General features: G+C 40.4%; 2 protein-coding genes and 1 long non-coding RNA gene across 5 annotated transcripts; 1 reads left to right on the top strand and 2 right to left on the bottom strand.

The window, feature by feature from the left end:
- Nucleotides 1-7,745: 7,745 nt before the first annotated feature.
- Nucleotides 7,746-54,537, bottom strand: LOC129728068 (uncharacterized). 2 transcript variants are annotated; one of them, XM_055686454.1, is made up of 11 exons: nt 54,067-54,537; nt 53,157-53,247; nt 12,572-12,993; nt 11,985-12,257; nt 11,554-11,870; nt 10,548-11,491; nt 10,185-10,486; nt 9,097-10,123; nt 8,908-9,031; nt 8,687-8,838; nt 7,746-8,619 (listed from the first exon to the last, which is right to left on the bottom strand). In XM_055686454.1, exons 1-11 carry the CDS (start codon nt 54,081-54,083, stop codon nt 8,395-8,397), a joined length of 3,894 nt encoding a protein of 1,297 aa, XP_055542429.1. In that variant the 5' UTR covers nt 54,084-54,537; the 3' UTR covers nt 7,746-8,394. The 2 variants fall into 2 exon arrangements, with proteins under 2 accessions (XP_055542429.1, XP_055542423.1); XM_055686448.1 differs by lacking the exon at nt 54,067-54,537 and having other exon boundaries at nt 53,157-54,032.
- Nucleotides 54,538-58,275: 3,738 nt separating this feature from the next.
- Nucleotides 58,276-60,807, bottom strand: LOC129734089 (uncharacterized). Its single transcript, XR_008729777.1, has 3 exons — nt 59,639-60,807; nt 58,690-59,580; nt 58,276-58,629 (listed from the first exon to the last, which is right to left on the bottom strand). It is a non-coding gene; the product is annotated as an uncharacterized LOC129734089 (long non-coding RNA).
- A 1,729-nt stretch (nt 60,808-62,536) lies between these two features.
- LOC129717867 (uncharacterized) lies at nt 62,537-66,219 on the top strand. 2 transcript variants are annotated; one of them, XM_055668098.1, is made up of 6 exons: nt 62,537-62,670; nt 62,740-62,994; nt 63,053-64,500; nt 64,564-64,768; nt 64,840-65,012; nt 65,070-66,219. In XM_055668098.1, coding segments are annotated over exons 1-6 (3,048 nt in total). In that variant the 5' UTR covers nt 62,537-62,669; the 3' UTR covers nt 66,036-66,219. The 2 variants fall into 2 exon arrangements, with proteins under 2 accessions (XP_055524073.1, XP_055524076.1); XM_055668101.1 differs by having other exon boundaries at nt 62,551-62,994.
- Nucleotides 66,220-66,686: the final 467 nt, after the last annotated feature.

Raw genomic sequence — 66,686 nt, 5'->3', positions numbered from 1 at the left:
ATAGCGCTTGTCGAAAACGAAGGTTAACCTGCCGAAGATTTTGGACTGAGCACTGCTTTACGCTGACAACTATATTTTCCATTCGAATCACATCATACTCAGTTGTCCAGCTGGTGCTAGCATTTTTGCCTTTATTTCAGTACTGGATATAGTCCTCTAATTGTTTGGCTTCGCCAACGATATGGACATTGGGGCTCAGACCTTTGTGAAAATGGCGGAGACGTACCTCGGACTAAAGGCCGAAGTCAAACGGATTAGATTAGTCATCAAAGCATCGAAGACGAAGTACATGCACAAAAAAAAAGAGATTCCCCTAGGAAATGTCCATGCCTCTTTTACGGAAACCAAATGTGCTCTTTCTTCTCAAAAATTTGCTAGCTTGTTCGAAAACCGGCTGCGGAAGAAATAGATATCGCTGTCAGTCGAGTACCACGAGACGTGTTAATAATTAACGCTACGATGGATGAAGCTGCATTACAGAAACAGAAGCAGTCCTATGAGCCAAGTTTCGATGGTATTTCTTCCCTTTCACATCTTCGAAAAGTGCAGCGCTTACTTGACTACTCTCCTCCAGGCGATTTTCAATAGATCACTTCAACATCAAATATTTCCCTAGGAATGGAAGATTTGTCATATGCTGTCGGTGCATGAGAAAGGCGATAAATCCGACATCTCTAACTATCGTGATATAATCTCCTTATCAGCTGGATCAAAATGCTTCAAAATCATCATGAAGGATATGCTGTTCAGCTCTCATAGGAGTTAGGGGCCATCCACATACCACGTGGACAGCCTTGGGGGGGGGGGGGGGGGGTTTGGCTAATGTCCACAGTCCATACAATTTTTTTAGAATTTATATGGACAGTTTTCCACGGAGGGGGAGGGGGGGGGGTCAAAATCGTTAAAAATCTGTCCACGTGGTATGTGGATGGCCTCTTATATTAGCAACGTCCAACATGGATTCTATCCTAAACGCCCCATGGACACTAGCCTGTGCGAATGCACATTGTTTTGTATCGGCGCCATGGACGGTGGAGCTCAAGTTGATGCAGTTAACACCGACACTAAGGCCGCATTTGATACCGTTAATCATGATATCCCTCTTGCCAAGCTGCATCATCTTGAAATCTCCTACAGCATTTGCAGTTGGCTTATCTCTTACTTGAGTAACAGACAGCTTTTCGTGAGAATCGGAAACTGAAAACTTGACGCCATCGTCTGGCGTGCTTCAAGGAAGCAATCTAGGTCCATTGCTGTTTGGGATATTTTTAATAAGGTGGCGATACTTTTTGCGAATGGTGGAATACTTATCTACGCTGACGATATAAAAATTTACCTGATAATACGAATTGAAGCTGATTGCAAGGAACTCCAAAAATTACTGGATGAATTCGTTCATTGGTGCAAGTCAAATTTCCTGGTAATGAGCAAGGGCAAAGGGTTACGTGATCTCATATCGACGACTCAAAAGATCTATTCTGTAAAACTCTGTTATCGGTGATCAGATGCTTGAACGGGTTGACGAAGTTAAGGATCTTGGGGTATTGCTAGACTACCAACTTACATTCAAGCTGCATTATTTCGTTATAATCAACAAAGCCAATCGTCAACTAGGTTTTGTTCTGAAAATGGCTTCATTGTTCCCTAGTTCGCTCGATACTCGAAATCGCATCGGTCGGTTGAGACCAATGCGTCAGGGACGAGACGAAGAGGAGCACAGCGGGTAAGGTGGATTGTTGAGATAGAAGATGCCCTACAGACCCTACGCAGACTGCAGGGCTGGCGAATTGTGACCATGGATCGAGTGGAGTGGAGACGACTTACCGTACTGCAAAGGCTACAGCACGGCTTGGGTCTGTTTGGTGAGATAAGTATGTAGTCCTCCAATCGTCTTGGTGGTCTTGAGCATCTGACTAGGCAAGGTGTGGTCTCATCATTTCTCCGCATCGTTTCATATTCATATTGGTTGAACAAGAACTGGTAATCCGAAATCAGTAATCAGTTTTGCCAATGATAGATAAACTTCGCGAAATGACTGGTGGACATCATCGTAGTTGATTTGCATGGGTACGAATGAGTTCCTGGCGTTCCGTGGTACCCTTTACGGGAGTCACTTCACGGCGAAATCAGAGTGAAGTGAAGAAAGGCCTATTACGGGACTTACGTAAGTGAGAAAAACGTCGCAAAGTGACATCTGCCGTAAAATCTGGGTTATTATGAGTGTCATATCGCTGAAGTGAAAACGGAATGAGCGACTTTTCGCGTGGAATTATTTCACGACCATTTTGAACAGTGAAATGATTCCACGAGGATGGGAAAAGTCTTGAAAATTGATTGATTTGTAAATTAATGATAAATATTGGATTTATTTTTTAGGAACGAAACGAATCAGAATTCGATCCGTGTCTCAAAGCGGTAAACGTTTCATCTTTTTGACCACTGAAAAAAATGCACACTAGTTCATGAAATTTTCGATACCGAAAAAAAAACTTTCTTGATGCCAAATGCCTTAGAAATGCAGAAAACGTCAAGATCTGGTGTTATCTAAAAAACGGAAAAATCGACTTTCTGGGACTTAAAAAATTTTTGAGCTGGGAAACATTCTTATTTCACTTGTCCTATTCTCCATTTCACTTCACTGGTAATCTCAAAAAGTGAAGTGAGCGTGAGAGTGAAATATATATCACCGTGAAGTGACTCCCGTAATAAGCACCCGTATCTTGGTCCGGTAGAACAGAACGTCTTGAGACTTAAATCGGTGATTTGTTTGATTGCTGACAAACCAGTGTTGATGTGCTGGATCGTCTGAGGCAGCTTCGTTCTTTTTTAATGACTGAAGGAACCATCTTGAACGTGAGAAGATTGCTGAACGAATCATGTACGACGGTGTCCAACTCTTCTTCGATGCCGATTGTACTTACTCACTTCATCAGCCTAGCGCCGTAGTGGCTCGTGCCGTACCAAGATTTCCCTCCATTCTACTCGGCCCTGGACTACTCGTCGCCAATTTCCTAGACGTCTCGATACTCGCAAACCGGGTCAAGCCATCTAGCACGTTGGGCCCCTCTATTCCTGGTGCCGGGGGGGTCCTTGAAGAGAACCGATTTTACCGCACTGTCGTCTGGCATCCTCGCGACATGCCCGGCCCATCGCAGCCTCCCGACCTCCGGCAGGTGCACAACAGGAATCTGCAGCTCAGGATTCATATGCCTACGCCACTCTTCGCTTTCGGTTTTTACTCCACCAAATATTGTCCGCAACACTTTCCGTTCAAATACGGCCAGTGCGCGTATATCCTCCGCTACCACTTCTGGCGTAGGTTGCCTCCGCCGTCGTTGAGTTGCTCGCAATAATATTCAGGTCGTCTGCGAAGCTTATGAGTTTATTACCTTTGCTTAAAATCGTGCCTCTCGATTCGATGCCCGCTCGTCGGATTCCACCCTCAAGGCAAGGATGGAAAAAATCACTCACTCGAAGAATCACTTCCGATTTTTTATCGCATGGAATCGTTTTGTTGATTTTCATTTATCAACAATGATACGGCTGCTTAGTTACAGAAATGACAAAGAATCCTTAGTGATAATTTCAGGAGAATCAATACTGAAAATTTTCGTTTCCTGAAGACGAAAATTCTCTCACCGATTTTTTTTCAGTTCAATAGTTTTAAGCTGCAATGTTTGCAATACATTCAACATTGAATCAACGACAAATAATGATGCCATACTCCAAAGATTTGTCTCACAATGATGTAAAATTGGACTCATAATGTATAAAGTATAGAAAGTATCAAACTATTCACTCGATAATTCTCTAATGTGCAGGCTGTTCATACGCTGCCTTGAAGTCCACGAAAACATGATGTGTGGGCACGTTGTACTCCTGGCATTTCTGAAGGATCTACCGGAGAGTGAAAATTTCATCCGTAGTAGCGCGTGAAGCCCGCTTGGTACTGCACTACGAATTCTTCCGCTAAAAGAGATAGACGGCGGAGTAGAATCTGGAAGAGAAATTGGTAGGCAGCGTTAATCAGCATTATGCCGCGGTAGTCGCTCCCAAATCCTATAGATTACCCAGTGGAGAGCCGTTTGCTAGTGCCTTTTGTCCATGTTTATAGCGCTCTGCCGGTAGCCTGTCCTTGCCGGCGGCTCTGTTGTTCTTGAGTGACCCGACTTTCCATTTGATCTCCAGGGGCGGGAATCGGGAACTGGGACACTGTCGTTTGTAGTCACTCCAAGGATTCCGCCTGCTTCCGTTGCTCCGCTATTGAAGTGCTCATCGAAGAACTGCTGTCATCTGTCAACCACCTCGCGCTCGCTTGTGATCATGTTTTTCTCCACGTCCCTACACATATCTGGACTCGGTGTGTAGCCTTTAAAGGATTGGTTCACCATCCCAAAAAAAATGCGCGTATCGTTAGCCCGAAACAGTTGCTCCAGCTCTCCACGATCTCTGTCCTCCGATGCCGATTGTAACAACTACGAATTCTTCATCTAACTTCTCGTGACTGTTGATCAACCGAGAGATAAGCTCTGCATATTCGAACTAGTCAGTTGACATATTTTCCACGTCGAAATCAAACCCGAGTAGCCACATTCTGGAGACGATTGGCTGTGTAGAGGGAAATTCCTTTTTTGGATCCGAATACCTCCAGTAGCTGAGTTTTAAATGACGAAACAAGAGTGTGTGGCGTAATTCGGCAAACACAAGAGTAAGTGCTTCTTTCTCCACTTGATTGTAATTTTGTATGGAAGCCGTCAGTGTTATTGAAGCGTGAGCGATGGCTCTAATTTGCCCTTCTGGAAACTGACATGTTTCTGTCACCGAGGCGTCTCCTACCACGAAAATTTCCAAAGCAGGGTTGTGGTGAGTTGAACAACCGTAGATTGAAGGCAAATTCTTGAAGACGGCTAAAGATATTGAAATCGTTCAGAAAATGCTACTCCTTCCAGTGATCAGGCTACTGGAATGCGCCGGGTGCAGAATTTATTCCTAGAGCCAACCGATTGAGCTGGAAAAGACCTGGATGCGTGTTGTCAGTGAGGAGCTTTTTCGAATCGTCGTCAACTTCAACTTGCAAGTAGGCATTGGATCCGATCGATGACACTGAAAATCTCGCTGCCCGTAAGTTTGCTAAGATGCCATCGGGTGTCGGAAGAGGATAGTGGTGGGGTCCTAGAATAGCGGTCATTCCGGTCTCATCATCACATTGTCAATACGGTGTCCAAGGATCTTCTCGCTTGATTGTTGGGAACCAGAATGTTTCTGCTACTTTGGTTACCAAAATGCCTGAACCGATGAAGACGGCTGATTCTTCTCCTCAAGTACCGTGTCAAGTTTAAGGTTCGACAGGCGCTGGAATTCGGAGATTGACCGTTACTGTTGTGTCTGCTTCTAATTTTGATGTTAATCTGGTCCGAACGTCTGCATCTTTATATGGTTTAAGTCCATAAACGAAAATGAGCGCTTTGAACTGGTCGATGTCCAGTTTGTTGAGTTCGAAGTCTTCACACTGACGATTGCCGGCGTAGGTCTGGTAGTCGTCTGCTTCATTCCTCAAGATGCGAAGACAGTCGTACCGGTGGCTGAATTGAAGCTTTGTGACCATAGCTCGAAAGGTGAAGGGGCGTATTACGGGAGTCACTTCACGGTGAGAACGAAGTGAAAAAATCTCACGGTGAAAAAAGACGCGTGCAAATCAAATGGGAATCACTTTCACCATGCATTTTACGGTTGTCACTTCACTGTGAAGTGACTCCCGTGATAAGCCCCGAAATCTTATGGGCAAGAGACTTTTTGTGAACCTGGCTGCGACTCCGTAAGAGAAGGCGAGTTTTTTCTGCGTCATCCAATTCTCTCTCGTCGGTGTTAAATAAATTTCAGTATTGTCCAATTGAAAATATCCGACACACAGTAGATCTTTCACAGAACAACCGGCTTGGAATACTGAAGATTTGTGAAGTGTTTGCTGATGTTATTAATTCGTATAGAGGAAAGCCTCTACTGAAAAATAATTCCGGTAAAAACATTACCAAACCCATCAGAATCGACGCGTATTTGTACATCGGAACGATCTTTAATAACAACTAGATACATACATAACCGTAACATGTCTCTGAAACTTCCTTTAACTTTTTTTACCTAAACAAAAAACGCTCCGGACTTCATCGGTTAACTTTTGAACAGAGGAAGGTGCTAGTATTTAGTCTTTCACAACTACTGATGTTTCTTAACCACTTATCTTTTAGACTTACGATTTGAAAATTGCTTCGCTCCAGGCTCTCACAGAACATCCTTTTACTCGCGTCACGATCTAAAATTTTTTCCTGTTACTTTCACATTTTTATAGGTAGGTATTCACCTATTTGAAGTAAACGAAAATAGCGACCAGAAGTTGACCGTATGCTATATTGGTTGCTTTGGAGACGTTGACGTCCGTTTATAAAATCAAATACTGAAAACATCGCAATTTCTGGGTTGCTCTGATCTAAAAAATAACATCGATCCGGTTCAAATTTCAAACAGAACATTCTTTCGGGCTCTTATTCAGTGCTCCACAATCGACTATCTGCTCCATGAAATAATTGTATTTTCATATAATTTATTGTTATTATATATTATCTCAGATTGTAATAATAATTTACGTTTGCTTTTTTTTCTTCTTCTTTTTTAATTATATCTAGCTGTCACATGATATTCGTCTCAGCTGTTATAGTAATTAATAAGCATTTATTCTGCGTGTGTCTGTTTCTCTGCTGATTTTTGTTGTTGATTGCGACTTGAATACATTCGTTTTACACTTGTTCCTTGAAGGTTCTAGTGTGTGTGTGTCATTCGTATAGATTGTTTTCTCTAACCCCTAAATGTTTGTTTCTAATGTCCCTATTTCAAATATTTCCCTCATCACAAGCCAACATGGTAATTGTATTTTGAGTGTATATGTTCTCCAGCTGATTAAGCGATACGAACGGTTTATTATCCTTTGTTTTTTTTTTGTTCTATTTGGTTGAACTATCTCCAAAACACACTTAGGAAACAATAGCTATAAAATCAAACTGGATTTTGAATGTGCTACTTTTTTTATCGTTGCTCATAGAATTCTTGTTTCGCAAAAAGTAAACACCTTATGATTGACGAGCAGGAAATAGAGCGAAAACAATTACATTTTGCTTGGCCCTTTCACTTTCACCGAACAGTGGATAAATGTTGTGATTTTCAGGATACTCCAGAAATACAGTTCTGGCTTGCGGTAGGACAGAATAGATTAATAGTATGCGTTATTTGTAATCGGTATGTTAATTGGGTCTGTTTTTTTTCTCTTTTCATTTAGGATACATAAGATATCATCAATATTCTTTATGCAATCGTACTTGTTCAGATAGAATTAAAACTATATTAATGCTAAGTCAGATTTGGTTTGGTTTTCGTTTTTCACGTGGTTTTAAAAACACAATTTTACACTTTTTAAAAAATAATAACTAGTTTTCTACAGCACTAAAACATAAAAACAGTAAATAAAAGCGGGAATGGGAAAAAACCGAATCTACAACGCAATGAAATCTAGAGTTGGTGTGTCAGTTGAAATACATTACGGTTTGAAAACCATGGCTAGCTCGAACAACGACTCAATCCTTATTTATGCAAATATGTACCTTCAAAGTTGATTTATTTATTCGTTTTCCATTATTCGGTCAGCAGCAATCGATCGAATTTTGTGTCCGAAAGTAGTTGATTGAAAAAATCATGGGTTTGGAAGTGGGATCAATGTTTTGAGTTGTATTAATATGTATATTTGCATTTCAGGCGATTAATTGCTGGAATGAGTAGTATTTCCTATCCTGTTTCTATCATTGTACGGTTATTTACTAATTTGAGTGCGCGAAATGTTATTTGCGATTTGATTCGCTAGACTTGATGGCCCTTTTCTTAAATGTAAAATATGTTATTGCATTCGGGGTAGGTAACTAAAACTGCGGGATTGTGAAATCATTTCCGGCACTAACCGCCTTATTCGTGAATGTTCGAACGTACGGTTCACCTATTTAGTTTCGCTTTCATTCTAAGTAGTCTGGACTGGAAAACGGTTTCCGGGGAACTGAAGCTGAGATCTACTATACAAAAAAAGAAAACAGCTTCGTTTGCTATGAGATCTGTTTTAATCTTTTCGACTGATAGGAATAAAATCGAAAAGATAATTCATCTCAGTTAGAAAAAAAAATCATTAAAAATATGATAATTCTAATAAAAATACAGTATATACAGCTTGAACATGAGTCGACAAAACAAAACGTTTTCCTGTGTAGATTTTAACAAGCTAAAAAGTAGCGCCGCTCCAGCGTAAGAGTTTCTTTTTATGAGTCGACGATTTAACATTCAGACAGCGAAGAGCAGGGCAGATCAAACAAGATACGCCACACCCGAGGTGTCTAAGTGTTGTATCAGCGTGCGCATGAAGGCCATTTCCTTGCGAGCGTTTTCGAGAATTACCTTTGGATCCTGCGACTGACAGCGGAGCAGATTTGGCGCGAAAACCATTGCCAAGTTGGACGAGTCCATTTTTGTGTTAGCTACAACGTCTGGCAGAGCAAATTGCTGCAGGAAGTGTATGAGATACTTGAGAACCTACATTTAGAATGAAAGGGATTGTTCGATAAACTTCACAAATACGAAAAAACAGTTGCGATCTTACCAGTCGATTTATCTTAGGCAGCTTTTCCACTATTGCAGTTGCCTCAACGGGATCTTCTGTGGCTACACACTCATCGTACAGTTCATCCGGTATTAACGGATCGTACAACTCGCGATACCACAGTTTAAGCAAACTCGCAGGAGCGTGAGCATCTACACGGTTCAGAAGGAATGTTCGTCATAAATTACGTCCAACAATAGCAAAAAAGTACTTAAACTCACCCATGGTTCCTTTATTTTCCGGAAATTCCCACCTATCCAAACGACATTTGAGTAAATTAACCTCATCGACATCGGCTGGCACCCGGAAAATACCCTCGGTTTGTTTTCCATTCAGCAGTAATACCTAAAAACACAGAAAAACTTATCAAATTTTGAACAACAAAAACAAAAAATTGGTTGCAGTATAACCTGTTCCGAAAGTGTTGTTTGAATCCACGGAATCTGCCGGTCCGGAAATTTGTCCTTCTGCAGTAGCATCACCTCGCCAAGTGTGTTACCGAACATGCTATCGCGGAATATTTGTTCCCGGGCCTGGTTGATGTCTTCCTCGGTTGGCTTTTTGGCCTGTTTCCGACCAGAGCTACCAATCCGATCCAACCGTCGACAAGCGATGGTTGCGTAATGTGAAATCTGTACATGAATGGGCCATTTTCCCACCTCGGGAAAACTGGTCGCAAAAGAGGGATCCCGATGTCGATTGATATAGCCTAGCAGGGCCGGTTGGAATGTTGGCGACGGTGGAACGAAGGACAAGCAGATTGCCATTAGTTCCCAGCCTCGAATCAACGAATCGCGCGTTGGATTCTCCGTGGTTTGCCGGCACATTTGTATGTACAACTCATCTCGTAGCTGCGCTTGACCCATTGCCATCGTGATGATATCGATCGCTACCGAGTTTAAACTCATTCCAACCCGCGCCTTTCGATCACCCATGTAAATCTGAACTAGCTTGAACAATTCGGTGGCCATCTTCTTGCCCGCCTTGTCTCTCGCCAGCGAGAGCATTGGGCGACTGATGGCGTTCGGCGTCCAGCTTAACATATCCTGAATCGATGACTTCTTCCTAAAGATACCCTTCGAGTGGAGATTCAAATTATCTTGGGCGAACTTTTCTATATCGCACTCCTTCAGTAAAGCCATTTCAGCGATCTTCCCATTGCCAGCCGTCGAACCGTGCGATAGTAGATTCTCTTGAAAGCGTTGCAGCAGACTCGCCTTATTTATACTTTTTTGTTGTGCAAGAGGAGCCTGAGAACCAGCCGGGCTACTGTCCGTCAAGTTGCCCCGATCAACCGAATCCGACCCAAAGCCGGAGCTCTCCAGGCTTTGCTTCGCCGCGTGGAACGGTGAGTATTTGTGCAGAGGGGGATGGTTCTTAACAGGGCTGTAGATTTGATCCTGAATGCTTTCCAGTTTTGCCGTTACCTCTTCCGAACTGCAATTGAAAGCACATGATTAAGGTAACACTCGATTGACTGCTTGATAACAATACTCACATATCCTCCTTCTCCTCCCGATCGCCAAAATTGAAATCGAAGTTATAGTACGAAACTCCTCCACCATCATCCTTCCGGAAGGCACCATATTCCTCGTACGGATAGTGCGCTAGATAATCGCCACGCCCGTCTGAGTGGTCCGAATCTTCGTTGTCCGGCTCGTGGCCGGAGAACGAGTGCTCCGACTGACTGTCCGAGTGTAACGAGTCCGAATCGAGAAACTCGCCGAACCCGTAGCAACCGGACAGTTTTGCCTGTTCCAGAATGTAATGCTGCAGGGGAAGCAAGTGCTCGAGTTTTTCCTAAAATTGAAAACCCAATAAAATTATAATGTTTGCTAACGCGGATCAATCTCGAATAAACCTTATCCCAGTTGCAATAAAGTGGTGATGTATTGCCGTTATCGTAATCGAAATCAAAACCAGTTCCCTGATTGGCAGTATAATTTTTAGTCTTTTTTCTATCGTGCAGTTGCTGCTGCTGCTTGTTGTGCGACGATGAGTTGTTCGATGCAACCGTGTGTGTTGAACCGGTGCCGGGATTCTTTTCCAGAGTTTGTTGCTTCTGTTGCATCTCCTTGTTGTGCCGTTCCAAGTTTGGTTTGTTGAGATTCAACGAGAATTGGTCCTTACCGGAGGAAGTTTTCTGCGATACGACAGCAGCCGCCATTTCGGTTTGACTAGAGGATAACTTTGCGCTGGACGAAGATGCCTTCTGCAGGCCAACGCTTTGGGCTGCACTCCCGCCACCCATGGAAATCGAGCTCGGCGAAACCTTGCCTTTATCGATCTTCATCTTATCCAAGTACTTCTCCGGCTTGCTGGTAATGTCCAGATTGAACAGCTCGGAATCGTTGCTTCTGTGACTAGATTTGTTGTAACCGCCGGTTGCTGTCCCCGGTGAGAGTTCGACAGCCAATGCCGAAGGCCTCGCTATTTTCTGCTGTAACTGTTGCTGCGCTTGCTGCGGACTGATGGGACTCTGTGGGCTGGAATCACTCGAATGTTTTTGTTGCTGCTGAATGGACGGCGATTTCGCCGAAGATGCAGTAGTATGGCGCCTTCGAGTGACTGGAGTATTTTCTACTGATTTAAAGTATTTTTCGTGCATGGAATCGTCGCTCGCACCACCGTTATTTCCATCAAAACTGCCCTTCCGATGGGAGGAACCGTGCTGTGATGGCTGCTGACTCGATTGCTGATATGGTCGAGGGGAAACTGGCGTCCCAGACATCGGTCCTGCCGACGTGATGCCAGCGGACGAAAGAAAGCTGCCTGATCGAGTCAGCGAGATCGACGAGGAAGGATCTACGAAATGAAAAAAAAAATATTAGTCGTGTTTAAAGAAACTTCACAAATTCGAAACTCACTTCCAGAATAATCGAAACTTTCATGCTTCGATACCAACCCGCTACCGTCCTTCAATCCTGTGCTGTTCGATTTAGAACCCATACCATCATGTACGAATTTTTTCTTGAACTGTGGCGTACTCATCGAATGTGATGGCGAAGACAGATTTCCACCACCAGCTAGATCCGAAGAGTTGGACATCGAGTACGACAGCATCTGATGGGGCGGCGGTAGTGGAGAATGATGCAGCGCCGACATGCCCAGCTTTTCGACCGATGACGATGGAACCGAGTGCGGAATGTTGTGCGAACTGGAACTCTCCTGCAGCATCCGGTAGCTAGCGATGGCATGGGGGAAAACAAAAAACAAGAGCAGAAAATATTAGAAACCACCGATTGAGCATATTCTACCACCAACCACCGGGCGAGCAACAGGGACACGTATATCTTACCAATTATCCCCGACTGAAGCACCAGCGTGCTTTTTCCCTGCGGTTCCGGTGCCCATCCGCAGGCTACCACCATCCTGCATACGTCGGTGATAACCGTGCGCGCTCGAAAGACTGCTGTCGCTGGACTTACCCGAGTCAAGGTACTTTTGACTGCTGCGGGACGAAGTACCTGAGCTTGGATGGCCGTGCCTGCAAAATTTATGAGATTCGCCAGTGCCGGTGCGACCGCCCATCGGAAACCCTGCATCAGTTACGGTGGTTTTGGGTGGTAGTCTGAATGTTTTTTTTTTTTGGGTTTTACGAGCGTCAATTGACCGGGTTCAGTTCAATTGCGTACGATATTTAGACACAAACAATTCACACGACGTCGAGAAGAAGGATGGAGATAACAGAAGAGTTGGTAGTTGATTTTGTGCGTAGCATACATACGAAAGAAAAGGAGAAACAGAAGAAAAACGGGAACATAAAAATCTCACTCGCTTGCATAACGACGACCCTGCTTTGGAAGCAGAGTCTGGAAACTAAAACTAGTGACACTACAAACTAATCTACTAAGCTCAACGTGATTAAGCGTTTGTTATGCTTACCTATGCTGCAAACTATGGCGGCCCTGTGGACTTGCCAGCAGGTCACTATTGCTGCGTTTATCATGACCTGACCGATGCCCAGAGCTGGAACTTCGATGGTGATCTCGGTCACGATAATCCATCACACCGGTAGCTGTCCGATGGCCGCAGGTCTTACCGACGGTGCCTGATCCCCCACCAGCACTGGCGGAATGGTGCTTGGATACGTGATGCTGTAGCGTACCGCCATGGCTATCCTTCCGATCGCCTGGATCGGTATTCTGCTTCAGCGTCTGCAGTTTCGCGAGCGGGATGATATCACAGTTCTGCGGCCGATGCCAAACCGTCTTTTGAGAGGCCACGTTGTAGTAGTAGAACCGGCAGGTGTTGGTGTCGAACAGCTCCCACCATTGGGATGCATCCGAACGCTTGATATTGACACCCTGTAATAAAAATTATGTGTGAGACGAGAAAGTAATATTTAAAACAACAAAAAAAAAAGATGTGAAACTAGTATGACATGCGCGGTCTGCTGCCTTTAACATCTGTTGCATCCGCAATTGGCAGCGATATGGGTGAAAATAAACGTTACACCGCATGGACAATTTACGCTGCTGGTTTCGAACTGCTAATGTAAAACAATACCATCCAAACTGACATAAACAAACAGTAGTACCGTCTGCAAAATTTCGCAGATTATATCAGTGACAAAATGAGGCTTGTTTTTCTCCTTTTCGAAACAAAGAAAAACTTTCGAGTTCATTTGATTTTCCTATTACTATTTTATTTCACAATTTCGACGTTTTCCTAACATTTTATAGTCAGTAAGAATAAGCGCTATATTATAAAGCACTTATTGAACATGCAACTCTTTAAAAAAATGCTGATCAAACTTAAACTCTTATTGACATTTTTCATATCATTATCCTTTGTCCTCCATAACCTTCGGTATGGAATAACGGTAATACTTTTGGCGCGTTTTGCCAATGCAACTGGAACAGATTCTTTAGCAAAATGCTAATATACAACGTGCTTCGACTAAAAGACAAGACGAACAGGTTTTATGTAGTCCAATCAGTTGTGTTTGCATTGCTGCAAGGGTCTCAGGGTTCCTTGGGTTTAGGGTTTGTTTAGAAGGATTGTGTAAATTTTAAAAAATGTGGTCATATAAGAAACGATTTTTGAAATAACAATTTGAAAACGGAAACAAAAAGAGGTTTCAGATACACCATTGGGTGGCATGGGTGGCTTACACCGACCCTAGTTCTTCAGTTTATATGAGTTCCTAAAGGCCTTTGTATCTACCTGCGAATCCACGAATTACTGGGAGAACTCCAGAGGCCCGAAATCAATTCCAAATACGCCGTTGAAACACAAGATGACTACTCCCGGTTTTCGGGATACAGCTTTAAATGTCCAAATATCATTCATGGGAATTTTGGGATGATGCTCAAAGGTCCAAAAAACCAAGACCAATTGACTCCAGACTGAATTTTCAAACCTATGACCAGACTGAATTTTCAAACCTCTGAGGATCAACCTAAAGTATATAATTACACCCCCAATTAGGGGTATTTCTGCAACCGGAATAATACTCAGAAGTCATCAATCAACTTCAGACGTCATTCTGAAATTCAAAATGACGACCGCAGGTTTCTGTATCACACCTTGAATATCCTAACACCATCTAATAATAATTTTGACCCATTTATCCCGAGTAATGTTCGAAATCGGACCGGGTAGGGTCCGGTAAAAGTCCGGTCCGGTTTGGTCCGAAGTCCGATCCGATCCTCATTTTTCGTCGTTGAGAACATTTGCGGTTAAAAAATGTACACAAATTGCCAGTTTTTCATGGGTTCACCTTCACACGCACTGGCGGACTATCCATGCAGCATCAATCATAGTCCCATCCCATGAGTCAGCAGATAAAATTAGCGCTGTGCGCCGCCACGCCATGAGAGTGTACACATTATACGCAATATTTTAGAAGTAGTAATTAGTGTCACGCCGGTACACGCCGCCGCCGAAAATTCCAACGGCGTCACGCCGGCGCGCCGATCGCCGCCGAGGTAAAATGTTTTCTACGCCGCCGCCGCCGATGATATGGTCAGCGCACAGGTCTAGATAAAATATGACAGCTCTACCAGTCGAACTCTATCCATGATGGCGAAAAAAGTGAAGCTACTCCGTTCAGAAGTGTGCGCCTTCAAAGAACGGTACCCCGCCGCGTCAAAAACGGACATTTTGCGGCACTTTGTGGACGCCGGATACGCCCGTTCCGGCATTTACAACATATATTGGACAACAATCAGGGCATTAAAAGAAAGGTCGGTTCTGGACGGCCAACGAATCTGAGCGACAAGAAGCTTCAAAGGATGCTGAAGAGGAATACTGAGGGAAAAGTGGCTACATCGCTGCGTACGCTTGACCGGGAGGTTGGTGCATACGGCAAAACAGTGAAAACAGTAACTGGCGAACATGGACACACATGTCAGGAACTGGCAGCTCCGTCCACTGGTCTCGGAGCTGCAAGTAATGACACAGCGGCTAGATAAGATGGTCAAGTCGATTTTCCCGGCGAATCGCGACGTGACGGTGGTAATGGACGACAAGCCTTATCTCACCCCGGATGGCAACGACTGGCAGGGCACTTTGTATTTTACTTCTCCCACGAAGGAAGTGAGCACCGATATCGCGAAAGAGGGTAGGCGCAGCTTTACATCAGATAAAAAAAGGAAGAAGAGGAAATAAAGCCCAGGAAGAACAACTTTACGGCGCAGGGATAGCTGACTGGAGGTAAAAAAACTATTGGAGTCTTTATTGAGATTTACAGCATTTCAAAACTTCAAACGCGTTTTTCTCAAAACCATGTTTTTAAAATCGGTGAGCAGTAGAACTGAAAAAGTTTACATCCGATTGACTTGAAATTTTACCTGTAGCTTCTTCATTAGATTATCTAGTAAAGTACACACGATTTTAGTGATTGATTAACAACAACAAATGTTATAAACAATTAAAGTCGATTTTTTTTGTCGAAAAGCACTTTTTTTCTAAACCGTGGCCATTTTGCAAAAAAAAATTAAAAATATAATCGTGTTCTTCACTAGCGATACTAATGTAGATAATGAAAAAAATATTGTTTTGGTGATAGGTGGAGTTGGGCACGACTTCTACTGCTCGCCGCGGAAGAACTTTCAAAAATAGCGGTTCACGGCAATCGCTGCACAGCCGCCATTTTGGCTCATTTCAAGATGGCTTGACAAAGTATTTTTTTTTTAAATTCTTCTAGCACCAATATTTAGTGGTTAATTTGTGGTTTCGAAATCCAATTTGTGGTAATTTGTGGTTGAGTAATTCCTGAGAAATTTTCAAAAAACTGAGTCAATCGGACAACGATGATATATACATCAATCGAAAGCTCTTAATTTGTGGTTCACGAAAATGTAGTTTTTGTAGGCATACTTCATAATGAAATAATTGAAAAACTATTATTAAAATTTTTGAACATTGTTCACCTCTTGTTGTCAACACCGACCGTACGCTCAAGAGATCTAGAGCATACCGAAAACCGGTAAATCTTTGTTTGAATTCTATCATCTACCTGCGCCATCTGCACGTAACGTTTCCCAATTCGTTATTTTCGTGTAGTGCGTATTGTTCGAGTAAGGGAACCTACTTAAATGACGTAGCATTTTTTCCATGATTTTTAAGACCCCCCTCCCCCCTTGTAGCATTTGGTCACAAAACCTAAACCCCACCCCCGGAAAAAAACGTAGCATTCGATTACCCCCCCCCCCTCTTCGCTTCTGAAAAAAAAACGTACGAAAATACAAGTTGTTTTACGCGGACTTTTTTGCGAGGTTTTTTACGCGGATTTTCGAATTAACGCGGTTTTTTACGCGAATTTTTTTATTTACGCGGTTTTTTTACGCGAAACCACGCTAATTCAAAAACTTTTTCGCGAATTTTCGAATTAACGTGGGTTTGGAACCAGAAACGTTTTAGTGTTTATCTAGTACTTAGTCCAAAAAATACCCAACGCCCTCCGAAAGATCCGGAATGACCGTCAAAAAGGACAATTTTAAATACTGGTTCTAGAGCGTCTTGGGTTTTTTTTTCAGCTTTTTTTCAGTTTTTTTTTTCAGCCCTTCTTGCTGGTTCACTTAACGCGGATTTTTGAACTATCGTGGTTTTTTACGCGAGTTTTTTAAGCGGATTTTCGAATTAGTGCCTTGTTTTTACGCGGATTTTTCATGAGGTAATATCTCTCGCGTAATAAAAACCTGACTGTAGTAACATGCATACAAAAAATACTTGAAAAAAAAAACCGTGTCTAATTCAATTTATTTACAACTTATAGACTCGTGACTGCATCTTTTGCTTCGAAGGGCCTGTGTTTTGGTACAAGGAGTAAAGGTGTTTAAATAGCTTAGTGTGATCCATGTCTACAGAAAACACAAAAAATATTCCGGAAATGAAACGAGTATCTTGTAATTTTCACTGTTAAAAGCCACAAAAAAGCAACGATTTTTGTATTCAAAACAGATTGTGTGTTTGGAAATCCAAGTGATTGTTTATGTAGCAGAACTTTTAGAAGATCTCAGAATGCCACAGATAAAAACATTTCGACAGATCTCGCTGCAATACTTTGTGCAATGTTTTAGTGTATTTTTAGTATACATTTTTCCTGCCAAAAAAATCAGTCTTTAAAAAAAATGCTACGTCAATTTTACTAGAACCCCCCCTCCCCCCTTGTCTTAGCTTGTCACAAAATGATGATATCCCCCCTCCCCCATAAATGCTACGTCATTTAAGTATGGTCCCTAACGTAAAACAGATGATTTTTTCTCAGGAAGTTTTCGTGAAGTGATGAGTATGGTGAAACTAGAGATACTCAGAGCGAGAGATATGCGGTGAGCCAAACGAACCGTCAAAATTGGAGCCAAACGAACAAGAAAGGTAACACCACATTGAGAGGTATTACAATCAGGTAAAATAAGAACGTGTTTATTTCTATACGATTTTTTGTTCTATTGCCAATGAATGAATTAAGAATGCTGTGAGTGATTTTTACCCGGAGTTCAACAAACCTTGTGTATAGGTAACAAAATAAGTGAAGGTGTATAAAATTAAACATAAGCATAAAATATATCACCTTAACAGTTTTTGCGAAGCACTTCACTATTCTTAAGGACTTTCACCATCGCCACCGATTATACAAGTCAAATGTTAGTCAACATTGCGCTTTGAGAAGAGATCTGGCACCTCTGACATATGGAACCCAGTTGCCGAATTGGCGATTTTTTTCACCGCGAATCTCTTCCTCTGAGTATTTCTAGGTGAAACAGTATGTAAACAGCAGGGATATTATATGTGCAGATTTGCTGCGAAATGCAAATGTTGATTTTTGTAGTTGACAAGCCTCCGTGGTTTTACGTAAATTTTTTCAAAATAAGTGAAGTTTTACGTAGACATGCGAGCGTAATTTTCTCGATCTTCGGTCGAATCATTTCCGGGAATGTAGTTTCGCCGTTTACCGATTGTTTGAAAAAAAAAAACCTAAATTAATACACCTAGGGGTGTGATCTGGTCTTTCTCATAAAAAATCTATTGTTAAAATCTATTAGCACATACGTTTTAACTTTTGGAATAAATTACAGCCTGATAATAATAAAGAACAATTTTTTGTTTCGATAAATATAATAAAATTTTGGTAACCAACTACGCAACTGTATTCGACTGTTGGGTATTTTAGAAACCGGAATGATGCCTGAAGGTCGGGAATGGGCCTTAGAACTTTAGGGAACGGTTGAAACGCATGGTAAATGCCCAAAGGTGTGAGTCCTGACTAGAATTAAAATTCGATATTTTTTCGTCTCAGGAATATGCTACTACAACTACCCCCTGAATGAGCGGGGGCCTAGTGTGGTCGGTAACGTCTCCGCCAACCACGCTCGACGCCTGGGTTCGAATCCCACCGCCGACATAGGTGTCGATAGTTGTGAGGTGGCGTGATCCACTCACAACCAACCCAACTGGTCTAGATTCAATCCTAGCCGACACCGGGAGATTTTCTGAGGCGAAAAATCTCTGGGATCACGCCTTCCATCGCATGAGGATGTAAAGCCGTTGGCGCCGGTCCGTTAATAAACGGGTCGTGAGTTAGGGTCCTGGGTGTGGAGTCGCCTCCCTGGGCGTCGGTGATTGGCCACAACAGTGGCGGAACTAGACCGACGGAAAATAAGCGAGAATAAAAAAAAAAACTACCCCCTGAATAATAAAACAAAAAAGCTTTCAACGGCAGCGACAACTGTATGTCGTATACAGTAAGGTCGCTTTTTACGCGGTTTTTTACGCGGGTTGCTTTCCTCCATTACTCAAAAACGGTACAAGATATCGACCTCACTTCAATCACGCTTTCCGTTTTAGGCCACGAGTGATCATATATCAATTTTTAAAAAAATCACAATTTTTGGTGTTAATACTCAAAATTTAAAATATTGAATTTTGGTCTCTAGATTGGCCACTATCATATTCAAACGAGGTTTTAACGTTTTAGGACGGTTTTCTTTGTTGTATTTGCAACTCAAAAAAGTGGTTTTTTACGCGGGCGCATACAAATTTGGAACGCATCCCCCGCGTAAAAAACGACCTTAGTGTATATGAACGACTGTCGATATGTTCTAGATTACCCACTAGCACTAACATCGGCAGGTGCTAGTACTATGCTCATCCAACGCCGCGTACGGTCGGTGTTGACAACAAGAGGTAAACAATGTTCAAAAATTAAAATAATAGTTTTTCAATTATTTTATTATGAAGTATGCCTACAAAAACTACATTTTCGTGAACCACAAATTAAGAGCTTTCGATTGATGTATATATCATCGTTGTCCGATTCATTTGAAGCAAAATCATTTTCAGAGATGGCTTGACTCGGTTTTCTGAAAATTTCTCAGAAATTACTCAACCACAAATTACCACAAATTGGATTTCGAAACCACAAATTAACCACTAAATATTGGTGCTAAAAGAATTAAAAAAAATACTTTGTCAAGCCATCTTGAAATGAGCGCCATTTTGCAAAAAAGTGGCAATGGAATTTTTTTCTATTCCTCAAGAGTTGCTTAATACATCGATATATTAATTATATATAAACCTTACATCTCTAATTTCCTTTAAAAAAAATCATGAAAAAAACCTTTTTTTTTATTTGGTGGATATTACCCCTTAATTACACAAACTCACTTTTTATTCGAAATTTTACCAAAAAAAATCCGTAGAATCTGCGGATTTGTACGAAATAGTTCTGACATGTCTGCGTGGCAGTAATCAGGAAGAGAGGTAGCACCCGTCCAACGATGACAAGGCATAAGAAAACGCTCCGCTTCCTACACAACATGTGCAACAACAAGGATTCGGTAAGTTAGTGGGAAACAGCCAAAAAGTTCCGTTGTTCGAAGTCATACATCTACAAAACCAAATCTAAACCGCGAGATCCCCATGTCGCTGGAAGATTCGAAAGTACGATGAAATTATTTTATTCTGGATGATAAAGCAACTTTCCTCTATCGAAATCTCAAATGCATGGAAATGCGCCTGGTTCAAACCGCCATTAATTACCAGGAAGTGTGCCAGAGTGTTTGCAAACCCGACTAAAAACCCGAAACCCAACGAATTTGTCATAGCGTCGTTCTATAGATTTTATTCGGTTGAGTGAGGTCCATGGTGTGCAAGGAATTTTTGTAAGGCCGATAAAACAAAACAACTTAGGGACCATCCATTAATAATGTTATGCATTCAGGGGGAGAGGGGGTTTTGATTATTGTGACATTTTGTGACATATGGGGGAGGGTGGGTTAGCTTGAGTGTGACATCACATTTCAACTTATGCCTATACCACAGAGTTCAACTCAGAACTATTTATGATACTTGCATCATTCATTCATAGTTCAATTTTCTTTTCGTTTAAAATGCATAATGTTCGTTACTTCTGTTTTACCGTGCATGTTCGTTTATGAATGACAGCGCAATTTGATTTATTTCTTTACTTACTTTACTTTTAAGGCGACAGACCGGTTATCGATCCAGTGCCGAATCCAGAATACGTCGCCATGTCCCTCGGTCTTGGGCTGCTATCCTCCAATCTTTCAGCGTCTATGATGCATGGCCGTAGAGAGCCACCGGAAGAATCAGTGTTTTATAGAGTGCAAGTTTAGTACGGATTTGCAGACTGCGGGACCTGAGCTGGTTACGTAATCCGTAAAAGGGCCTGTTTGCGGCTGCTATCCGCCTTTTTATCTCAAGGCTAACCTCGTTGTCACATGTCACTAATGTTCCCAGGTAAATAAATTCGTCGACTACTTCAAATGTTTCCCCATCTAGCACCACCGCAGCACCAACCTCCGATGGACTACCACGCACTCTGCCAGCCACCATTCGTTTTGGCAGAGTTTATGACAAGCCCTAATCTCGCAGCTTCCCTTCTGAGAGGTCCGAAGGCCTCTTCCACTGCTCTACGATTAATACCAATAATGTCGATATCATCCGCAGAAGCATGTGGGACTTCGTAATGATGGTGCCGCTTCTCTGCACACCAGCCCTCCGTATAGCACCTTCCAATGCGATGTTGAACAATAAGTTCAACAGCCCGTAACCCTGCTTCAAACCATGTAACGCCACGAATGATTCCGATATCTCACCGGCTATCCTGACGCTTGATGTAGAACTTTCAAGGGTGGCACGTATCAGCCTAATCAGCTTTGTTGGGAAGCCATGTTCGAGCATAATCTGCCATAACTCATTTCTCCTAACTGAATCGTACGCTGCCCTGAAGTCTATGAACAGATGGCGCATCTGCAAGTTGAATTCTCGAAATTTATCGAGGATTTGTCGCAAGGTAAACATTAGGTCCGTCGTGGAGCGTCCCCCTCGAAAACCGCATTGGTACTCGCCAACAAAGGTCTCCTGCAACGGCCTCAGTTTGTGGAACAGGATGCGGGAGAGAATTTTGTACACGATATTGAGAAGAGTTATGCCCCGATAATTGCTACAGTCCAGGCGATGACCTTTTTCGGGCATATGAGACCCTCCAACCAGTCCGAGGGCAATTCTTCATCAGACCACATTCTCAGCATGATCCGATGGATGGCACGATACAGCTGTTCGCTATCGACTTTGAAGAGTTCGGCGGGAATGCCGTTCTTCCCGGCTGCCTTGCAGTTTCTCAGCTCTTTCACTGCTTTCTTCACCTCGTCCATGGATGGTGGATCCACAGCTTGACCATCATTCTCAATAGTCATCCTGCTCCTTTCGACTCCACTGTTTCCCTCACCGTTCAACAGCACACTGAAGTGTTCCTTTTAACGCTTGGCCACCTCTGTTTTATCGGTTATCAGGTTCCCCTCCCTATCGTTGCACATGACATGGGCTGACACGTTTCGATTCCTGATTCCGTTGACCTTCTTGTAGAAGCTCCTCGCATCGTGCCTGGAGAAGCAATCTTCCGCCTCCGCAAGAATACGCTCCCAATGCTGTCGTTTCTTCCGGCGATGGAGTCTCTTTTCAGCGGCTCTAGCATCTCGATATCTACCCACGCTCTGACGAGTCACAGCCGTGGCCAACATGTGACCCCTGGCGCGGTTTTTCTCCTCCGTCACTCGCTGGCACTCAGCGTCAAACCACTCATTTTACGCAGCTGCCGCAGTTGTACCCAACACTTCTCGCGCTATAGTGCTGATCGAACTGTGGATGTGTCTCCACTGTTTATTCAGGTTCCCTTCACCTCTTTCCTCAATCCGTTCATCAACCTTCTGCGAGTTCTCTGCAGCCACTCCTTCAGTTGATAGCCGCTGGATTGTAAACTGCATTTTCCTCGTTGCCTTGGATTTCAACACGTTGGACAGCCGGGCGCGGATTTTGGCTACTACGAGATAGTAATCCGAGTCAACGTTCGGTCTTCTGAACGACGTCACCTCTGTAACATCTGAAAAGTGCCATCCATCAATCAGAACGTGGTCAATTTGAGAGCAAAGCTCTCCATTCAGGTGCATCCAGGTGTGCCAACGTATGTTTCGGCGTGCAAAATAAGTGCTACAGATAGCCATCCCCCTAGCTGCAGCGAAATTAACAAGCCTCAGGCCATTGTCGTTCGTAGTAGAGTGGAAGCTTTCCCTACCAGTTACGGGGCGGAAGAAGTCTTCCTGCCCGACCTGTGCATTTGCATCTCCGATGACAATCTTTATATGGTGTCCTGGGCACTCATTGTATGTCTTTTCCAGGAGCTCATAGAACTCCTCCTTTTCGTCATCGAGGTTCTCGTTGGTCGGTGCATACACATTTATTAGGCTGTAGTTGAAGAATTTCCCCTAATTCTCAACACGCATATACGGTCACTGATCGGCCTTCATCTAATGACACGCTTCATCTGTTTTCCAATTAGCACGAAACCGACTCCTCTTTCTGCTTTCACGCCGCCGCTTTAGTAGATGTACTAAAATGAAGTGTCCGCAATAGGATCTACTGCGCGAAATTCTCGTTCTTAGTCTCTCTCAATCCTACTAACATGTGGAGAAGATTTGGGTTGCGAATTGATTGAAGAAGAGCGACAGAATATGGATGGTCTTTCAGAAATCAGCAATGATGCTGCAGTTACTGCCCCGGCTTTTTATGTCGTCGAAATGCGACTCCATCAACAGAATCCTTGGGAGAGGGGGAGTAATTTTTTGCAAATTTAGCGTGACATCATTAATGGATGGTCTCTTATCTACAGGGTCAAAAGCTACATCCGGAAACACGATGTAGCTTCTGTCCTACGGACATGTTCCAATCTCATGAACCGTATGATAATGTTCACTAACCGCATTGGGAAGACTTAAGTTAACCCTTCATATGAAATAAATCAGTTTGAAAAAAATTTCTCGGTTGCTCTTTCCTTGACCCATATTTCAGTATCTAGGAATCTTGGAGTTATTTCAAGTAAAATACAAAGCAAAACAAGACAGACAGAGAACTAGACAAGGTGACACATTCCAATGTAATTCCACATGATGCAGGTTTTTGGTATCTATTCGATCGAGAAAGAGTTTGGTCAAGGTCCAATTATGTAATCCAATGAATTTATGATGCATTCAATTTAGGATCAATCCGTTCCAAGAGTTATTCGAGCAAGCGGTAGTTTGATCAGGATCCCAATCCAAAATTCATCCGACCAGAAATCCGCTCGAGTTGTAATATATTTGACATATAAAATTTGGTAAATTTTTTCCTAAATAATTATTGAAGGTGACCGAAAACATTATCTTTTTGTTGTAAACCATCGAGTTCATAACTAGTGAAGCTCAGTATTAATAAATCTGTGCTACTTGGCTACGACCTTCCACAGCTGACACGGCCTGATGCGCGTATCGCTGTTTTACGCTGGGCGGCGGACGCGCATGACTCAGCAGCGCATCAAGGTTGCGGCGAGGTAGTAAATGAAAGGGGTGCGTCCGCCGATTTCCCGGTTCGTGAACAGACAAAAAAGTGGAACAACCAGAACAGTGACTACACGCGCACCATAAGCACATGTTATTATTGGCAATTATTCAATCGAGTCAAAGCACCGCTGTTTTGGTAGCGTTATTGCGGTAGACCAACAGGATCGAAGTTCGGGCTGGTCACATTTGATTTTGTTTTCTAATCCACTCAATAATTGAATGAAGTTGTTTGGACACGGGTCGAGATTCTTCGGCTAGAAATACCTCGACTTACACGATACTAGATTCGAACACAAGACCGAAACGGATGCTCATAATCAACAACGTTTCGGGGAATAGTTTTAATTGATTGTTGTTGTTATTTACTCGGTTATTTACTCATGATTATTTTGGCCTCGTTGGGAATGTATTGACTGTCAAGGGCTGGCACCGTTGTTTTGGAGGAGTACGGAGAGAAACTTCACCGTAAAGGGAGAATAAAGCATCATTAAGCATTAACAGTATTGGTACAGATGAAGCGAGCCCTTTTCGAGGATGTGACATTTATGGCACGATAGAGATTAAATCATAGAACAGAGGGGAACTTCTTATTATTCAAAAGTGGCATTTGTTTGGAATTGAGAGCATGCATTAAGGTACAATTTTCTAACACACAACAATACAGATTTGATTAGTATGTGACAGAGGCAGCACCGAAGGTTTGTCTGCACTGGACAATGTTCAAATTTTACGCAACCCCCTACACAAAGCGTGGGATTGTTTCCGCGTGCATGCGTTGTTCAACGGCACCACAATTCCAAGCACGAACCACGGGCGCCAACCTCGCGTCGGACACTGACTGACTGACGGACGGGAGGCATTTCTTGGGCGGAAATTTTACGCTTTAAACCGAAGTAGGTACGCAATCCAATGTGCGTGAAGTATCGCGTGAAATATCCAACCCCGCGGGTTTTGTGGATAGATTTAATGCTCTATAGGCGGACGACTGGAGCGGTATTTTTAGATACACGGCGCGCCCGTCGTTGCTGCGGTTTCGTGTACACTCGACGCCAATTTTCTCCATATTGCAACAGACAGTATCACTAAGAAAAAAGTGCACTATCGGAACTGATTCACTAACTATAGCATATTTCACGCACATTTTAAATTATGCAATGCAACTTTCAACATGCAGAGCAAACGTTGCTGGTTTAATGATGTTTGTTTTCTTTAAGTTTTTTTTAAAGCGTGTAGAGTCATGTAAAAGAAAAAAAGTGGAATGATTTAATTGCATATCAAAATAAATGGTTACGAAAACTATCCATCATCTTTGTGTTAACCTGCGAAACACATATCATTCACTTACGAAAACATCTACCAAGCAGACGTAGACTATAGCTCTAGTAATTTATAGCTTACTTACATGCCATATGTTAATAAAATTTAATTCATAAACCCCTGAATTGTGCGTTGAAGTTGATTTTTTATTTAAAACTCAACTCTTCTACTGTACTCCGACGTTTAAGCGGTGTTCCATTAGTGGGTAACTTTTTTCCATCCAAAGTCGGTAGTGCATGTCGCAGACGCAACTTTTTGTAGTTCATAAAACAATTGTTACAGAAATCAAAATGCATCGATGTTATTTTGTCTTACGGCATCGAGAGCGTCACAAAGTTGTCCACTTTCAAATGTTTAAAACTTAGTCAGTATTTGAAGGATTTTCTTCATTCTTTCAACAATTGATTGGAAAACAAGCTATGCGTCCACCAAATTCCGAAAAATTGTGATTATGTTGATTATGTGACGCTAACTATTGTACCGTATTTGAGGGTAATTCCACGCACGCATCTTAAAAAAACTTTTTTTCAACCGTAAATTTCACTAGAGCATAGCTAAATTTTGTACTATCATAGCTGGCCATGCTATACCTATAGCACACAACGTAGCTGTGTTAAGTCAAATTCACTGTTGCAAAACACTTTTTTTAAGATGAGTGCGCGGAGAAATATACTGCGCGGAGTTACCCGCAGTCACGGTATAGCTTTGTTTCAACCAATCAGAGTTGAAATCAAAGCCAAAATATCAGGTGAAACTCCCAGTGTCAATCTAAATCAAAGTAAACAACCTATCCCTACCTACCTCCTTCTCCAGCACAGCCGACACTCTAGTATACAAACAATTTGACCTAATAAGCGATTTGTTGTTGTTGTTGTTGTTTTGCTCGCTCGAGTGCAAGACACGCTCACCGGAAGTATAACTTTCAGTAGTCACGTATAAAGACTAGCATGCAGAAATATAGGCTTCACTGTATAACTGATCACTGCAGCCAGAGGATAATTTACTGAACACTGCACTGGTTCGACCCGCAGCAAGCAGAGCACCGGCTGATCTCAGCGCAGTAGGCGACGGTTGCAAAAACATGTTTTTTCTGCAGAGCATTGTTGAACATGTGCGGACATGCTAATGATTTTGTCCGGATCTGGCGCGTTCATCCGTTTGGCCACTAACAGTAGATGTGCGTGATGTTTGCTGGCTTGCAGTGTGTACGAAGAAATAACAAGAAAACTAGAATCATTTTGTATTATATCGACAAATGACACTCTTAGCACTTTGAAGCGCCTTAAAATCATATAATTGAAAAAGTTGATATTTTTACTTCCCAATCGCTAAAACGTTGCTGACAATGATAAAAACTTCGCAATACACTTTTTTTCTTGGCTATCTAAAATATTTTATTTTGCTGGCCATTTTGTAGCCTTTAACTTTATTATGTTCGATCGAAACACCCACCGGAAGCATAACTCTCCGTAGTCACGTATCAAAGCTAGCATGCAGAAATGTAGTCTTCATTGTCTATCCGATCACTATTGCAAGAGGATGACTTACTGTGGAAACCGGTAGAACGATCGTCTGTGTGAGCAGCACCGTCATTCAGGTTGATTGATTGATTGATTGATTTTTATTATAGAGCCTTTAACCTGAGGGGTCATTCAGCTCTTAAGCCGTCATTCAGGTATGTCCCTTTGTTAAAACTAAACCTTAAGGACGATAATGGAAGTAGTAACCATGAGTTTTCCACATCTCAGTACAACAGTACTCATGACTTTCCATCAAGAAACGGGGTGTTATTTACAGTTGAAAACTGTTAGCGTCATAGTAGATAAATACCGCACCCGTGATTGGTTCGTAGTCACTTTTACAAAACGAATAACGAACAAACTGTCAAAAAATTGGCATATAGTTGCATTTGACCAAAACTGGCACAACTCATATTTCATTGTTTTGAGAAAAACGGGTTGGAAAATTAGCGTTGGAAATTACCACGAAAATTTAAAACTTCCTCTTCTCATTGAGCTTATTGGGGTTAGCTTTTGAAGATACGTGACAGGTAAATTATGAATCATGCATAATTAAGGGGGGACCCTATACTTGAAGGTCGGAAAAAAAAAAATTTTCGTATTTTTTTTCGGATGCTTATACTGCCGTTCCAATCATAGTAGTCCCATGTTCTACACAAACCTTATGCACGCTGGGACAACTATGCTTGGAACGGCAGTATAGTGGAGTGATGTGTCAGGATATTTTGGCTATTGATTAGACTATATTTAGAGATATATTTTGCATATCCTGGATATGAATATAAAGAGTAACGTTACAAGTTATGGTACAAGTTAGATAATCCATTTTTACATACTTAAAAAAAATTCAGCCAAATCGGTTCAGTAGATACTGAGAAAAACTGAAAACACATGGTTTCTAGAAAAAATGCTGCCAAAAGCGTAGTATTCACTACGTTTGAACCCACGGCACACAAAATACATCTTCAAATGTACCTTAATCAATCGTTAAAATACATGAACACTTCACCTTTCTCTAAACATCCGAAAAAAATATCACGAAATTTCCCCCCTTAATAGATTAAAATCGAATTTCAATACATGCGAAGAAATTATATTCTTTTGCAGTGCTTGTTTGACAGAAAAGTTTTACCTACTTCGCAATCAAATGTTTTTACAGCGCTAAGAAGCGGCATTGGTGTGTCGCAATAGTAACACCCAGTAGTTTTGTTTAATTTCTCGCCATTGTAAATTGCCATTATCAAGTAAACATATTCTATCTATTTCAGAACTATATCCGCTATTAAGAATACCATAACAGGTAGCAGATGGACGAGCGTTCCGGCATCAATTTTCTGCGCACTGTAGACGATGAATTCGGCTTACCGGGAATTGGAGCCCGGCACGAGACGAACGGGGTTTTGCGTTTCCTTTCGTTGCCACTAGCAATCTTGTAAATAGAAATGAATTTAAAATTTCTGTCTGCTACCTTTTATACCAGGCTTTGGAGAGTTAAGCTCGCCGATAAGGAAAAGCCTCGTAGACGACAAAATGAGAATAAGAAAACGAAATATGTGTTTGTCGTTTTCAGTAGCTGTCTGGCCGCAATTTAAAAATCAGCTTCTAAGTTATCCATAACTTCCAGCAGATAGACAACAGAATATTATAATACACACTAGTGGCAGAAAGATTCTAACTACTGCAAAATCAAATGATTTTGGGGCGCTAAGAAGCTCATTTTGCCAATGAACGTATGGTTCGTAGGAATCAGCCAGCTGGCGAAGCTCTGCTATCTTGCAAAACCATGAATTACATAAGTCTCCGTACTCATGTATCTGATTTCGGTCGTACCTCCGCAAAATAACAATCCTTTCTGCTTTGGTTCAACAATCAACAATCGATCTATTTATTTCTCTGCATACCTTTTTGACGTAGAATTACGTCTCACGGCAATATTCTGAAATAGGGGTGCAAATTGAAATACCGAATACATCGAGAGTGTGAGGAAAATTGTCCAATTTCAAATGCTAATAACTCAGTCCGATTTGAGGAAATTTCCTTCATTCTTACAGCAACGATTGAAATTTATGTTGGGCGTTCACCAAAAAAATGTATAACCTTATTTTAGGCGCAAATTTGGACCAATCAGAGTGTAAATAAGGTCAAATACCATCAAATATAGGTTTTTCAGAACCAGGATGATATCCAGATGCCCAGAATGACCAAATACCACTTAATATAAGTACTCTTAGAATCAGTATGGTGGTCAGAAACCCGTAAATTAACCTCAGACACAATTTTGAAATCCATGGTTGCAATTTCCAGTTTTTGGAAAACAGTATAAAACGACCACATACCAAATAATACGGATATTTTCGGAATCAGAAAGATACCCATAGTCCGGAAAACAATAGCGTTAGGTTGAAAGAGAACTATTACTGCAATTTACCGCCTCAGACCGTCAATTTGATCAATTCCAATCAATACATTGCAGTAAAATGATGGGCATAAGACACGATGTCGTAATTCTACATTAACTCGCGGTTGTGTCTCATACACAACCTCTTCAACGTTTAAATTTAATTATAAAATTACAAACTTTTTTTTTGTCATTTACTACATTCAAACATTCAATGTACGTCTTTTGGCATCGTAAAATATTTTTTAGCAGCTCCACTGGGGAATATCGATTCCCTAAAACAAAGTTTGACTTTTGGAAGTCAGTTTTTAAGTTATATTCAACAACCATATCCGAAAGTAATAGCAAAGCAAAACTTAGCTCCGGAAACACGTTTCTAAAGAAAATCGCAACAACACTGTTGCAAGTCAAGTTGAGTATGAACTTAGATGGATTTCTAGTTGTTAGTATCTCGCTGTCAATCTTGCATTCGTGAACCAATTAGTAACGATTACATGTGAACTTTTCGCTTCATGTAGATTAGAGCTTGATGTGTTTCCCTACGTCTAACTTCTCCTACGCGATTAGATTAGCTAGAAGCGAAAAGCAAGTTTTATTTCTGCTGCAGCCACGCACCGATGCATCTGAATGCATTTTACTTTCCACCGGAGGCAGGCAGACAGGCAGGGGGATTAAGCATTCTCCACAGCTGTTACTTACAAAAACACACAGTGGCTAACACCGCCGTCATCGTCGTTGTTGTTTAAATCTTCAACGGTGCAGGCTAAGCTTAAGTTTGCTCACAGTCAAAGCCGTAGTCGTAGTCGTCGTCGTCATCGTCATCAACATTGGCAGCGGCGTGTATCAGCACAAGTCAGTAATTTGCTAATTGAGCTCGTAAATTTCACTTTTTCAAGCTTTCGATTTCATTAGTAGTACCCGTAATTCGTTGTTACGGATCTACGCGGCTACCGATGCCTAACACGACGCGACCGGTGTACCTGCACCGTGTTCGTCCTCTAGTTTCCTCCACTAAAGTGGGCATCCTGAGCTGAGCGCACAATTGGATTGGCACAAATTCTGCTTTCCGTCCGTATACGCTTTCTGCGTTAATAGGTATGTTTTATGCTTCTTTCTTGCGTCACTTGCAGGCAAGTCTATTAGCAGGGCTAAACTTCAAAAACATGCTGCTGGGCTACAGAAGTAATCTTTGTTCTACTTCGGTCATTTCCATTATTTATGCAGACCGTATTCATTATTTTACTTCTTTTTTTTATTTGCCTGAATGGAAATGATTTTATTTGTGTAAAGATAAGTCAATTATGTGGCTCATTTCAAGATGGCTTGACAAAGTATTTTTTTTTAATTCTTTTAGCACCAATATTTAGTGGTTAATTTGTGGTTTCGAAATCCAATTTGTGGTAATTTGTGGTTGAGTAATTTCTGATTCAAGCCATCTCTGAAAATGATTTCGCTTCAAATAAATCGGACAACGATGATATATACATCAATCGAAAGCTCTTAATTTGTGGTTCACGAAAATGTAGTTTTTGTAGGCATAGTTCATATTAAAATAAGTAAAAAACTATTATTTAAATTTTTGAACATTGTTTACCTCCTGTTGTCTACACCGACCGTACGCGGCGTTGGATGAGCATAGTACTGGCACCTGCCGATGTTAGTGCTAGTGGGTTATCTAGAACATATCGACAGTCGTTCATATACACTAAGGTCGTTTTTTACGCGGGGGATGCGTTCCAAATTTGTATGGGTCCGCGTAAAAAACGACTTTTTTGAGTTGCAAATATAACAAAGAAAACCGTCCTTAAACGTTGAAACCTCGTTTGAATATGATAGTGGCCAATCTAGAGACCAAAATTCAATATTTTAAATTTTGAGTATTTACACCAAAAATTGTGATTTTTTTTAAACTGATATATGATCACTCGTGGCCTAAAACGGAAAACGTGATTGAAATGAGGTCGATATCTTGTACCGTTTTTGAGTAATGGAGGAAAGCAACCCGCGTAAAAAAAACCGCGTAAAAAGCGACCTTACTGTATACGACATACAGTTGTCGCTGCCGTTGAAAGCTTTTTTGTTTTATTATTCAGGGGGTGGTTGTAGTAGCATATTCCTGAGACGAGAAAATATCGAATTTTAATTCTAGTCAGGACTCACACCTTTGGGCATTTACCATGCGTTTCAACCGTTCCCTACAGTTCTAAGGCCCATTCCCGATCTTCGGGCCCATTCCGGTTTCTAAAATACCCAACAGTCGAATACAGTTGCGTAGTTGGTTACCAAAATATTATTATATTTATCGAAACAAAAAATTGTTCTTTATTATTATCAGGCTGTAATTCATTCCAAGAGTTAAAACGTATGTGCTAATAGATTTTAACATATAATAGATTTTGTATGAGAAAGACCAGATCACACCCCTAGGTGTATTAATTTAGGTTTTTTTTTCAAACAATCGGTAAACGGCAAAACTACATTTCCGGAAATGATTCGACCGAAGATTGAGAAAATTACGCTCACATGTCTACGTAAAACTTCACTTATTTTGAGGAAATTTACGTAAAACACACGGAGGCTTGTCAACTACAAATATCTGCTAATTGATCAACATTTGCATTTCGCAGCAAATCTGCACATATAGTATCCCTGCTGTTTACATACTGTTTCACCTAGAAATACTCAGAGGAAGAGATTCGCGGTGAAAAAATCGCCAATTCGGCAACTGGGTTTCATATGTCAGAGGTGCCAGATTTCTTCTCAAAGCGCAATGTTGACTAACATTCGACTTGTATAATCGGTGGTGACGGTGAAAGTTCTTAAGAATAGTGAAGTGCTTCGCAAAAACTGTTAAGGTGATATATTTTATGCTTATGTTTAATTTTATACACCTTCACTTATTTTGTTACCTATACACAAGGTTTGTTGAACTCCGGGTAAAAATCACTCATTCATTGGCAATAGAACAAAAAATCGTATAGAAATGAACACGTTCTTTTTTGTACCTGATTGCAATACCTCTCAATGTGGTGTTACCGTTCTTGTTCGTTTGGCTCCAATTTTGACGGTTCGTTTGGCTCACCGCATATCTCTCCCTATGAGTATCTCTAGTTTCATCATACTCATCGCTACACGAAAGCTTTCTGAGAAAAAATCATCTTGATGGTCTACCAGCGCCGCCTACGATCGGTGTTGACAACAAGAGGTAAACAATGTTCAAAAATTTAAATAATAGTTTTTTAATTATTTTATTATGAAGTATGCCTACAAAAACTACATTTTCGTGAACCACAAATTAAGAGCTTTCGATTGATGTATATATCATCGTTGTCCGATTCATTTGAAGCGAAATCATTTTCATTTTCATAATTTTTTTTTTGGCTTGACTCAGTTTTCTGAAAATTTCTCAGAAATTACTCAACCACAAATTACCACAAATTCGATTTCGAAACCACAAATTAACCACTAAATATTGGTGCTAAAAGAATTTAAAAAAAATACTTTGTCAAGCCATCTTGAAATGAGCAATTATGTGTACGGGACTTTTTTCTCAATCCTTAATACTGTGTACTCTGTTTTTTTTTTCTATTCAGATCATGGTAGTCCAAAACCAATTTTTCGCTCAGAAAGGTAATTCGTCGTTTCTAGGAAACTCGCTCACATTTGGACGCGTTTTTTATCGGATTCAAACATAAACTGATTTTTTAAAATTAAAAACTTAGCTAGTTGTGGCCAAAGTCCTCTCTTCCTCTTATCTGCAAGAGAAAGTAATTCCATCTTTAATTTTAACCTTTAATAGTGTTGAACAGCCGCCAATTGTGATTGGCCACATAATAATAAGTTAATTAATCCGTAGTCGAAAGTTTCTTCTAAAAATAAAAATAATTTTCTGCCTATATTAAATAACTGGCACACAAATATTGCTTGTTACATATGTACCTACGGAAAAGCTTTGCTTGAAATCATAATATTTTAACAGCAGGAAGCTAATCCGTTAAGATTTATTTTGCAAAAATTCCGTTGATATCCGGTTAGTGCTCTTCGAAGTGGAAATCAAAGCATAAACCAATAAAACAACACGCAGTAATTTTTTTTTTGGCTCGTGCTCTTCAACCGCGAAAAAGAAACAAAATTGAAGGCTCCATTTCAACCAGTAACCTAGCTAGGAGTGTTGCGGGTGGAGTCTTGCACGGATGCTACAATTTGCCTGTTGTTGCGTTCTCCTTCGCTCGCTTGTTGTGCCCAATATCCATGCATGTCTGTCGGCTCCGGTGTTTACGAATAAAAGCAACCGTCCGTCCAAGCGCCAGCCAAGCCAATGTCGGTTCGGTGCACTGAGAGGTTGAGCTTGAAGCTTGCAGATAACCTTGAGAGCAGAGTCTGTTGTGTGGTACTGATGATGACTGTTAGTTTCCATCATTGGGCATCTAAATGTGGGTCAACCTGACACACCTTGCCTAGATCACTTTGCCAGTTTCCAGTTGCAGTTGCATTTGACATTATTTCAGCTGGAAGAGCGTCCATTATCCCGGTCGATATACGGGTCCGCGTCAATGCCGTTAGCTCCTTCCATGCAGAAATATCTGCAGAATGAAAATTATCTACAACCGCACCAGGTGCGCTCTGTCCTTTCGTTGTGGTCAGTCTGTTTATGCGATATAAAGTTCTATTCGACATTACGCTATATAAAAATTATCTTTTTTATTGCTGCTTTGATATATGACCAATTACATATTTGTTTTGCCAAGCTCGGACACCATCGAGTGGCGATGTGAAAGTGCAAAACGTGCTCCGGCTGGGATTTCTTATCGATGCCACACATCGTGTACCAAAACGTCCGTCCTTCCGTGGTGAACGAGCAGTGTCGAGCCAAGGCCACTCGCGCTGCCCAAACTTCGTGTTTCACGCTGCCCGGCATTGCTCGGTAGAAAACAAAACGGTTTCCGCGCTGAGCATTTCCATGCCAAATAACCGATCGACCATTTGAGACTGACTCCAGTTTGAATGACATTTTGCGCAAGTACTTCGCTTAGTGTCGACATTTTTCAGAATCAAGAGTAATTGTTGAAAAGGGTGAATGCCTTTTGCAGAGTAACGGAAGAGTTAACAAAATTAAATTTCTTGAATTTCTCTGTCTCGGTTAAAGTCTTTTCCCTGATTATTTTATCAGTTTTTTCCTGATATTCCCTGATCGAAAAAAAAACAGGAGAGTGAAAAAAGTATGAAGGGTGCGAAACCAATTTGAAGCACCTTATGCAGCCTCCTGTGCATTGAGATGAAATACTCTAAATTTGGGTGATAAATAAACATTTGGGCAGTGTGTACCAGCAGTACACCCGTACTAGCTGGCATAAAGTAGACCAAAGTGTGGTCCAAAGCATAATGCCAAGCAATTCCTATACTCACTTCCACGTGGTAGCGACTGGGATACGAGCAACCAAGAGAAGCTCGGCGAACCAGTGAGAGCTTGGTCGTATGCTGACAGGGAAGGAGCTGTTTGCCTAATATGGATCTGTTCTCTATGTTGGGGGCGGCTCAAACAGTGTCTGATCCGGAGCGGATGGTTGAACTATGAAATGCGGTGTCACGCCAGCTACACCCAAGACGTCAACCTCTTCGCGAGACTAGGGTTCGGTAGCCCTAGTAAAGGCAGCATGCCGAAAAATTCAAATACACTAAAGTCGCTTTTTACGCGGTTTTTTTACGCGGATCCCGGAGTTAACGCGGTATTTTTTTCTTACGCGGATTCCGTAATTTTTTCACTTGGATTCCGGAATTCACGCGGTTTTTTTTACGCGGCACGTATTCCCCGCATAGAAGCGATTTTCGTGTACTATGAACAAAGAATTTAATACGAACCGGAACAATCGGCAACGACCTAGGTGACGAAATAAGAGCGACGATTGGAAGCTCGGTACGTGGAACTGTAGATCGCTGAACGCCTCGGATGGCGACCGCATTCTGCTGGATCAGCTAGAACCCCGACATCGTTGTTGATATGGAGGATTTGTGGCCGCAGAGCGGCGCCACAACCAATGAGCTGGGTACCGGCTTTATAGTGCTGGGCAGAATGCAGAGTCGTGTGATCAAGTGATAGGCGATCAAAGACAGGTTGTGTTTGTTGAGAATAAAATGCCGGTTCTACAACTACACTATCCTCAATGTGCACTGTCCTCGCGAAGGAAGACCCGATGTAGAGAAAGAATCATTCTACGCACAGCTGGAGAAACTCTACGATAGCTGCTCGCGTAGAGACATCACGATTGTTATCGGGGACATGAACGCTCAGATCGGTAGGGAAGACATATACAAGGATCGGCACAGCCTTCACCCCGTGACAAACGACAACGGCCAGCGATGCATTAATTTTGCAGCTTTCAGAGGAAAAGGAGTACGAAGTTCCTTCTTTCCCCGAAAGGACATCCGTAAAACCACCTGGAGGTCATCTGACCATCATCCAGCAAACTAAATTGACGATGTTCTCATCGACGGCCGGTTCTTCTCAGGTATAACAAACGTACGCACCAATCGCGGTGCTGATATTGGCTCGGACCACTACCTAGTTGCCGTATCTTTGCGTTCAAAACTGTCAATGCCGTCTGCAAAATACTCTCAATGATCCTGTTCCGTCGTCTATCGCCTTTAACCAGGAGTTTCGTGGGCCAGTACCAAGCGGACTTCATGGGAGTCCGTGCCACTACGAACCAGATCCTCTCAATCCGACAGATATTCACAAGGTCTGGACTTCGTGGCTGACCGTGACATCATAACAGGAAGGAGAGCAACATCAGCCTCCCAACTCAAGTCTCTGGAGACGGCGAAGAGCTTGAGGTGGTCGACTAGTTCGTGTATCTCACTGGTGACCGCCGGCAATAACACCAGCAAAAGGATCCAGACACGCGTCTACGGAAATCGTGCCTGCTTTTCACTTCGGAAGACACTTCGATCAAGTCGAGTGCGACGACACACAAAATTAACGCTGTACAAAACCCTGATTAAACCAGTAGTCCTCTACGGAATCGAGACAACAACGCTTCTCGCGGAGGACCTTAACGCTCTTAAAGTTTTCGAACAGAAGGTACTGCGGACTATCTACGGTGGAATACAGACGGACTACAGAGAATGGCGACGGCGACGGCCGGTCACGTTGTAAAAATGCCGGACGACAACCCTGTGAAATTACTTTTCCTCAGCATCCCAAAATCCACCACCAGAAATAGAGGGGCGCAGCATGCACGACGGCTCGACCAAATCACACGAAGCTTTCGGTGATGAAACGCCTGGGGAACTGACAAAACACAGGCCAAAACCAAGCAACATCTCGTCTTATTGGTGAGGTAAGTATCAAACATAAACATATCAATTTGTTTGATTTGGTAAACTTTCACAATAATCAATTCCAACCGGTTCCCAACCGAGGAAGACTATTTCAATCACCCTGAACGTATTTTTAAAACCTCTGCATCTGTTTTGCAGAAGATTTTCTTTAGCACTCAGAAAACGGCCACACTGCCGCGCATAGCAAGTCAGTGCCATTTGCATTTTCAGTAAAATTGAGTTATTACGCGTAAATGGAAGCTAACAATGCATAGTTTCGTGACAATTGATGAGCTCAACAACTTTGTTCTGAAAAACTGCTGGAAAACATACAAACATATTGTCCCATCTCGTAAGAAGCAATGTTATAAAATCATATAAAAACGCGTTTTTCTCGGCTTGCTGAAAATGCAGATGGGACTAACATGTTATGCGCGGCAGTACACTGCTCATAATCGCATATCTGTCCAAAAAAAATGAAAAAAAATTTTCATCATTCGTGAGTTAAATATAAGATTCCAGCTATTTTTTGCTTCACGATCGATTGAGAATAAAAAATGTTGCTTTTATTCCAAAAAGTCAGAAAAAAATGTGAGGTCGAATTGTCTCATCTTAATAGTAATCGCATATCAGTCCCACCAAATGTTTTTCCTGAGTATGGCCATTTTTTTCTTCAATCCATGTGACTAATATTTGGTGTTGTTTTTTACGCTTCTTATTGGTTAAAAATCACTAGTTAATTAATGACTGCAAGGTTGTTTAAAAAAGAAATTTCACACTAAAGTTAATTTCAAATAGACACTGAAACTGCAGCATTTTCTAGTATCTCGTTCAAGAAAGGCTTCTTGGCTTCGCCTGTCAGGGGTCTTGAGCAGTTCTTCTTTCTGTGAGGTGTTAATACCCTGTGGATGATCTGCTCGAAATTGTCAGAATCCAGAAGAAATCATTTTTAGATGTTTTCAGAAGTTGTTCGACAGCATACCCAAGAATTCAACCTTTTGCTTTTTCAACGATGGCCTTAATTCGGGGTGAAAAATAGGTGAACGTTTCCGCCTTCTTCCTCGTAAAGCAGCAAATAAGCTGTCTGCGAACGTAAATATGTGTCCAAAAATACTTGCGAAAAATATTGCTACTTCTAGGCAGAGCAGCTGCGAGTGAGACTGGTATGCGATTATTTTGCTACTCGATGGTCTAAATAATCGCATATCAGTCTCAGACCTTAGTTTTTGTAAATTTCACGAAAAATGCAATTTTTTAATGAAGAAGTTATTATAAAGCTCTATTTAATTATATCATGCCGAAAAAAAAGGAACAAACCACCCTATACAGGTGAAATATCCAAAACATGAAAAATATCTTTGAGCGCTGTTTTCTCAAATTGATGATTTTTCAGATGGAACTGAAATCCGATTATAGGCAGTACAATTCTGGTTGATTTTTTCTAGAGGTGTCGGAAATTTTTTTTCTGATAAACGGTATTATACATATACGTAAGACAACTAGTTAATCGGAGTTTTCGTTCCTGTTACTGAGATTTTTTAAATTGATCAAAACTGAAGCCTCTTTTGACATGAAAATAGTTAACCCCTGACTAATCCATTCCTCAGCCTATATGGTTAAATTAATATCTCATAATTATATCGAACCAAGAATAATTTTAGGAAAGGAGAAACTGAAATAATTCGTGATTTTCCAGCCTAAAATTTATATGTTCTTCAAGAAGCCACGCTGAATAGTTACTGGAAAAAATAATCAAGCTATCTTTCACCCGTTATTTATAATACGACCATTTCCATTGGCGATTTCCAATGGCACCCTGAAAATATGAAACGGGAGTAACAGAAGGTAAGAATATTATCACATATTATCTAACAGTCAAAAATGATTACCAGTGTCTTAAAAACTAATGTTTTTCAAAAGTTTATCGCTCTGAGCTTAGGAATTTTAAGGGTTTATATACCTTTTTGCTCGAGAAAAAAGTGCATAGTATGGAATTTTTTAAAGCGTGTAGCACCTTTTTAATTGCATTAAAAGTAGTAATTTTCCAAAAGTTTAGTTATTCAACAACAAAACCCGGTTGTTCATAAGAAATACCAATTATTTGAGCAGTAATGGCCGGTTCCCCGAAACATTTTTTTGGCAGAGGTTTGCGGTTTTTACGATAGCGACGCAGCAGATCAACTGAAATCAAAAAACTCATACTATTTCATTAGTTTAAAAGTGTGCCGAGTATTAAAATGATCGTTTTATAAAGTATTATGTTTTCAGTGCCAACAGGAGCGTTTTCCCCGAAAAACACATGTTAGAGCACTTAAAATTGCATTAAATTTTTTTTTCGGTAAAGTTAAACTTCGTGCATCAAAAATCGATCGTTCAACGACCTGGGAATTTAATAACAAACATTTAGAAAAAAAGATGATGAAAATCGGTTCAGTAGTTTCACCGACCATTTCCATTGGCGATTCCCAATGGCATAGGTTGAATCAAGAGTAACAGAAGATAAGAATATTATCAAACAGTCAAAAGTCAAGTTCATTACCAGTGTCTTAAAAACTTATGTTTTTTAAAAGTTTACCGCTCTGAGCTTAGGAATTTTAATAACGCTAAAGTTATATTAGACCTGTATGCTGATCGTATCATTTTTGGCAGCGGCGGTGCCCTACTTTTGTGCTCCCGGATACAGATTGTTTTTTGTTATTCATCAGTAGGATAATTAAACGCACTTTGGAGAGAAACATATATCTTTTCCTATTTTTCCTGCTTCCCTTCCATTTCTAACTTTTTAATTCATAGTTTTGTCCCTGCCACCTATAGTTCCCACAGGTAAGAATTTAATTTGTTTCTCAAGTTATTTGTACAAAATTTACAATAAACAAATGTGGTCGCATTAACAAAGCCTCTGTGAGGTGGTGAGGCGTTCCATGCTTGGTTTCAGCAATCTATTGATTGCTTTCGACTGTCATCGCACCCAGTTCACTCATAGCAGTGTTCGCTTTACGGTGCTGAAATTTTAAATTTCAACGTTTCCAAAGAACGCTCTCATTGTATCAGAGATATTGGGCGCAATGTACAGTGTATAATGCTTTCAGCATTGAGAACAGAGCTATTAGAAAGCCGCCACCCACCAACTGACGATTTTTTTTTTTTTTTTATAAAATCTTTATTTCTGGTCAAGGTTTATAAATATTTACAAATCATTCTTAACTCTACACCTACTTATTAACTTCGAGGAAAAATTTATAACTGGAAACTGAAATTTCATTCTTATCTGTATCAATGATGTATTGAACAAAAGTGGCTAGATTCTTTAGAATGTTAGATTTCTCGTCTCGATTGAATTTAATCAAATCAGGAGCAATCAAATTTTTAATGGTCAAATAGCGAGCTTTTAGTGAATCAAATCTTCTCCTTGAATCCCTTATAAAAAAGTTCCATGTTTGGTTTACTGCGAAACATTTACAAAAAATATGTTCCAAATCTTCAAGAAAACCGCAAAGTTGACAATTTGGATCATCAACTATTCCATTCCTGAACAAATGAGCCCTGTTATTAATTTTTCTATTTACGAATAAATATAAAATTGATCTTTGATTTGAACTCAGTTTCTTCGATGATATATTCAACCAAATTTTACGCCAGTTTCTCTGCGCTTTCAATTCTACAGTAGGTTTTGGTAGCAATTGTAGTTTTTCGTCGTACCATTTATAGATTAATCCTGGTTGTGTCAATGTTTGTTTATAAGCTAATTTCATTAATGGAGGATAAATGTGAGGAAGTTTAACTGCTAATTTACGATTTGGAGGATTACAGATATTTGGCAAAATAAGCTCTTTAAACAAATCTGTCTGCAACGAATATTTTAAGCAATTCTTGATTAATAACTTTTCACATCGAATTTCAGGTGCGTGTAAACTCATGCCACCTAATCCTTTTTTAATATATAACTGATTGATAGGTATTCTTATTCTCCTTCTTTTCCAAATGAAAGAACCTATACAAGACTTTATCTTGACTAAATAATTATTCGGCAATGCTATTATTGAGCTAGTATACCAAATTTTTGAGAGAGCAAATTGGTTAACAAAACTGATTTTCTGTTCAATATTCAATGATCTTGAAGAGTGCGCAATCAAACACAAATTCAGGTTTCTTGTTATTTTTTCCCAATTCGTTTTGAGTAAATTGTTAAAATTTTTGTCAAAACCTATACCTAGAATTCTGATATTTTCTTTTCTTTCAATGCCCTCTAATACTACTCCTAGTGATAAATACTCTGATTTATTCAAGTTAATTGTGCTCTCGACACTTTTTCAAATTTTTTAAATGTTTCTATTATCTCGCCATATTTTCTAGCATTATCAATTATACATGTTATGTCATCGGAAAATACTGTCAATATTTCATTTTGACCGTTACATATTGATCCTAGTTTTTGTATAAAGGGTTCTAGCTGTAGCACAAATAAAATCATTGAGAGAGGATCTCCTTGTCTCACAGAACGAGATATTTTAATTTCGTCAGACAGATTACCATTGATTGATATTCTTGAATAACAATTTCCAGTTAGTGATTTATATAAGTTTATAAATCTAGGATTCAATCCCATCTTCAATATTATATCTTAAACGTATCTTGGTTCTACTCTGTCGAAGGCTTGAGCTAAATCGAAGGATATTACAGCAGCTGGTCTTTTTCTAAAAATTGAATTGGTTATCTCATCTCTTATTGCACAGAGCCCTCAAGAATTGTTTTATTTTTGTTCGAGCACTTTTGATATTCTGTCATTAAAAAGGGCGTTACTTTTATCAGTCTATTTTTCATTATTTTCGTGAAACATTTATAATCAAAATTAAGAAGCGAAATTGGCCTAAAACCATCCAAGCTATCAACTGTAGTTTTCTTCTTGATTGGTACAATAACACCATCTGAAAACTTCTTTGGAATGTTACAATTTATTGCATCGTTCAGAACAAAAGAAAATTCTGTTTTTATTATTGGCCAGGCTTTAACGTAAAAATCTCGTGTTAAACCATCTAATCCGGGGGATTTTTTTGATTGACTTTGTTTTATAGCTATATTTATTTCTTTCTCTGTTATATCTTGCATTAACATTATATTTTCGGGTAATTGCATGCCAATTATTTTTTGTGGAATAAAATCAGTATTTGGAAACAAATTTACAGTACTGGAATATAGCTTCTCGAAATGCTGGACTATTATATTGACGCGTTCAACTGGATCTTCAATAATTCTTTCGCCTATTCTTATGTAATCCATAGCAGTATTTTTTCTTCTTGTGTTTGAGACTTGTAGTTGACATGTACTAATAGTTTCATTCTCATTAAACAAAGGGTTTGGTCTGTAGTAAAAACTGGAAAATTCTCTCTGTTGTTTCAACATTTTTCCTTTGATTCCATTTATCTTAGTCAGAACATTGGGATTTGTCATATAATCATCGTATGCATTTCTTAAACTACTATATAAGAATTCTATGTTAAATCTAAAGGTGTCGTGTATCGTTTTAATCTTATACTTGAAAAATGAACCTATTTTCGGTTTAGCATACTCAACCCACCAATTTATCCATGAATTATAATGTCTTTTTTGTCTAATCCAGTACTGCCACTTATAAGCAAAGTCATTCAAGTTCTCGTCTGTTAAAGCAATATTTTTCAAAGCCCATATTCCTTGACAATATTTTATTGGGGTTCTGGGCAAATTCAATCTTATGACATACACTTTATGATCAGAGACCGCAGCAACTTGAAAATGAGCCGCAGATATTTTATCTTTCAACTGCTTATTTACATAGATTCTATCTATGCGCGAGAAAGAACGATTTCTAATGTAACTATATTTGTTTAAACCTGTATTTTTAACTAACCAAGTGTCCACTAACTGCAAAGAATCAATTAGTCTTTTCAATGATGGGCTAAAATTACTCGTTCCAGAAGAATCCTCTGCACGTATAACAGAATTGAAGTCTTCACCAAAAATTACATATTCAGAAGCCGATCTCATGAAAAAGGGTAAACGATTGCTGAAAAATGCTTCTCGATCGGAATAATTAACAGTCCCGGAATGGGCGTATATGTTACACAAAGTCGCATGTCCCTCAAATCGTGTTGTCAAAATTCTACCGTCTAAACTTCGCTCAGTGTTAGAAGTTTTAAAATGTCTTTTAACCGCAATTGCCGTTCCTCGTCGTCTTTCATCTATATTGAAAACCATGTTATATCCGTATAAATCAATTCTTTTGGATTCTACCTCTTGCATTAATACTACAACAATGTCTAATAATCTAACAAAAGTATTCAAAGCTATTTTATTCGTTGTAGATATCCCATTTAGGTTGATAGTTGCTATTGTATATGTACGAAGATCGTTAACGTTGTCCATTGAAGAAGTCATTTTTAAAAACTGATATTCGAAAAATATTACATTTCGAAATCGTTCCCGTCCTGTTTTTCTTGGCGCAGTGTTATCTCGGCGGGTGGAGCCATCTTCCTTACAACATCCAAGAGCGTCAAATTTTGTCCTCCCTCGTTTGATGTTTCAAGACTGTCTCGTCCACGTTTTTGTGCTACCATTACAGCTGCTGCTGAATCGCGATGAGTCTGGTTTAGACGGTTCAGATTTATCGCACTCCTTCCTGAAATTACTGAGTTGGCGTACGTATTGGGGAACAGCGACGAGGGGGTGGAGGTGTGGTGCTCGTACAGGCTTTGATCCTCAGATGGATCCTGAACTGTTTGCAAACGTTTCGAGATTTGATTCTTGTTCTGTGCGACTTCAGAGCACTCCTTTGTTGGATGGATAGGTTGTTGACATGATTTACAGGTATGCTGCTGATTTGGATACGTGATGAAAGCGAGTTCATTCATTATCCTCACATAGGAAGGAATTTGCTTTCGAATCACCATTCTAACCTTACGTGTACCGTTCTTTTTTCCCTTTAATATACCCAGATCCCACTCGTCGTCTTTGATGCTTAATAGTTGTCCATACTGCTTCAAATTGTTCATAATTACATCATTGCTCCATTGCGGCGGAATATCACGAACTTTTACATTTACTCCGCCATCTTCCATTGTCAGACGAATTTCGTATTCGTGGTTCTCAACGTTGATCACGTGATTCGCGTCATGGGTCTCGACATAACCTTGAGCGATTTCTAAGCTGGTCGTTTCGATATAGATACGATTTCTTTTCGGTTGCAATGAAATCACTTGCTCATGTGTCATAGACAATTTCTCCTCTAAGAAAGACACTATTTCCGTATCACGAATTTGTCTGGGAATATTCGTAAAATCGATGATGAAAGTGTTTTTTCTCGTTTAACTACGGTCTGCCATTGCTTCCATTTTAATCGAGTGGCTGAACAGTTGCAATCACAAGTCTAGTGTGTAACAAAAGAAACTAAATCCTTTGTTAAGTAAAACAATATCGATGAGCTAATCTCCGAACGTCTGCTCGCGTTAAAGGTTCAAGAGAGACTGGATTTAATAACAAAATCATATGGCATGCCAATCAACAACATTGACAACTCTAAGTAACATGGCATGTATTCTAATAGACAACCACACAGGCCACAAACGAAACAATTGACCGCTTTCGAAAGTCTACTTTTCACGCAATAGCTTAGTACCCAAAAACGGCGCGATTATACGCTCCTTGTTGGTCCAATCGAAAACAAGTGAAACTACTCGTATTCGTATGCGGATATATCGTGTTAATGAGTTTTCGCAGGGTAACTGTATACAAAACTAAGAGATAACAACAACAGAAAAACTAACAACCATTGTCTACCCCGTTTTTGGTAAGTAGCTGCTCCACACGTACTTGCTTGCTCTGCTGCCGAAAAAACCTCAGAAAGAAACACTTTTAAATCCTCCCTCCGGGGCTAGTCAACGTTCGCTGCAGTGGCCAATCGATTACGAGCCAGAGTGCTTCTTTGGCTCTTGGCATGTGCAGCAAGCAACCAGCACCAGGCGGTCTTCGGTATTAGCTCTGCGTTTTCACTTTCATGGCAGATTGTGGTGCATGCATAACTCGGGATGAGATTCGGTCATCTTATCCGCGTAAACTCCATACAACATTGAGATGTAAAATGATGTCGTATCTAGCGCTGTTACAGACCAGACAGTGTGCGATGATGATGATGATGGTATCTTGTGGAAGTACTCTAGCATCGAAGCGAGCTGAACTGAAAGTTAATCATCATCCCATGGATCCCACAGCAGCGGGTAAACGATTGACTCTAGGCGGTTAATTTCCGCTGCGAATCGACAGCTCATTAGCGCACCATGCGTATTATATAGATTAACCAACCTTTTTTTAGCGATAGCCACAGTTACATTTCCCACAGAGAGCACTAAGATGTTACGAAAGAAAGATCATCAAGAAAGTCATCATCAGTGTTCGCAACTGAACCGATTATACTATGAATCAGTTGTGTTATCTGTGTTTACTGTTCATTTTACCTACACGCAGAAAGTTGCGATCGATCGAACCGCAAAGGGGTCAAATCAATGGCTCATACGTGCTTAGGTTAGGTTTTGATCAACTCCTCCTTGAAAAATGTCAAATTCCGATCTACGTGAATTACGAACAAACTTTTGGAGATCTCTAGTTTCACAGGTAGTGTTATGCCATGCAAATTCCAAAATACTGAAGCCTCAACCTGGACGACAGATACCGTTCCTTCGACTATGTTGATATTTTTGTCTTAAATTTCAAGGTCACAATTAATGATGCCAATGATTTATCTGGTTTATTGGTCATGAATTATTTTCACTAAAACATATCATTCACAAGGTCGCTGCATCAATGCTATTTATTGAATTAAACTATTTTGCAGTCAATTTCGATTACTATAACCGCGAACAAAAAACCGTGGCGACGGTCGAGGTTTTATATGAATTGAAGCACCCACCCAGACACGCGAACTGCTGATGCGCCAAGAGCGCCAAGAGCGGTATGAGAGAGAAAGGGGGAAGAGGCACGACGAAAGTGCTAGCGTTCAACAGAGTAGAGTATGCCGGATTGCCTCCGTGTACACGATTGTCGTGCGGGGGCGGTGGATCGGAATCGGAAGCGTGACTTCCTCTGGCCACTGCGGTGTCTGTTCAGCAGCACTTTGCACACTCTACTCTACAGTTGCGCCGACCGGCCGACCGACCGACAATGTGGCCGATGAATGCACAGTGAATTTCTACGCGTAGCAAACCTATTGGATTGGTTCAAACGAATGAAAACCCCAATGTCACATTGTGTTTTCAAGAGCGTAGTAGTTATAGCAATTTTCTAATAGCTTTTATATTATCACAATAACACCGGCTTAAATATTCATTTATAAACGAAATCGATTTGGGAATTGCATGATCACACGCCAATACAAAGCAAAAATATCGAAACTCTACTTGCGTCTGTTGCACAACAACAAAACAAGTTGATAAACTTTTTTGTTTGCTCCATTCAAAACGCTCGCTACCGGAAGACACCTTTACAATAGCTTTCGTGGATAATAATGCTGTTATTATTATTATTAACGTTATTTGCTACTCCAGCTGCGGTATAAATAGAGAATAAAGAAGCGACTGGAGGACTGATTTAAGGAATGTTGTTTCGATCACTGCGGAACATTTTAGCGGTTAGTCATATTTCTAATTGATTTTTCAATAGTGCAATGTTTCCGAGAACTATTTTTCGCATTTTTCATTAGAAAACTCCTTTTAATTGTTATCGCAAATGCGGATATCAACCAGTGCTGAATATTGCAGCATGTCTAGACTAAATTATTATGCTATTAAAATAATTTTGAAAGGCAAACAATTTGATTTTATTAAATGATCGTCGATGATTCAATGACTCCCGCACAAACGAAATAATCCACCATTTTGTGTAACTACAAGTCTTCCTTCACAGAATAGTAACGAGAATATTTGAGGCGTCATCCACAAATTATGTAAGGGTTTATCGGGTGCGGGGGAGTACCAAAATTTCTTACAAATGCTTACGACGGATCACGGCAAGTACACATCGCACGCTTCCAGGTCACAGTACCACCGTAAAAACCTATCTGACTGTGTACTACTAGAAAGTGCGAGGCTTACGTACCAAAACAAACGAGCGGGGAGTGTGACTGAGTCAATCCGCCTCCGAAAAGGTCCGGAGGGGAACTGAGTAGCTGCCGTCCGACTAGCGTTGGCAGATGCTAACCTGGCACTGAAGGAAGGTAAACTGAAGGTCGGCTGGTCTGCATGCCTCCTGAGCATACTACAGCGACCGGACATTTGCTTCCGGTGCTTCGAGGGAGGACATAAGTCCTGGACCTGCAAGGGGCCCGATAGAAGCCAGTCATGTAGGCGATGTGGTGGTGCAGGCCCTGAGGCGAAGGACAGCGGAGAGTCTGCCAAGTGCATGATATGTTCTGGAAAACGGAACGCAAACTACTTTATGGGAGGCCCCAGGTGCCCAGCCGGTAAACTGGCTGCGAAACTACGGGCCACTGAGTCGTTATCGGACATCGCCATCGTATCGGACCCCTACCGCATCTCTCCCGGAAGCGGTAACTGGGTTGCGGTTAGGTCCAGTATGGCAGCCCTATAGACGACGAGCAAGTTCCCGGTTCAGGAGAATGTTTCAATCTCAGAAAAAGGGCACGTGGTTGCCAAGGTGAACGGAGTGTTCTACTGCAGTGTCTATGCTCCGCAACGTTGGTTTTTCGAAAGGTTCACCAAGATGGTCGACCTGTTATCCATGGAGCTAACAGGCCTAACGCCGTTTGTGGTTGAGCTGTTGAGTGAGGAAGTCGCTTTACGAAGCAGAGGGGTCAGATCTTGTTGGAGACTGACAAAGCTCAACCTAAATCTGGCCAACGTTGGAAACAAATGTACATGCAGCAGGATTGGTGCGGATTCGATCATCAACGTGACGTTCTCAAGACTGATCAAGAACTGGATGGTAGACAATGGCTACACTAATAGCGACCGTCAGCCGGTTTGTTATAGTGTAGACAACAACGAGAGGCGGCAAGCGACGTGTAGAGCTAACACTCCGACCGTTCGCGGGTGGAAGACATCGCATTTCGACGCCGAGATTTTCGAACACTTTCGCAATGCGTGCCTCCGCGCAAGACGTGCGCGAAACGAAGAACAGAGGACAGATGACAGAGAGCATTCGGTTCTGCAAGATCGATACTAAAGAGTGCGATAAAGGCAAGCAATAGGGCCTGCTTCGAAAGGTCTATCTGCCTGCTGGACACTGCGGGCAAGGACTGGGAAGGTACACGGAGAGTGTAAACGATCTGGCAAGTAATCAGTTCGGTTTTCGGAAGGGCATGTCCACGATGGATGTTATTCTATCAGTTACCAAGACGGCGGAGGTAGCACTCCAACGCAAGAGAAGGGGCAAACGCTATTGCGCAATCGTCGCGCTTGACGTGAAGGATGTGTTCAAGAGCGCCAGTTGGAACTTCATAGCGCTTGCGCTCAGGAGCATGCATGTACTGGTGTCGCTGTACAAGATTCTGGAAAATTACTTCCAGAATCGAGTACTTGTTTACAACACGTCCCAATTACCGCAGGAGTTCCACAAGGTTCTATCCTGGGACCGATGTTGTGAAATGTCATGTACGACGGGGTGTTGAAACTCAAGTTACCTGTAGGAGTTGTGATCGTCGGCTTTGCAGACGACATAACGCTAGAAGTCTATGGCGAGCCGATCGAGGAGGTCGAGTTGACGGCCGCGTAATGTATACGCGAGGTCGAAAACTGGATGCACTCCAGGAAACTGGAGTTAGCGCACCATAAAAAGGAGATCACAGTTGTGAATAACCGCAAATCAGAGCAACAGGCGGCGGTTAGAGTCGGAGACTGCATCGTTACCTTGAAGCGATCTTTGAAGCTCTTAGAGGTTATGGTTGACGATAAGCTCACATTTAAGAGTCACGTCAACTATGCTTGCAGGAGGGCTTTAACGGCTATTGCAGCACTATCTCGAACGATGTCGAATAGCTCAGCGGTGAATGGCAGCAAGCGTAAACTTCTTACCAGCGTGGTTTCGTCCATACGTTGTGAGTGCGTTTTGTAGTGTCATATCAAGGGAGGACGTACAATGCTTCGACCAACGTGATCAAATGGCAGCAGGAATGGACGCACCGACTAATTCCGGTGGTATCCGGATGGGTCGGGAGGCGCCAGGAAGAAGTTGACTTCCACCTGGCACAGATCCTGTCAAATCATGGCAGCTTTGCTTCTCAAGATGTTACCCCTTTTCGCCTCAGATATAACTTCTGGTTACACCACTGCATCATACAAGTAAAATAAAGAAAAGAAATATTTATTTTATGTTCGTTAATCGAAAAATTTCAGTATTTTTTGTGTGATTATCCGGAATGAAATTTTTTTCGATGTTCCGGATAATCGAGTCCGAATATGGAACGTCACAAACTTGAAATATATTAGTTTCTTAAGATTAAATACGAGCGTGTATTGCATTTGACTTTTCTTAGTTTCCCTTTTTCCATTCTCTTTCTTTCTCTTTTGCAGTCTTTACGGAGGAACAATGATGTCTATTGCGAGAATATATTCGAGAACATGACGTGTTAACTTATAATGGCACCTTGTGCATTTCCTTATAATCACATAGGCGACATCCATAAATTACGTAACGCAAAAAAGCCAATTTTTGGACCCACACCCCCCCATACGTAACGAAACGTAACGCCAACACCTACCCCCCATAAAAATAACGTAACGCTATAGAAGGATTTGCTCGATAAAAATGCTCGTTTTTGGAGAGTCTCTCCAGAGAATTTTTGTTACGTAACGCTGAACTCGCCTCCCCCCCTCCCCTGTGTAACAAATCGTAACGCTCTAGGATACCCCCCCTCCCCCCTATGTGCGTTACGTAATTTATGGATGCCGCCATACCCCGAGATTGCAAGAGTTTACACTGAAATTGCGAATATCTCAAAAACGGTTGAATTTAACGCAAACAGACAAAATTTACGCCCAAAAGGGTTATAAAATCACCTGTTTACCTATATAGGCATATATTTTGTTTTAAAATTGCTTTCGTTTAGAATTTGACCTTCAGACCTTCTGCGCCACCTCTAGACCTTAACCCGTAAAGACCCGGGACGGAACTTGTTTTTTGAAAATGCTCGTTCTCAGCACTGGAACGGCCGATTTGGGAAAACTTGGAATTTTATTCAATGGGAATAGGTGCTCTAAGTTTTGGTAAAGGTGCCACCCCTCTGAACCCCTCCCCGTTTTAGTGAGACGCAAATATGTCTGTTTTTTTTCTAATTTTTCAAACAGATTTAGCAAACACTGGGAATTTTCATACGAATCAATTGCTCCATGTATCAAATCATGTCAGGTAGATGAAATATGGTATGTAAGTGTAAATTTTGGAGTTTCTAAATTATTTCAGTACAAATTCACAAAACTACGTATTTTCATAAAAATTCAAATAACAAAATCGTTCTTCAAATTTTAAGCTCTACATTTTTGAAGTGAAATATTTATCGTAGCATGCAAATATATTGAGAAAACCGAGTTTAAATTCACTAAAGTACGTATTTTCATGGAAACCTGATTTTCTCAGTCTCCCACGGTAGGTTTCAACTCAGCTCTCCAATTTTCAAGCTCTATATTTTTAGAGTAACGTTTTCTAAATCCAAAGATGGTGAAAGATTTATTCTAGCATGCATAGATTTGGAGAAAATCAAGTTTTCATAAGAACTCGTACTTTAGTGATTTCAATCTCGTTTTTCTCTAAATCTGTACATGCTAGAAAAAATCGTTCAGCATCTTTGGACTCAGAAGACGTTACTCTAGAAATATAGAGCTTGAAAATTGAAAAGCTTAGTTGAAACCTACAGTGGGAGACTGAAATAATCAGGTTTCCATGAAAATACGTACTTTAGTGAATTTAAACTCGTTTTTCTCAAAATATTTGCATGCTAAAATAAATATTTCATCGCGTATGGATTCAGGAGACCTTACTTCAAAAATGTAGAGCCTAAAAATTGAAGAACGATTTTGTTATTTGAATTTTTATGAAATTCGTAGTTTTGTGATTTTGTACTGAAATAATTTAGAAACTCCAAAAATCACTCTTACATACCATATTTCATCTACCTGACATGATTTGATACATGGAACAATTGACCCGTATGAAAATTCCCAGTGTTTGCTAAATCTGTTTGAAAAATTAGAAAAAACACAGACATATTTGCGTCTCGAATCGCTTGTTCAAGTCGTCCTATACAGAGCTGCTCGACCGTTTTTATCGGAATAACAACACGGGATTGTCCAACGAAGGTCTACAACCACCAACCTGATGTGTTACACCAACGCGTTATTGAAAGAAGTTGAGGACAGAAAACAGGTCGATGCTGTCTATGTTGATTTCTCTAAGGCTTTTGACGTTGTACCACACGACTATACCATCGAAAAACTGAAATAAATGGGGTTCCCAGAACACGTCACCGGATGGCCACTCTCACTAACCGCAAAGCCTCAGTCTGCGTAAACTCTATGTGCTCCAGTGAACTCACCCTAACATCTGATGTCGCACAGAGGAGCATGCTGGGTCCACTTATATTCTTCCTGTTTTTGAATTACATAGGCTCTAACTGAAATCTCAGAAACAAATGTTCGCCGACGATCTCAAGTTTTACAGAATGGTATCGTCACCTTCTAGACTGTCTGGCCTTGCGAAACGACATCAACAAACTTGCAGTGTGGTGCTCTGAGAACGGTATGAAAATAAATGCAGCGAAGTGTCAAGTTGTCTCTTTCTGCCTCTGACCCACGTATATGACATCGAAAATAACACGTTGCAGGAGTCACGATAGATTCGAAACTCATTTCACTGAAAATCCTCTTCTGTGCATTGGTCCGGAGCATTCTTGAGTATGCAGATCCGGTCTGGACACCATACCAGCTAGCGCACACCGTAAAACTAGAGCGGATACAGAAGCAGTTCTTTCGGTATGATCTGCGTAAACTCCCTGGGATGACCCGGTGAATCTGCCCGACTACACGGCGCGTTGCATGCTTCTAGCTGCTGGAATTCATTGTCAATCTATACATAGTTCTTCATACAACAAGTAAGCTTGTAAAGTTCTACCAACTCGGGCAGCAGCTCGTAAGTGTAAAGAGTTGCGAGTTGTGAGTAATCCGTGATGAGGGTACTGGAGCTGAAGATGTTTCTGGATAAATGAAGATGACGTGGAAGCAGGTGACTATTATTTACCTAAAACGGTTGAGGAATATCTCGCTGAAATTCAAACAGTCAAAGTCTGGGACGAATCCACTTCAGCTGACTGATATTGTACATACTTTTGTAAATTTGTTTTGTTTTCTATTCTTCATGCTGAATATACGAAAATTTTGAAAAAAAAAACTTCCATGAAAGACAATCTGACTAAGATTTAAGGGGAGGGAAGGAGGATTTGAAAAAAAGCCCTTACGTAATTTATGGATGATTTTGAATACTTCAATGTTTCTGGAAGGCACTGAAAAGCACCGTTTGTAATTTGTTGCCAAACATATCTAACCGTGAGGGTGTCGAAGGGTTAGTAATAGCGAATTTCTCTTTCTTGCATCATAAATCGCAATATCGCTTCTTTATTCCTGCGTAGATTTCCACTGACTCCGTGGAATAAAAAAAAATCGCTATAAGCAATTTACTACGTGCATGTCCTACTATTCTAAAGTGGAGAAATGCAGATAATGTTCACAACCTATACAAACCATGATGAATGTAGGAGGCAGATTCGAGAAAGTCGTTCCAAAAATAGCGTTTTGAGTTGCAAATGGTCGCAAATGTAACAACTTAAAGGCAAGTTTCAGTAGCGATAACCAGCAGATAATAACCCGTGGATAGTCGAATAACCACATAAGTACACAATAGTTCTGTAGCTTTATAGCGCTTCCAATACTAGAAACAAACTTTACTACGTATTCTAGAGATAGTTATTTTGTGTGTGCAACATTGAAGAGAATGAGAAAGATCTGTTCAGGACGTAAAACAAGATACAAAAGCGGTACTCTTTCCTATCACAGACTAATAAATCTCAATGAGCATCGCCCAACACGACCCGCATAGAATGCCAGCAGATAATCCCCCCAGTTGTTTATATGCTGTTGTTCATAGGTTTGCAAGAGGAAACAAAATGGAACGCAACTCTATCAAGCAACTGTTGGTTGGCTTATCACATACAATTGACACAACATAGTTGCTCGGATCGTCGTCGGAAACGTTACGATCTTTCATTGGCTAGACTCTGCTGCTTAATTAATATGCAGTTGAGTAAGGAAAAATGATAACGCACACAAGTTGCAGATTGCTGCCCCTACATGCAGTTTTTTGCGCATTCTGTTGCGAATAATGATCTTAGTTTCAGTTGAAAAGACAAACCTGATTTTACTATAACAAATCTGCTAAATCAATCGATTACTTTGATACGACTAATTGAGCACCTAATGTATTGATCTGTTTAATAAAGCCAGTAAAACTTTTAACGTCATTTAAAAACGAATACACAGGAAAAAACTTACCTCCGGCGGATCCCAGACACATTCTCCCGTTGTCAAGTTAGCATACATGTGCTCCTTGGTGCGAGGTTCGATTATTTCCACCCATTCGACTCTGCATTGTCGTGTACCAGATGAGTCCATCGTTGCAAAAATAGAAGAGAAGATGGAAGAAGATACACATTCACTAATAGGTAATACGCAAGGATGGCTTTTCACATGTTTTTCTACTGCTAAAGAAAACAATCTGCCGGCAGCGTTCAGTAATTAGGCAGACTCTTCGAAGTTTTAGTTGCAAATCCATAACCAGCCCCCATCTGCTTTGGAAATGCGTGACCTTGTCTGTGATCTCACTACTTTTGGCAAGTGAGTCATTCAACCCAGACGGCGAGCATCCGTTTCCTGTGCGTTGCCATCCCTTGTTTTATCTCTTCTCTAACACAATACGGTTAGAAACACATGACACGATGTGTCACACCCAAAAGGATACGTTTAACCGTTCATCCTCCGCACCAGAACAGAACACAACAGATGACGAAAAACTTTACAATTTTCTTTTTCGGGCTCCTTTCTCATTCGTGATGCTTGCCGTTTATTGTCACCATCCGACACCATGATACCTTGTGTTCCGGTTGTTTCCCCTATTCGCCAGTGTAGTCAATGCTACGAAGGGAAGACAGGGAGGATATTAGGAAGTCACCGGCCGGGAAGAACAAGCAAGCAGTGCGCCGCGCAAGGAAAAACTGCGAAAAAATTGGTATCGATTTTGACAGAAACACGAATGTTGTTTCCTTCTAGTGCATCTGCATCATCGAGATTCCACTTATTTTTCACAACCAACACCGTTTTTTTTCTTCTCTGGGGGACAAATAAATCTTACAACACCATGTATAATTATGTTATTCAGAACTTTCAGATTTTCCCGTAAACGCACCTTTCTGATGTTGACATTTTCTTTCCTATGTATTTTTACTTGCTTCTGCGAAAACTTTATTTTTTGCTGCCTTCAGACGCTCCAAAGTAGTAGGCACAGGAATAAACACACATACACGCTTACATCCAGCACGCATTGGATAGAAGAAAAAAATCTCTAATGCAAAATTTTCTTCCCTTTTCTTCGTTTTTTTTTTCACTCCACACTGCGCTTCAAATTTCTCCAGTGCGACATTTCGACGTTGAAAATTTCCATCTCTGTCTGCAAAATGGGCCCGAAAAACACTAATCAAAGAACACCATTAACCCGTCGGAAACGCCAAATGCGGACCATATTCTTTCCAGTGAAAAAATAGCACACAGATTGGGAAAAAGGGAAGAAAAAACGACGAAAACGCGTACACGATGACGACGACGACGACTTGAGACTTGAACCCGTCGACCGACGACCAGCAAATGCGTGCGTGCAAGCAAATGAAGCGATGGGTGGAGGAAGAAAGCCATAAAGGATGGAAAAAGAAACGCGACGATGACAGTGCTTGGCAAGCCGCGCAGTGGCGCCGTCTAGTTGAGGGGGCTTAATTCTTTGATTTCGTTGTTTATTACTTCCAATTTGAATAGTTGGTTTTATTTTTTCTCTGGTCCCGCATAACAAATAGTTTCGTAGGTCGGTAGCGAGGATAAAAAAATTGCTTTTAGTTATTAAGATACTTTAGAAATTAAGCTACCAGATATAATTAGCGCCGTTAAACATTAAATTGTATTTTTGCCGTGTAGAATAAATTATAGATGAAGAAAAAAAAAATAGTTTCGTTGATTTATCGCTTGTTATAGTTGCCATTAGGCGAATTTCAATTAATATACAGCTTGACAAGCTGTTACACTTTTTGGTTGCTGTCATAAGCTTCAAGTAGAGTAAAAACCTCGAATAAAATGTTCATTTTTTCACGTGTGTAGAAAACGCAAATTGACGAAATTTTATTTCGCTTGAAGATGCTTTATACTGGGGATAATTGCGTGAAATGTACAATATAGCATAGTACATAGAGTCCGAGCAAAATCGCGTTGTGCAGTTTCTGCAGTTTTTACAGTTAACGTGAGTGAGATAGAAAATTAATTTTCAATCAGATTGTGATAGACACAAGGTGTCTTCGACAAAATTTTAGGTTATCTAAAACCAAGAAACTTTGCCGAAGACAACATGTTTCTATCTCTTAAATATTACGAGCAACATAAATTTTTCAATAAGAAGACACTAAAAAACACAATTTTCGTTTGTACTTTCTTCCCAGATTTTTCCGAATTTTTAAACCTTGTTCTAAGATATCAGCCATCCAAAAATGCATTTGTTTTCTTAACATTGTTTTTTTTATCTCCAAAATAAAAAAGTTATTTGACATATTCGTAAAAATGCTTAGTTTTCCATCATATATAAAAATGGCAATATCTCAGCCACCCAATTTGATATAGAGGATCTTTTTTATGTAAATTTTCGTCATGAATCCCGCTTTCCAGTAAAAATTTTAGTTTCTTACTGAACTTTTTTTGTATGTGTTTTGAAGGTTTTTTTTCTGAAAATTATGGAAAAAATTCACTTTTTTTGTGATGTCTAATGAACTCTGTGAGTCTAGTGAGTAACTAAAGGCCCAAATACACACACGGCGTATTGACGCCTTCTCCATACAAAATGGAAGGCGGGATAGCGAACACGCCTTCTATTTTGTATGGAGAAGGTGCCATTGCGCCGTGTGTGTATTTGGGCCTTAATAGCGAATTTCTTTATTCCACCAGCGCAACTCGTTTTGACCTGGAAGCACACTAACTGCTGTCAAAACCAGTTGACCCAGTTTTGACCTGCCGTGCTGCCCAAAGCGCACTGTAAAATTTGTCAGCTTCAACCCACCACCGCACGTGCTAAGTTCGTAAACAATTATCTGGCATCTCTTTCTTACCTGCGTCTTGAATGGCGATGACGTTTTATTATTCCTCGGCAGTTTTGCCCGCACACAGTGGAATAAAGAAATTCTCCATAAATGTGATGATTAACCAAACCATGTAAAATATTCAAAGATAACCCTACAAAATACCCCCCCCCCCTTAATAGCGAATTTCTTCATTCCACCAGCGCAACTCGTTTTGACCTGGAAGCACACTAACTGCTGTCAAAACCCTTCTTTATTCGCTCGATTTTGACCCAGTTTTACCTGCCGTGCTGCCCAAAGCGCACTGTAAAATTTGTCCGCTTCAACCCACCACCGCACGTGCTAAGTTCGTAAACAATTATCTGGCATCTCTTTCTTACTTGCGTCTTGAATGGCGATGACGTTTCATTATTCCTCGGCAGTTTTTCCCGCACACAGTGGAATAAAGAAATTCTCTATAAAGGTGATGATTAACCAAACCATGTAAAATATTCAAAGATAACCCTATAAAAATTCAAAAAAAATATGTGGGAGAATGTGGGAATTGAACAGAATTACGAAGAATGCAAAAGAGTGGTTTTGTAGGTTGAAAAAGTCATTTATTATAAATCACGTTTGGGCAACCTGAAAACAGTTTTTTAGAAAGTCGAACTGTTCAACAGAAACTACTGTACTGTGCATAACATAATATTTCAATTTAGGGTTGAGCACCTTGACTTTTGTAACATCGATTTTTTTTTGGGACATCCTACTACCTATACAATAAAATGACAGCTGCCCAACAAACAATTTTGTCGATTAGCAGATAATTGAACCAACCAATAAACGAACCCAATTATTTTATCCATGGTATTGTTACGCATTTTGGAAATGTAGAACACTTGATTTTGTGCTGTGACTGTGATGCAAGTGTATTCCACGTAGATATTAAATGTTTCATCTATTAGTCAGTATTGCCGCTGGTATACAGATTTGTCTGGATTACACAGATTTTTGCACATGTCTCCAGATAGCTAGATTTAATGTTCAATCTTCAAGATTGATAACAAATTATCCAAATTTATCCAGCTCTTATTTTCTCAGTCTCTTAATTTTGTCTCCTCAAATGATGGGAACGTCAAGAATTTTATACGGAAAAATCGAGGGCAAGACAGTGAATAAATTTGAGCTTTCCTGAGAAAACCTGAAAAATAAAGAGCAAATGTGAGTAATTCTCGTGTCTCTGAATATCCATCCAAACTCATTTCCCACCGCAATATATATCTTGGCTTATCATTCACAATATGCTTTGTTTCAGTAAATTCACATGGCATCGGATTTGAAAAACAAAATCCAAAGAAATGCGTGATCCCTGTACAATTAAATAAATTTCTCAATGAATTCAATATTCAATATACATATTACCTTGACAGATGAAACCGGAATTTATCGGCTTCAACTGGGATCTTGAAACGACTTTGAACGAAAAATTATTTACCAGATGTACATACTATTCATTAAACATGTTGGTTTATTCCGTTTATTCTCACCAAGTTGACCCACCTTATTCAAAACGTCAAACGTCCAACACATGAATGTTGCTCGGTTCAACCGTTCATATATGTTTCTTGTTCTGAGAGTAATCAAAGATGAAAATCATTTGATAATTTAGGAGTGATATTGAGTAAAAATTAGAGTAACTCCCAAGTAAAAGAGTCACTCAAATGAAAGCTGTCGTGCCCCTCGGGCAAGATGTGTGTTGCGGTGGGAATAAAGTTTAGATCTAAACACGATGAGTACACTGAAAACAGTTCTGCAGTCAGAAATACTATATTGTAGGGTTGATACCTAACCTAACACCTAACACCAATTGATTTGTGCAGACTACAACTAATATTTGTTTCAAGAGGAAAGTCGTTGCTTTTACTTTAAGATCCACATCAAGGTTTAGTAGTAATAAATACCATGTTTCATAGTACTTTCGATAATTATACCAGGTGTATTTCAACCATGATTCGCGCTTGAATTTAACACATTTAGCAGTTAAACCAACTGTGTGGTATGGTATTTTCAAAAACATTGAGAATGATATGGTTGAGCACATCGCAGTTAAATTAACTGTTTCTCATTTTCTTTTTTATTTTAGTATTAAACGTTCGATTCCAATACATTTTATTCATTTACATAAGTATGATACATACAATGTTTATTTGAACTTTTTCTTCAATCGAAAATAAACAGTTATTTTCATGCATATTATAAATATAAATTGAAGGTTCATCGAACTGATCAATATTAATTATATGAAACATTTGCTGTTCTTCTTTTACTCTAAATGATACGAAATGACTTGAATATTCTGCTATCTGCCATTACTAACAAGCGAGTAGACAATTAGACTTTGTCAAAACTTGACCTAGTTCGTATATAGTAACTTACTCTTTAAATTTAATAATGCGCAATAAGGTAAATCGAGGGGCCTTAAATTGATCAGATGTTTATAGAGAATGGGATTCTTGTATTGTTCTACCTCAAGCAATAAATGTTTCCTCTAGATGGTTCAACAGGGATTGCTGAAATTGGAATTGTTGAATAAATCCTTTCCATGTGTCGAAGATAACTTTATGTAGTTTTCCATGAATAGCATCAATATTCACGTCAATCTAAAAACTCAGAGAAAAATTAATATGGCTTATTATACTTTATTCTATAAAGCAGCTTACCAAAAGGTATCCATTTTCGTCGGACAGTCTTGGTGATTCAGCCGGTATATTTATTCAACATAAATAAATGTGACAGAACTTTCCAATAATCGGTATCAGTTCGTTGAAATGATTGTCTTTCCAACAGAGAGTGTTTTTTGTGGAAGTGATCATATAGAAGTCCAGAGGAATGCTTTTTTCCTATCTTGCATTCTCAAGGGTTATAACGAGGTAATGATTATGTTAAGAAGTTAACTTGTTGAGCTTTTTACGACTAGTTTTGGAGAAAACCGATCAGCGATGTACTGCACAAATTTGATCATATCGACAAGTGAGATGTAGCATTCGTTAGCAATATAATAATCCACTATGATGTGCGTCAAAAATTTACTGTGCTGCGAGTCCAATCTTCAATGTTTATCATAGTAGTTTCGGACAATCCTTCCTTTTCATTCGTCTCTAGTATGTAATCATGAATGTTTTGGGTAACCGATATTGATAATGAAAAATTTATAGACCGATCAGAAAAATATTTTCTTTCTGTCCTTCAGCGTCCTCCGGGAATAGTTTCAGGCCATTTTTGTAATTTTCGCTTTCTCATCCACTTCGCTACAGAAATAATTTCTTGCAACTCAGCTTCATCGATGTTACATCATGTCTTAAATAAAAAAAAAACCGTTTACTTTCACGGTAAACGTACCGGAAACCATCGATCGTTTAAAGTTGGCAGAATTAACGTTGTTTTTGGAGAAGGATGGCAGCTGTTCGCTTATTAGATTTGTGCTCCAGTCAGCAGCCAAACTATAAAACAAACAGAGAAGTACATGAAGAGTAACCAGGAACTTACCGATTAGGATTGAATTTTCCATTCATTCCCGAAGAGATCGCGAAACTCACGAATTTCATTATGCTCTGAAAATTGAAAATATGTTTGGATGTATTCGTTCAAAATACATAATTTGAGAGTTACCATTAATCAATAAAGGATACGCCGAAATATCGTCAATTATTATTTTCACTTTATTCTCACCTTCGCACATTATTGAAAATAACGAAGTGACGCAACAAAACAAAAACCGCATCGGTTAACTTGGAAAACACAAATGATTTCGGTTACCGTCCGTTACCGGTCTTCTTAGCTGTCAGAAAAACTGTGGGCCAAATTATCATTGATATGTGCTCATTTTTACTATGCAATCGGTTACACTGACAAAAATATGTTTGATTAGAATGCATGATACAGTAAGTTCCACTGCAGAAAAGTTGTCATTTTTAATACAAAAAGTTGTGAAGAACACAACGACAAAATCGCGGCGGACATAGTAATTTCAATTGTATTTACTGTATTTGTAACATAATTATGTTTTATAATGACAATTTTGAATAATAGTAGTTATGACAACAGTTTTATGTTTATTGTTACTACAACATTTGTTTCAGAGTATGTTGCGGCTGCGTTTGCGGCAATTTGACAGCTAGCCCATAGAGATAAGTGACTTTTCACCTACGCATACTAGTAAACGTGTAAACCAGTGTGAAGCATTTGTTTCTTCCAAACTGATAATCATCGCATCTCGTTGCTTTGACTTTTATCTTTTTTTGCCATTTTTTGTCGATTATGTTCAACCAGTGCTGATAAAAGTCATTTTCCTCAGCAAAATTCTTCGAAAATTACAGCCAATCATTTTCAATTTTCACTTCCAATGATCGCAGCGCTCTTTCAGATACACTAGATTTTCGTCCTAGTAACGTGCTGTTATACTCATATGAAATAGATCGCGCGCATCGTTCACGGTTACGGAATAAAATTTGACGACAAATCCAACCAAATGGTCTTCACTTCAAAGCGAAAAAGAAAAACAAACAGTCCACTCAACCGAAATGAACCTCACCGAAACACTTTTTCACTGACACTGACCGATGCCTTGACAATCTTCGTTAACTGATAAACTGATTTTGTTGTCTTGCTTTCGTCACATGAAATATGATGAGGTGTTTTGACAGTTCACTTCCATGCAAAAAGCGGGAAGGGAGAACTCTGACAGGATTGTAAAAAAATAACGTTTATGGATGCTTTTTTTGAATTTCACTCAAGAGTGTCAACAAATATCAACCATGTGTTCAACAGCTTCTTCCGATTTCTGATCACGAATGAAAAAAATTATTCAGAAACAAGTTTAAAACATATAATGGGTGTTCAACTGAATATTTGTCCAGCTGCTAGAAGCATAGCATTGCAAACAAAACAGCTATTTTGTAAATATTTCCCTCAACTAGTTGCACTAACACATTCGTACGTAAAAAGGTCTATACATTTTCTGTCAAATTAACGTCAACGCAACGCAAACGTATCCATTGTGTTTGGGCTTTGAGGATGGATGTTCAAAGACACAAGAGGTACTCAGATTTGCTTTCTACTTTGCCGTTTTTTTCTAGGGTTTTTTTTTCAGAAAAAATCAGAAAAACTCAAATTTACTCACTGCCTTGCATCTTTATATATCTTCTGCCCCACTTAACTTCAGTCATTTATTCGCTCTGACGGAGTTACGGTGCTGCCACCTTCAATTTGTTTATTTTATGAGTGCAGAGGATAGAAATTTCTTCAAGGGTGAACGTTATAGCAACCATTTTGGTAATAGGGTGTTTTAGGGGTATTTATATTATTTTTTCTTTTGATAAGAAATGTCAAAAGGAATACATATTTTACTGACTTTTCTTAATTTAAACAGCAAAACTATTGAAAAAAGCGATTTCGAATTTTAACAACTGTAAGTGGTTTTAAGACATACCGAACATACCCTACCGTCAAGAAATCATGACACAGGGAGGTCAGGTCATTTTTCAAACATCTTCACACTCTACAAAACAATGTCTTTATACATAAGAAATCTGTAAACACGGTTCCCGTTGAAAGTTTACAAAACTTCCAGTGACACATTAAATCGAGTGCGGTTAATCAACCGACTGATAGGCTTCCACTTATTCACACGCGCTCAAATGTTTACAATATTAAGACATGTCTTCATATTTGGCATCCCTGTCATGATACGTAAACCAGGGTTATATTTTCCAAAAGCCAGCAGCAGAAATGTCACTTTGCTTACTATCAGGGTTATATCATAAACACTATATATAGACCTGCGGACTGAATCGCAGCGAGCCAAAATAACTGTCAAACGTGCGAGCCAAAATGAACATAACGAAAAATTTGTATCAAACAAATAACAAGAATATAAAAAACCAGCGATTCCAGTGCTGCTGTCATTCACTACGCAGGTCTATATATAGTGTCAATAGGTTATATTCCCCAAAAGCCAGCAACAGCAATGTCACTCTGTGCACTACTGGCCAGTTAGTGAAAATTTAAGACAAATATAATTTTTCAATTTTAAAATTAAAGAAAACTCGAAGAGATCTAAGACAAATTACGTAATGCCTACTGGAAGGTCGTTTATCGATTCGTATAAGAAGAATCAGGTTTTTTTTAACTAAAACCTGTTTTCCCTAAAATTCACATACGGTCAGTTCAATGCGTGTGAAGAAGATGATTTACTTCCGCCAGGGCGAATTCTGACGATAATCAGTCCTTTATTGAACACCTGTTTTCAATTAGATTGTCCTGATTATATGTTATACTCCGCTCCTCGAACCAGCAGTTGATTTATCTGTTGAAAAAAAAACATTAAAACAGAATTTTCAATGAAAAGTATTTAAAAATCATCAAAAATATTTCATTGTTGCAAAATTTACCACAGCCTCAGAACGTACTTTTTTCAGATTCCCTCGAAATTAAAGTGCCATCACTGTCTTTATGTTTATGTTTTTTTTCTTCATCGCGTGCAATCTCGACGCACACATATGAAGTTGTGTGCACAACAAACGCTGCCGCTGCTATTTATCAGTGGACTGTCAAACGAGAATTGTCCGAGTTTTAATTTCGCCACTTCCAGCAGTTCGTGCTCATCCGCGTTTCGTTTGATTGAGTTGCCGTAAAGATTTCTAGTTAGTTTTCTCCTGCCGTCTTTGGGTAAATATTTGTCTTATCTAAACAGAGTGCCTTCGTTCTTGTAGTGGAAAATGTGCGCAAAGTGAATGTCACGATTTTCACAATGTCGTGCTTTGAGGCAACAGCGCAATCTAATCACTGCAGGCAGCCCGTGACCTTGAAGTCCACTGTGGCTAATGAGGCAAAGGACTGTAACGATGTGGACTGTGAGGATAAATTCCTTAATGTTTTGAAGGCGTTGCTGAATCGAAATTTCAAAATCAACAATGATGTCTATTTGGAAATGACAATCTCACACCTGTCGGGGAAATACAATCAAGGTTAATAATATACCGTTATTGAGGTACATTTTAATCAAGACAAATTGTTGGTTTGCAGAGCACAAAAAGTTGGTGAAATCTCCTGTCGTTTTGCGATGGTTAGAAGACGCTCTGGGACAATGGGAAAGCGATACCATTCCTTCGGCGGATGTTGCAGCCTTCACCCTGCAAGTTTTGGCCTTGATTGCAGTGGAGGAGGCCAACTTCAGAGCGTTACAACAGGTACAACTGCTAGACCGCTTCCAGGATTGTATTCGTAAAAAGCCTAAGCTTCAGCACGCATCGATAAAGCTTGCCCACGTAAAGGTCTTAAAAGCAATTTCCCAACATGCTGCTGGTTTGAATTGGATTAAAAATTCCGCCTCATGGAGGATATGTCTGGATTACTATAATGGTCAGCTGCAGACTATTTACATCACTAAAGAAACCTCACATTTTATATATGTTGTAATGGAAAAGTTCGGAAAAGTTGGTGATTATGATTTGGTTCTCGAAATAGTTCGTACCATTCTATCGCCGCTACTGGAAGATGTTTGGAAATGTCCGGACCAAGAAAATGCTGTTTTGGTTAACGATGAAAAGGCGCAGCGCGTGCTGGCATCGATGCTGAGTTTGATGTGTACAATTTTTCGCAGTATGCTGGAGAGTGGCACAACATCACGTGCAGCCTATTATATACTGATCACTTGTCATTTCGAGAGGAAACTATGGACTTACGCGGACTCTATTCTAGATCACAACTTTCTAACCAAAGTCTGGGAGGCCCACATACTGGCCAACTGTACGCGCCTCTGCTGCATGGATATTCCAGAGAGTGATATTCTGACTACCCCGCTACCATTCGAAAAGTACACGATCAACTTTCTAAACTATATGAATTTCTCAATCCGTCGGGGTAATGTGCACAACGTAATGCTTATGGCTCAGATGCACCATCACTCGTGGCGTCTTCTAGCTGACCGCGCTCCGGAAGAGGTTGTGCTGAAAAATCAGCATATCAAGTTTGGAGACCAGATTTTGCTGCTTCAGCTATTTCCTGTGGTTTATGTGCTGAAAAGTTTTGTTCTCAAAGATGTTCCGGACTACATCGAGAAATTTTGCAGTTCACTGTACGACATTTCCTGTGAGTATACAATCCGTTTGGTTTACGCCTGCAGAGACGTGTTCGAAGCTAGAGGACCGGATACTGCCAAACAGTTGGCTATCAAGTCGATTCAGGGGATCTCTACGATGTCGACGCTCCCGAGACAACGTGCCATTATTGCATTTCAAGCGTTTGTCTATGTGCTGAAGGAATTTCTTCCGGATATGTGCTATCTGGAGACTCAAAACGGTTGCTCTAAAACGGACGTGGTCCTGTCTAAGCCGAATCTGCTGGCGGCCATTATTAACGGGATGTACTCGCTTATCCGAAACTACAAATTCACCTGGACGGAGTGCCTTGAATCGATGACGGTGGTTAATTTTATGCTTAATTTACTGAGCAATCCCAACCTGCCAGTAAAGGTAGGTTCGTTCTGCGGGTGACTAAAAAACGGGATTTAATTCAGTGTTTTCCTCATTCCACAGCATGTGATTCTTGCCCTTAAGTTGACCCAGCTTTCGATCGAGTACTTTTTGGCACCGAATTTAGCTCTGCTGATGGATAACTTACAGGGATCCGGGCTGCAATTTGTTGGTAGTGTTATTTACAAACGTCTGCATGATAGCAGCTGGGAAGTTCGAGATTCGGCCCTGGAGCTGCTGGCATCGATCGTTGAAATTTCCGAAATCAGTAAGATAATATTGATTTTGTTGCTAGTTTGGTGATAAAATTAATCGTTGTTTTGTTTGTCTCCTGTGTAGAGTTTCCCTCCTTTCAGAAGCTCATTCTCGACTGCGACATAATTCCGGTGGTTGAGGCGGCAGCTAAAAATGATACCGAACCGTACGCTAGAGCGTCGGCCTTACGGTGTCTTTCGCTTATGGTTCGTATACGATTACTCTGGGAGCACTCGCTGAGCAAGCTAAATTTAATGGTAGGTATTCTTTGTGGGACTCTCAAGAATTATGCGCTAACCGTTATTGTTTTCTAGAATCATCTGATAACGTTGTTCGACACCGAAAGCGAAGGAATAGTGCGCCGTGAAGCAGTCAACACCGTCCGGGAAATCTACTCCAATCATAAAATACACTCTCAGTGTTTGGACAGCGTATTTTCGGTTTTGGCATTTTCGGCCGTTAACGACTTGTACTGGGAGGTGCAGAAAAACGCACTTCAGTTCTGGCAGGTGGTAATGTGCCGCCAGTTTCAGCATCAAGGAATGATAGATGGAATGTTTCCCGCAGTAACTTTTTCGAAGGAGCACAAAAAAATCATCAACCTAACTGATAAGGAAATACTGCTACGGTTACGAAAAGTTCTCAATGAACTTGCGCTGAGAGGCTGCCTTGGGGTATTTTTGGGGTGCCTTGAGGATCACTGTGACATGGAGGTAGTTAAGGAAGCGGTGAAAATCATTCAGCGATTGATGTCCTACCTGAACAAGTACAACTATATTGAAGAATGCAGAAATCAAGTGGATCCTGCCACTGGCGAGCGGGGACCGATGCCAGTATTCGATACCAACTATTCCGAGTACCCCAACAAAAAACCAGTGCCTCTCCCTGCCACCCAGCGAAACGATGCGGACTACAGCAGTGGCAATGTACCTTGTCTGATAAATTCAGACGAAATCATCGATTCGATCGTGAATCTAGACGATGTCAACCTCCTATCGATCAACTACCAAAAAAGGCTGAAGGTCGCTCCTACCGTATCATCGTCATCGGCGGGCAATTCGTGCAACTGCGAGTCGAGCAAGGTGCACGAGGACCTGTTCAAAAAATACGCCGAAGTGACGGCGGACGATTTCATCGCTCGAGTGCTGCAGATTGATTTTGATGCACTGATCGCCAGCCGGGAGCAGTGGATGCATCAGACGGAAAGTTTCTCCTCGTTGCTGGATGATGTTTTGTTCTCATACTACGCGGCAGACGTTAACGATGCAGACTGCTACTGAGCGCGGACGGGGTAGTGCGAATAACGTTTTATCTATTGTTGATAAATGCTCAGCATCCTTGCTGTATTTTTTTTTCATATAGTAATAGCTAGCGAGCTCAAAAGTCGTACACCGTTTTCGAATTAGTCACAATTGCTATTGTAGTTTATAAAATGAATAAATAACAGTTTTGTATCGTAACTAACTTTTTGTTATGCAGTTTGAATTCGAAATTCAATGATTAACTGAGGTACACTAAGGTCGTTTTTTACGCGGGGGATGCGTTCCAAATTTGTATGGGCCCGCGTAGAAAACGACTTTTTATAGTTGCAAATATAACAAAGAAAACCGTCCTAAAACGTTAAAACCTCGTTTGAATATGATAGTGGCCAATCTAGAGACCAAAATTCAATATTTTAAGTTTTGAGTATTTACACCAAAAGTTGTGAATTTTTTTGAAAACTGATATATGATCACGCGTGGTCTAAAACGGAAAACGTGATTGAAATGAGGTCGATATCTCGTACCGTTTTTAAAGTAATGGAGGAAAGCAACCCGCGTAAAAAAAACCGCGTAAAAAGCGACCTTACTGTATACGAAAAACCACAACGTGGATGACTTCTAAGAAGAAGAAGCCATACGATTGATCAACGAGCTAAAGCACGTCGACTC

Source organism: Wyeomyia smithii, chromosome 1 (genome assembly GCF_029784165.1).
Source record: "Wyeomyia smithii strain HCP4-BCI-WySm-NY-G18 chromosome 1, ASM2978416v1, whole genome shotgun sequence".
Taxonomy (NCBI): domain Eukaryota; kingdom Metazoa; phylum Arthropoda; class Insecta; order Diptera; family Culicidae; genus Wyeomyia; species Wyeomyia smithii.
The sequence above is the reverse complement of the archived record's forward strand: the minus strand, read 5'-3'. Positions and strand labels throughout refer to the sequence as shown.

What these genes read in the sequence shown, in the direction of transcription:
- LOC129728068 (XM_055686448.1), bottom strand. Translation starts at nt 53,276, where the DNA reads ATGGACTCATCTGGTACACGACAATGCAGAGTCGAATGGGTGGAAATA. An exon ending in AAACAACACTTTCGGAACAG is followed by an intron (nt 9,032 to 9,096) that starts GTTATACTGCAA and finishes CTGTGTTTTTAG; the next exon opens with GTATTACTGCTGAATGGAAA. An exon ending in TGCCTAAGATAAATCGACTG is followed by an intron (nt 8,620 to 8,686) that starts GTAAGATCGCAA and finishes TTCTAAATGTAG; the next exon opens with GTTCTCAAGTATCTCATACA.
- LOC129717867 (XM_055668098.1), top strand. An exon ending in ATCCCAACCTGCCAGTAAAG is followed by an intron (nt 64,501 to 64,563) that starts GTAGGTTCGTTC and finishes CTCATTCCACAG; the next exon opens with CATGTGATTCTTGCCCTTAA. An exon ending in CGTTGAAATTTCCGAAATCA is followed by an intron (nt 64,769 to 64,839) that starts GTAAGATAATAT and finishes TCTCCTGTGTAG; the next exon opens with AGTTTCCCTCCTTTCAGAAG.